The following is a 72,089-nucleotide window of genomic DNA, read 5'->3' on the forward strand; positions in this document are numbered from 1 at the left end:
CTATCACTATTGCACTCTCTGCATTGAATGTTTTTGTCGCAGTTCTTGGCTAGGTGACTGGATGAAGCACAACACCTGTAACAGATGTTCTTGTCCCTAAGGTAGGTTTTTCTCTCATCCAAAGGTTTGCTTCGGAAACCACGGCACTTCCTCAGGGGATGTGGTTTGAGGTGTAGGGGACACTGCTTGTCTAGGTCGATCGGTGCTTTTTCTCCCGAATTGTCTTGATGGTTGTCAGTGTCTACTGAGATGTCCGTCCTCCTGACAGAAACAGGTGTTTTCAAGTTTTGTTTAAAGGGTCTTTCAGTTTTGTTCATGCTTGGACCAGTAAGTAATGCGAAACTCGGGTCGTTCAGAATCTTGGCCTGGTCACAGACAAACTTTGCAAATATAGAGAATGGTGGGTATGGAGCTCTGTAGGCTTCTTTGTAACGAGATGCTAGAGAGACCCACTTGTCATGCAGGGAGTATGGCAGTTTCTGAACAATTGGAGTGATGCCACGAGATGTATCCAAGTAACTGAGCCCAGTTAAGAAGCCATCTGCTCTGGCGGCCTCTAGCTCCAAAAGAATGTCTCCAAATTCTCTCAGCTTTTGATTGTCTCTGTTGCTGATTTTTGGAAAATCCTCTATTTTCTTGAAGAGAGCATTTTCTATGGCTTCCGGCAATCCAAAGCAGTCCTCCAGCCTTTGCCACACCATATTCACACCCGCTGCTGCATCATGGATATGAACCGCTCTTATCCTCCTTGCCTGCTCGGAAGATTTTGGTCCCAGCCATTTGCAAAGGAGATCTAACTCCTCTCTTGGTGCTAGGTGTAGGCTCTCTATAGAGCTGTAGAAGGATGCCTTCCAGGCCCTATAGTTCTCTGGTTGGTCGTCGTACTTTAGTAGCCCTGAGCTCACCATTTCGCGGCGTACCAAATACTTGGCTAAGTCTGACATAGCTGCTGAACCAGACTCGGGCTCTCTGGAAGCAAAGGTTGAATAAGGCTGAGAAGGTTGGTCATGGTTGCCTGATAGTGTAGCCATGTGTGAGTGATCTCTGTGGCTAGAACTTCCTCGTAGTGGAGATGAATGATATGGACGCTCAAAGTCGTACAGAGCGGACTTATATGGACTTTGATGGTGGCAACTCGAAGGAGCTTGTTCTTGAATGAATGTGTATTGAGCGGGTAATTCCTGAAACTCGTGGAGGCTGATTTCATTTGACTGCGTGGTACCCTTCTCCATGCATCTTTTAACTGGCTCACCAACTTCCATTGCTAGCTGGCGTGTTGGTGTTGGCACCGGTTCTTGGGGTTGCGAGTCATGGTGAGAGTGGTCAGATTTTGGATTAGTTGCAAAACCCTGCTCAACGCATTCACTCTTTAAGCTTATGCGATCAGGATCCCCTACTTCGTTCTCAGCAGCTGCCTCTAAAACTTCAGCTTCAGCATTGGCAGCTGCAGCAGCACTCTCTAGTCGCAGAGTGTGGAGGTTTGCTTCAAGCTCTGCTTTCTTCCTAGCAGCCACAGCTGCAGCTTTCTGTTGTTCTTCCTCGATATATGCTTGTGCTTTTAGCATGTCTGCTTCTTTTTGAGCAAATGATGCTTGAGTGCGAGCAGCCTCTGCCTTCGCACGTGCTCTGGCTGCTATAACACTTGCTGAAGAAGACCGGCTGCTACGTGAAGTGTTAGAGCATTGGGATCGTATCTCGAGATCTTCCATAGTGAAGGCAGCTTTATTGAAGATTGCTGTGCATTTCCACGTGGCAACACGTTCCAGATGTAACCCGTCGAATTAGTGTCTTTTCACTGTTCTGCCCTTACTAAAATTTGGGTAGGACTTCTAGCTTGGCAGACAGCTAACAGGTTCTTCAATAAACACCCAGGAAGCAGTAGGACGTTTAGGATGTTTTATCAGAAACACTGTGAAACTGCAATACAGAAATACAAATGTACATATTAATAAACTTGAATAGGTTAAATTCTTATTAACACAGGATTAAATACTACTTTGAAAGCACAAAATACAGTAACACACTAAATTTACCCATTAACCACACATGGTTATATAGCGATTAGCATGAATGCTAACTTAACATGGAAAACGCCATAGACAGGCTAACGCGATTAGCATCTTTACCATTTTTAACACTTTTCACACAAATATGTAATTCAAACGGTCTTTACTTAAGGTTGTCATGAAAATGCAACTTTAACCATCACTTACAGACATAAGTTCTTCAGAGTTATGAAGACAAAACGTGTAAAAGATGATGAAAAGTGCTCAGCTGTGCTTCAGGGTTGTTGCATGCATTGAGAACTACGGCAAGTCTAAAGAGACAAACAGCACGGTGAGTAATTCTTCTACCTGCTTTCTTAAAGGAGCAGCACACTTTCTTAAAGGAGCAGCACAATGAGTATTTATTATAATGGATGTATTGAAATTAATACATTTTATTTTTTCCAATTAAAACTAACCTCAGTTGACTTCATTATAATTCACTCATTTTATTATTTGTTGGTATTCTTTAGTGATGTATTAATTAATTAAATGTTTATACAATGGGGACCATTTATATAATTTCAAATGTACAAAATAAGATGACCGTTATCAGTTTTTCAGCACGTGATTGATTATAACCAATGAGACTGCTGGAACTGCGCGTGGGAAATCATTCGGGCTCTCTCTCGTCGACGACGAACTCTCGTCGCTTCAGTCAGGTGTTATGTCTTTTAAAATTGGGAAAAATCATCAAAATAGTGGTGAATTAATTAATTGGATTAAAAGTAAACTTATTTTAGCCTAATTACGACTGAGTATTATGACTTATGAGTATTACTTTCATAAATGCTGTTCAAACTTAGAGGCCTAATGCGGCCGACTAGCCATTAACGTTATTGTTATTCTCCGAGGTAACGCTAATTTAATTTATGTTAATTTATGTTTTAAATGTTTATCTTAAACGTACAGAATTAATTTATGTCCGTTTTGTTCATTATATTTATTGTTATGAAGGGATGTGACGTTAATGGCCGAGTCTCACTCAATGTAAGCAATAAATACGGTTTTGTGGCTCTTTAGTGTGTCTGACAGATCGCTGTAAGCCTCAGTTAAAGCTGCTTGTGAGCCATAAACTCTTCCTTCTAAAAATTCTTCTTCTCAAATTTGAATCCTCCAACGTTAATCTACTAACTGCTTTGTCGGAGACAATGGCGGATTATGATTGGTCAGATCGCCTGTCAATCAAACTCCCTGCGACGGCTCAAGTACGTATGATTCATGTTCCTGCCTTTCATAATAGGGCAATATCACGCGTCTAGGTTTCATGGGTGGGTTTTGTCAGAGCCATAGAGAGAAAGAGTTGCGACACTCCCATAGACCTCCGTTGTAAAAAATGGTGGCGCTTTTAACCACCTACTTCCGGGATTTGAAGATCGGATTAGTTCCAAACACTGTCATTTGGGCGTTGGACACCATTCACTTACATTGCTGCGCGTCGAGTTGTTCTAGAGGTAAGTTGCTGAAATATCGACCTCTTTTGAATTGTCAACTGTCTTGTATCAGAGGCCCTTTGCGATGCTTATACTGGTCTTCATTTGTACATGCACAGTGTAATTATTTATATTTTATGTTGGTTGTTTCAACCAATTTTCAAGCACTGCCTGCTAGCTAGTTAGCTAGCACGACTTCGCCAGCTGTGACAGTAAGAGTTCGGTAATGAATCGCTGCCACCTTTATAGCAACTTTTATTTAATTAAATTTTTTGGGATATACTAACTTTTCCTTATGTTTTGTTGTCTTGAGTGAAGTGGTTTGGGAGAACAATGCTGGACCTCTAGGATTGTTATGGCCATCACCAGTCCTGTCTGTTTCAGGGATCACCTGCCCCTGGTTTTTGTTTTTCTTGTTCACACACACTCACACAAGCACACATTTTTGTTGTCTGTCATTGTTTAATAAAAAATATTTTATTTGAAAACCTTCATTTGTATCAGCCATGCTTAATTGATGTCTCAATAGCTGTAACAGAAGTTACAAGTGTTTTGTTAGTTAATTGCTTAAAGTCCCTGTAAAGTCAAAATTAAGTATGTGTTCTGAGTTTGTCACACCACAGAAAAATGTGTTAATAGCCACCCAGCCAAATTTGAATGATAAACAAGTAATAAAAACTCAGTGAGTGTTTTAGCGCAATTTTCTCACGTCATGGGATCACAACACTAAGAGATAGTAAATGAAAGAGAAAATAATTTGCTCGAGAATATAACTTTCTCTTGAAATTCAAATGAACTTTCTGAAATCAAATCAGCAATGGATAATAAAAAAGGCACAATCACTTGACTAGTTGAACATCTTTTTTTTTATTAGCTCATTATTTTTTACATCTTGTGTTCACTCAATATCCTCGATTTTCTCTGTATCAGCTTCCTTTTCTGCTTTGTCCTCTTCAGATTCTTCCTTCTTTTCTGCTTGACTATTGGCTTGTGACTTTGTAAACTCTTCTTCTGCTTTTGAGATATTTGCCAAAACATTTCGTTTAATTATTTTTTGAAGCATAAAGGAAAGATTTTTGATCAATTCTTTTTTTCTAATATTATTGTAAATTTTAGAAGCTATCGATTGCAATTTGTTTCAACTCGATAGCTATTATGGTTGCCAAGAAATTTGCAAAAAACTGATTTTTTTCTGGAATTTCCAGGAAATCCAAAATCTTTTCCTGGATTTTTTTTGTGCGTTCCCGAGATTAGACCTTCCTTAACATAATGCCGAAGACCCGAAGTCTCTAGGTGGTCTGGTTGAGGAGTAGATAGAAGTGCAAGATTGGTGCGCACAGACAGAACAGAAATCATGAGTTCACAATCGCAATTTTGTCCGGTGGAAAATTGCGCTAAAAAAGCCGGCAAGTACTTAAAATAAGCGATCAAAACAGTAGGGGTTCAGCGAAAAATCGGCAGCTGGCAGCAGGAAGTAGCTGACGTCAGCTGCCGCTAATAACCGGAAGTCGGAGGTGGATGCCGCTTTTAGCAAGGCAAATAAATTATTATATCAATGTATACAGTATATATAATTTTAGTACTTATTTAAATAAAATACTTAAATTTGTAATTATTTTGTAATTGATTTAAAAAGGTTTATCAAATATAAATTAAGTAACGAAGATCATAGACATAGTACAAAAAACAAACATTAAGCTACACTTGAAATTATGAATTTGTGCGTGTATAAATATAATGTGTGTACATGTTTGTCAAATAATGAAATATATACATAAATGAATGCCTATATAATAATATTGTATATTTATTAAACGTACATAAACATTAAACAAATAATGAAAGTCCTGTCTAAAAGAAAGAAAAAAAATTCTCAATGACCTTTATTTAAAAATCATATTTTGCTATCATTTAAGTTCAGTTTTACATTTGTAGTATTTCAATACACTCTCGTCTTTGTTTTATAAAACGGCTGTAACTTTGAAAACAGGCTTGATATTTGTTGTTCTGAAATCAGAATGAACAACAATTCTGAACTAGATGTTAAAGTTCATAGAAAAACTAAGTTGGCTTGAAAAAGCCTAGCCAGAAAGTTTGAAAACGTTTTACTATGTTCTAGCATGGTTTAACATGATTTACAATGTTTCTAGTGTTAGGGGATAACAGCTTAAAGACCCAGGACCAGATATGATGAAAGAAGGAGTCGTGAGGTTCAATCAAATAAGTAAAAATTTAATGAAGAATAGTTTCATCGGTAGAGCCAGGCGTTAAAGTCTCACGGGGTAGCAGGCCAGAGACTCTACCGTACACAAAATCTCACACCAGTTATACCATTTCCAAGGGCATGATTGACATCAGTACATACAGGTTGGCTACTTCTCATTGGCAAAAGAACAAAGTTAAAACAATTCTACACTTATGGATAGATAGGAGGGTAAGTCGACACTGTCATCCGAGTCCAAGATGGTCCGGTGATGACCTCGGAGGTCGTAGAAAGGCGTCTTGGGGTCAGCTGCTGCATATCACAAGACCTGCACAGAGCATTCAACAGAAAGGGGTTGGTGCAAAAGTGTGATACTCTTGTCAATGATCCCACCTCTTGCTCATACCAGTCTGCAGCCACTGATGCCTCTGGCAAAAGGTCTGTGGATACGCGTTTTGGGCATCCCTCTCTGGCCAAGTAACTGGGGATTCCCTTTCTTAAAAGAAGTAAAGATAAAAAGGATACATTGCTCAAGCTATACAAATGAATTTCTCAAAATAGTTTTTTTTTTTTTTTTAATAAAATGAATCCCACTTTGTCTAACCACTGTGCATTTTGAGAAGCTGACCCACAATCTTGCTTCATGCGTATAAAGTTAAAACAAGTACAATCAAGCCCAAAAGACCAATTCATACGCATTTTTAAAAAACTGTCGAGGATAAAATACACAAAAAAGCCGTGAGCTTATTTCCATTGTGGTCCTCTGAGGGGGAACAATCTACGATAGCTTAAGGATGACTGTTGTTATTATTATTAGGCAAATTATTCTGTTATTTACTACAACATAACATTTAGGATTTGCATAGTAAAATGTGAATTTGCTTTACCAAAACCACTATGAAAATGTGTTTTAATAAATGTTGCATAAAATTACCTAGGACTTATGTTATATTACAAAGCTCAATGATGGTCTCAGAACTCACTTATGATCTGCATCATGCTTCCCCTAGTGTTTTATTAAACAAGTTTAAAAATATGTTCATCAGAAAACCACTTAAAATAGTATACAAAATGCGTGACATTGTCATTAATAATAGGCATCACACATTTTATAACGCATTTTCAAAATTTAGTTCACAATGAGATGACATGCAATCAGACTCAAATTTTATTGAGACAAACCCCAACACAAACCTGGAATCCTGTGGGCATTCCACGCTTGTACAACACGGTCAATTTGGACATTCTGTCCTCCATATCCAACACCTCCTGATCCACTAGTTGGACCAATGCCACTTTTAAAGGGGTAGTTCACCCTATTGTTGATTTCAGGCCAAATTCTTTCAATAGTGAGATTCTGTCAAACCAAAATATAAAATACTTATTTAGATTCTTTACACAGAGAATACTGTCCAACAAGAGCTGATTTCAACACTACACAATTGTCACTAACCTTTAGCTTTCCATTACGAATATATACAGGCATAAGGAATAAATTAAAAGGGAGACTGACATTAAAATCATTGAAACTTACAAATTACAATCAGGGTGTGTGCATAGTTTGCTCAACTGTACTCACCTTTGTTGATGGTGTTTGCATGTATGGTGGCCTCTCTGTGTTGTGGCGGTGGCTGGCCAATTTCTCTTGCATGTAAAGAGTAAGGTAGAACTCCTTCCCATGGTCCACTCTTACCTGGTCCCACATCCCATACTCCATCACGGCACCTCTGCAAGAAAAGATAATATTCCCAATTCTTTGACAGTAGTATGGAGTCTGTTAGTGTCACCTTTAGCTGAAAAATATATAGTATGTCTTATGTTGTCAGGTAGTGGGGAGGTAATCTGAGTGTTGACTGGCTGCTTAAAAGGCTGTATAGCTGCAACAATTATATGATTAGATGAACCCCAAACTACTTTGATAATCGATTAAACATTTCAGTCCTTCACTAATTTCTGCATCTTAATGCATCTCTCTGCATCTGTTTTTATTATAAATTAGAGTAAACTTTTAAAACTACTTTAAAAATAATGCTAACCTCATAATCCAATTAATTATTTTTATAGATAAAATTGCATTCTTTACATTCACAGATAAGGCCTGAAAATTGGCCAATTTGATTTTAAGGTTTTAAAGGATCTGCATAAACAGTGTTTAAGCAAATCATGAATTGGGATGATTTCCAGAAGCTGATTCTTATTTTGACAAAGTTATTTTGCTGTTTTTGGGTATTGAAAAGGTGGTTTAAATTACCTGTTTGTCACTGTATATGGTGAGGTTGTTCTTCACAGGCATTGTTGATTTTCCAACAATTTTGCTGGAGAAGCCATGATCGCCAGCACATGAGTCACACCAAACATAACCATTTTTTCATTCTGGTCTATGTGTACTTTGTGACCCACATAGCCTGCATTATATGGAACAGGATCCCTTAAAAACAGACAAAAAACAGACAGAAAATCAGTACATCATTAGAAAACCATACTGAAATCAAAGAAAAAAAGCACACTGGTGTAAAGCTTTAGACATAACCGCCTACTACACTGTAGCAAATACATTTAAACCCTCCTGTAACCTACTCTTACAACATAACACCTGAGCAACCACTGTTACTTGATTATCGTACTGATTGAAAACAATACTGCAAGACATTCTACTACCACAATACACTACACTTACTGCTACTATTCATAGTACCAAGGACTAGGCCTACTACTGCTACAGCTGAAGTGAGTACTTGTAATGTTAGTACAATTATCATTACTGATAGAACTATTCAAATACCCTAACCAATTAAACTGTCACATTTACCTCAATGCCAAGAAATCCCAACCTTAAAAATCCAATAATCAATACACTTAATAAGCCTTTAGTAAATCCGGCCTTTATTGACATTAGATCAAACCTACCTGACATCGTGCCCTTGGTACTATCACAATAAGGCATGTGAATGTTGCGCAAGACATCTCCCACACGACCTTCGGATGCATGGACTCCTGCGGCTGCAAGATACAGATGGTGGACATTGACAACCAGAATGAGACTTTTACCGCCGCCGTTCCCGCGGCGGCAAAATTGGGATGTGTATTTGCTGCCTTTTACCGCTGAGTGGCGCTGTAATCACAGACTTTGAAAAGTGTCAGTTTATTCTCTTTATGACGTAATCTGCCGCGGCAGTAATCTGAGCTGAGGTCACAGATAAATTCAAGATAAATATTGTGGTTAAACGAATTCAAATTCATTAAATTTAAACAAAGTAGACACACGTTAACATTGTGTGCCCAGTTTTTCTATAATTTAGAAAGGCTATGTCAATAGGTTACTTGTCATTTACTTCGTGTTATTTTAATGTGTTTGTAGATTTATTAACTGAAACATAACAGTGAAATAAATTAAAATAATTTACCGTAAAATTTAAACATTTTCAGGACTTGCAGTTACTAACCGATGTTAGTCGGTTTAAGCATTCTTTGTTATAGCCTATTCAGAAGAACTAAATAGCCTTACATGTTACAAACTTTTAAAACAGAGAAAATAGTAGACCTAGGCTATTCAGACGATAGCTCTGTGGTCAATGCATTAACAATAGCCTCTCGGAGCTTCAAACGATCTGAGATCGAATCTCAGTGTAGCCGACAGTGTTTATGTTTTTCCGTTCTTGATGCTTAAATATGCATCTGTTTATTAAAGTCAATCATCTTGTTTAATTATCAAGTGTACATTACAACATAAATTTGCTACATTCCCGCTGCAAAGACGACACATTTGATGAAGGAAGACTGTCAGTCGATCGCACCAGAAAATGAAGATGATGAAGCTCGTCTTGAATCTGCTAAATTATTTTTTTGAGTGTGTGTGAATCATTCACGAGATTGAGATGACTGGCAGTGATACCCGGCCATAGCAACGGAAGACATTTTTCAAAACAGATCGAACAAATCAGAAAAATACTTTCAATACAGTATTGCTTTCAATTAAAAAATAAACAATGAAAATGTAAAAGAAAAAGAAAATTAATTAAGTTTGAAAACCCATCGCACATTTTAAGATATGAATAAAGTATCAGGACAGTTTATTTATTTAAACAGGGTTGCATCGATAGAGTTTCCCTTTGTGATGCAAAATAAAAAACACAGAATCTTAGGCCTATTCTTGCAACATTTTAAATTTCTATTGTCAAAGAAATTGCAGCTAAATTAAAAAATTAAAACGGTACAAAACGAAAAAAGTTCAAAGCAACATAAATTAAGAACAGGCGTTTTTCTTTGCCTTTCTCGCGCTGGATATTTTTTTAGTAAGTTTGGTCTCCCTCACTGCGCGCGGCGGGTCTCTCTCGAAATTAAGCATTTCAGCGTAAAAAAACACCATACAGCTGATAATACTGTATATGTCGCTGTGTGTCATCCACACAAATCACGAAAGAAAAAACTGTAACAAATAGCTTTTGTTCCTTCAAAGATACAACATGCCTTGCTGAATTCACCTCACAATAAAACGAGGTGGGTCGCGAATTAAAGAGCTCTGTATCTGCTAAATTGAAATTGTTTGTGGAAAACCTTTAAATACAATCAATAAAACTACAATATATAATTTAATAAGATATAGGGCCTACTGTACATAGGCTATGGACTTTTGGAGATTTTGAGATTAATCCTTAAAAGAACTTTTGCCTTTGCCTGCTCATCAGGTTGGCTCCGACACTCTCCATATGAAAGACGGAACATTAACACCCCCACGATAAAGCAACTATTGCCTTCTCCAAACCCCCCACAGGCTAGCTGAGTTTACAAAACAAAACAAAGAGTTTGCCACTCGTCGTGGTGTGCCAAAACACTTAATTATAAACTTCAATATTTCATTCAAAACAATCTCAAAACGCTTTGTGACATTTTGAAAAGCCGTGGATGCATTACTGCCACTGGAACCATGAACGCAACAGAATACTGGTTCTGATTGTATTGTTTGTCGTTTAAACGTCATATATATATATATATATATGAATGATTATAGGCTACAGAAGTAAAGTCATTGTATAATATTTGTTCCTAGTGTAAAATGGAAATGCATGGCGATTTTATTTTGTAAATAGGCTATAAGCAAAAAACTATGTTTTAGAAGACAAATCTCTCTGCATCAACAATAGACTATAAAATGCATTAATAGGCTAATATAAAAATACCAGTAGTCCAAGGTAGTTCGGGATTCGAACCCGTGTCATCTACATGATCGTAACGAAAGTTCAACCACTCGGCCACGATTCACTCGTTGCGAAACGGCCTAACATTCCAGTGTGTGTTCGCTCACACGAGCGAGAAGCGCTCTTCATTCAAATGAACGCGTTTGTCGAACACTAATTCAACATGCCAGAATAAAACCTGGCTTTAGAACAATGCATAGCGCCACTCGTCGTGGTGTGCCAAAAAATTACAATAATTTAGTTTAATTTATTTCAGTGTTAATGTTTGAGTTAAAAAAATCCTCTACAAATTAAATTAACACAAAGTCGGCTTTAAGAGTCCTTTAGGCTACGTAAAAAAGCAAAGGGCTTAACAGTCTTAACATTTAGGCTACTTTGCTTAAATTCGATACATTTATTTTCAGTAGGGCCTAATAAATTTGTAGGGATGTAATTTCAGTATGCTTTACCAACGCTATGTATTCAATTAAAGTTCCAAGAGGTCTGGTCTCTATATTTCCTTCCCAGCTGACACTAATATGCAAGTGCACAGCAAAAATCACAACTTGTGCTTGCTGCGAACGCAAGTTATTTAAGGTGTCTCAACTATATACAGTCTACCCAACAGTGTGAATTCGTTACAAGGTTTCATTTAATTAAATTAATGTGCAGCAATTTGTACAAATAGAGTCTATAGGCCTATACTGTTGTAGACATTAAATAATCTCATTTAGTATCATATTGTTAAAATATTATAATGTTGTTTTTTTCCATCTATGTTGAATATGAAAAGTGAACAGCACGAGTAAGATAAGATGCATTATATCGAGAGATGGATATGGAGTGGGTCAGACATGATTTTGACCACTTCATTAAGTTTTGTTTAGTAGAAAACCTTTTTTTAAAGTGAATTTCGTTTTCTATAAATTGTATCTTAATTTTAATCAATTTTTCATCACCCAATTGTCTGGATTCAATAAGAAAGAGAAGCAAATATAACAGACACTAATCATGGAGGCGCCCGCGAGGTCACTTGCATTGCACATCAGCTAGAGCGCATCTCATCCTCCTATTTAACGAAACTCAGCGTATGCCTCACACAGACATGAGAAATACATCAAATACACAAAGCTTGAAGTGTCTTCAAACGAAATAATTCAAAACGAAAAGAAAAAAGGCTACTCTGATTATGTCTTTATGTGCATTTCTCTCTAGGTGCGTTCACTACAAATATGGCGATCGTCAACTTCATCTTTGCAGTCGACACTGTCAGAAAACACTAGTTTATTGATAAAAATCAATGCACGCATCACCGGATTTACAAATAGGCCTACACATCTTGCTTGTTGCACGAAATATTATGTTGAAATAACATTATTATTAATAATACATCTTTTAGAATATTTGATTAAATGCTGATTGTTGCGCTTGTTCAATTTAATAAAATTAAAACTTTAATTGTGATAATTAAAATAATTTAAAATTAAATATTTAGTGGCCAAGTTTTGCTAATTTATTATATAGGCTATTATATGCCTATTGCCTATATTAAGTAGCCTAGGTCATATTAAGACAAGGCATATATTAAGTTATATTAGCTGTTATGAGAAAAATAAATCTAATGAAACCTAAAATCTAAATCTAATAAATTAAAAAAAAAAAATTCTAACGCCAATTCAACATGCCAGAATAAAACCTGATTTTTGAACAATGCGTAACGCCACTCGGCCTGGTGTGCCAAAACACTACATTTTAAACTTCAATGTTTAATTCAAAACAATCTCAAAACGCGTTGTGACATTTTTTTAAAGCAGTAGCCTAGCCTATATACATTATGGGCATTGAAACCAGGATCTTAACTAAAACGTGTTCCGCGTAATCTCTCAAAAATTATGCCACACTACTCCATGTATTTTTTTTTTTTTTAAGGACTGCTTTTGAAATCACTATAAATTACTGTGCAATTGTATCGCTCACGAGAGCTCTTCGTTTATCTAATTCCTCAATAGAATAGTAAAAATATTCAGCGTCATTGCTCCTAATATCGTCTCTATTTTTAACTTTTGATTCTATTTTTTCAGCTGTAAAATTGATTCTATCTTTGGTTCTATTCTGTTGTAGCCTAATAGGCCTTTTTATATATATGAAAAATATGACTATTAGGCTTAGGGTTTTATATTTAACCCACTTACATTTTAAAATACTGCAATTGCTGCTGTTTTGCACAATGTCCCTTTGCGCCACCTGGCGGTCATTTCGGGAACGACTTTGAAATGCGGCTGGTTTATTTTCGCCGCGGTAATTTCGCCGCGGCGGCTGGCACGGCGGTAATAGGCATTCTGGTTGTCCACCATCTGATAGCCTGTCATCATTTTTCTGCCATAGGTAGGACCAGTCTTAAGGTAAAGAAAAGAGAAAAGATGGTTGATTCAATCAAAAAAAATCTATTTAGGAGAGACATGTAATACATACACTGGGGTCATCAAGTGTGAAACCACTAGTCAATGAGTCTACTTTTATTTTATTTTGTTGAAGCATATTCCCCGTTCACAACATGCATGTTTGCCTACTCAAAGACGTCATACAAACAACATTTTTAAACATACAAGTCAAGTAGCTTACCTTCATAGTATTTTTTTGTAATGCTTTAAGAATATTTGATTAATGCTGAATGTTGTGCTTGTTAAATTTAATACAAATAAAACTTTAATTGTGCTAATTAAAATAGTTGAATATGAAATATTGAATGGCTAAGTTTTTCTAATTTAGGCTATTAATAGGCTAGTATATATATATATTAACATTGTGCAGCTCTGTCAGTGATCTATTAGCAGACAATCCCTGCTGCCCGCGTGTAATGTTTCATGACATTTGAAATTTCTACAGTGAAAAACAAAACTGCAGGTACAACAACAATTTATTGTCATTTATTAACAACATAAATGTATTTAAACAAGTCGTGCGTGCGTGCAAACGGAACTCCTCCAAGTCTGCAAGAGTCTTACTTCATGTTGATCTACTGTTTTATTATAGGCATATTTGATATACAAACAGTATTGGTCATGATTTTGGCAGGCAATTATTAAATAATAAAACAGTAGATCAACATGAAAATCACCACAGTGGTAGTCTGTGAGATTTAGAACAAGAATCTGGTGGATTTTGCTAAAAACAATTTGATTTTATTATGGGTTTTTTTAAGTCTGCCGACACCAAGCGCATAACTTGAGCCTACGCAACTTCGTGTCCCAGCATGCATGTACAATCGGGCCGATTGTGGCCCGGAGCTCGCTCTGGCACATGCATTTGTTACGGCTGTAAAGCACTGGGCCTCACCATAAAAACCGGCTCCGGCTGTATGATCTGGACCACTTCTGGAAATGACTCGGCTTAGGTTAAATCAAGGATGGTTTTAATGAGCAATAATAACATAAATTTTATTTTTAAATTGACGTTAATTCCTGACCGTATCTGATAATGTAGGACGTCGACTATATTGTCAAAACAAAATATATGCGGTAAATAATAATTAAATAGTGTTGTTTTGCACAGAGCATTCTTTAATATTTATACCATAGTAAAAAATATTTAGTTGTCATGAGAATCAATCTTTACATTTATGTATTTTAAACATGCATTCGCGCTTAAGCTGACATAGACGAGCAATGTATTTTTAAGCGTAGATGGTGCGACCATGGGCGCGACCGCACTTCTCCGAAGCACAGATTGCGCATAGAGATTGCGTGACAGCGGTAGGCTATTATACTGAGGCAGCTTTGAAAAGCTGTCTATGGAAAAGCTACAGAAAAGTTTGGGCCCATGGTGCGTCTATCATTGGATACCGCCTGATGAATTTTGTTTTTCTAGCACCTCATATTCATTCATATAATAGTCTTCTTTGAAATGTGTACCTTGAAATGTTTTGTTTACATTCCAGATTGATTATAAAGGCTATAGTTGTCAGCAATTACTAGGCATAGCCTATTGGCAATGATAAGCAGAATAGGTTAAATCAAGGATTTGCCATCATTATTTGATACAAGACCACACTATGAGAACACCTAAAGTTTTGATAATATTTATGGAATATAATTTATGGAATTCTACTTTTACATACATTTTTCAGATAAAGTTCATGTCAGCGTAGTGATGCACAGTTCACTTCTCCATCATCTATTGTGATATCTGTCATTGCACTGTCCAAATGATATATTGATCTGCAGTCAGAGGGACTGAAAGCAAACAAAAGTGGAATGCTTATGCTGATTAAGACACACAGGCTAGGTGTACAGACACATTCTCATTTCTTAATTTTATGCCATTCTATCTAAAACATTTTTATGTTAACATTGAAATATAAAGACAGTGCTGCAAGTCTGATCATAAGTAAGGACATTCAAAGTATGGACAGATGAGGTCACCACCAAGGAGAGACTTGAGGATTATACATCATCAGTGTGACACGTTACATCAGCAAATGGTGGTGATCACCTGACTGGAAACATCACAAACTGCCATGGGATGTGCACGGCCCAGGACCAGAGGGCTCTGCAGCGGGAGATTAAAACTGCTCAGGAGATCACTGGTCCCCATCCCCGGAGCATCAGTGATGTCGTTGAGGTGAGGTGCCTATACAGAGCCAAAAGGATACTAAAGGACAGTATACAGCCTGTTCATCCTGCTGCCTTCTGGGAAGAGATATAGAAGTTTCTGCTGCCGCACCACCAGACTGCAGAGCAACTCCCCCCCCCCCCCCCCAAGCTATCAGACTCTTAAACTATAGTTCATCCTCAGCACGACTCCACTGATTATAGTTTATTTCTGTTTACCATTTTTATAATTGCTTCTATATTAGCCTAATAATGTCTGCTATGTACCAGAAGGGAGTTACAAACTCAATTTATACTTTATACTATTATATATATTATATTGTGACAAAATATACCCACCTACCTTAAAGAAGAATAAAGTGAATGTTTTGGAAAGGCCAAGTCAAAAGATATGACCTTAAAATGATTGAAATGTTGTGGAAGGATGAGAAAGCAAGCAGCTCATGTGAGGAAACCCACCAACATCCAAGAGTTGAAGCTGTTCTGTACAGAGGAATGGGCAAAGATTCGTCCAAGTCAATAAGCAGGACTGTTCAAAAGTTACTGGAAACGTTTTGTTGTCGTTATTGCTGATGTAATCAGCGTTGACAGCCTGTTTTTAGTAATGTAATTATGTTTTTGGAATTTCTTTTGAGGACCTTGTAAAATGTTCTTACCTTAGGGCTTAACAAATGTTCTGCAGCCATTGATTGTACATGCAATGCATTTGAAAGCATGTATGTGCTATATAAAGTTTTAAGACTTGTATGGATTCTCTTCACTTGCATGACACAATCAGAGTTTTGTATGTTATACAAACTGGAATGTAGAGAAGAAAGATTCACACAGTATATAGCACACTGGTAAATCATTATTTTGGCCAGATGGCCTAGGATTAGGACAAGTCTGATGTGATTTTGTTGTCTGATAGAAGCTGATAGCAGTGTTAAAACAGAAGCAGGTTTAACTCTGGGCTGGGTGAATGATGATGATGATAACTAGGCAAATAAAATCAAAAACCAAATAAAATGAACAACAATAAATACACCTGTATCAGTAATCTTGATTTAAAACAGTTACCAAAGCAAAGACACCATACACTCAGTCATTTAACTACTGCCACCTGCTGGTAGAAAGGGGGAACAGTTATCCACTACGGTGGAAACCACATTAAATATAAATTTAATAATATAATATAGCGCTAACAGTAACAACTCTGCACACACAATAAGTTCTTAGGTTAACCTATATTACCAACTGTATTGAGCCAAACAATGCGCTCATTAAACGTGACTGGTGATGTCTGGATAGGCACGATATTAAATAGCTGTAATAAACTACTGTTGCTAATATATTTATTCCGGTCCAGGTTTATATAAGGCTATTTATTAATTGATTTTTCTTCTTCTAACGTTACTCTGGTATAACGTTAGCGCTGCATATAATGACCGTTCTAAAAGCTTGGCTTTTATTTTGATAGGCCATAATTACCATTACTTCCGGGTCACGTGGCCAACCTGTCTATATTTCAATGTAGATCTTCAAACGGAAAAACGGAAAATGGAATTTCAAAAAACCAAAATCGGACCGTTATTTGATTTTGGTTGTCATTTTTCGTTTTTGGATTCAGAACCAAAAACGGGAGGTTTCTTTGTTTTTGGTTTGAAACGACAAACGAAAAACAGCTGGTTTCTCGTTATTTTGTTTTGTGTTTCAAACGAAAAAACAAACTATCAAAACGTACACGGAGATGTACAAAACTAGATGTCGCCTTGATGTACAAATAAATATTACAAATTAAAAAACGATCGGAAATGTCGTCCAATTTTCTTATACTATTATTTGATGACAACAATACATTTGGAAAACAAAATACAGCCATTTCTGCTTTTTTTCTTTTAAACAAAAAACCAAGCTGCACCCTTTTTTAAATTTCATCTTTCATTCCGAAATAGAATAATGAATGAACGAAAAAGTACAATTACAAAAAAATACAAAAAGTACAAGTACCGCAATGGGTTTTTTGTACACTTTTATTACATACTGAATTGGTCGATGGTTCTCTGAGTTTTATTTATTATTTTGGCTTGAGAAAGCAAGCATATATTTAAACATTATGTAATATTATTATGAGAAATTTACTCCGCCTTTAATGCTTCACCAAACTCAGCTCAAACTGGTCTGACTCGCTTATATCTTTTCTCACTGGTCAGACTTACTTTCCCAAAAAATCCATTGACTTGCGTTCTCTGAGCAATGAAGGCCGTAATACTCAATGCTGTCCACTAGAGGGGGCGACAGGATAATAAGTGTTTTCTACTCTCTTTCCCTGTTTGCATCAGTTTAAATGACAAATAAATGCACGAATTTCCTTCATAAATAGGCCATATCTGTGTATGAGAACAAGCTTTACACTTCAAGCTTTACAACTAATTAAAACTTTAATCCTACTTCAAAGTTTGACACTCTCTCGTTTCTTTTAAGATATTGTTATTCCACATTAAATTTGTCCATCTGGAACTCTTATTTGTCATGAGCTCTATATTTAAGATGTACTAGAAACATCTATCTATCTATCTATCTATCTATCTATCTATCTATCTATCTATCTATCTATCTAATCTATCTGTCTATCTATCTTTCTGACCATATCTTTCTGTCTGTCTGTCTGTCTGTCTGTCTGTCTGTCTGTCTAAATCTGTCTGACTATAACAGACCACCTTTTTTGAACTGGTATTTAAGTGCACAAGTGCATAGCCTATACGTTATTCTTCAATGCACAACGTTAGATCGTTGAATGCAACAACACACGTTATCTATTTAATGAACATCGGGTTGAGTTAGTTATGGTGTGCAATGCAATACAATTCAAAAAGTGCAGAGCCTATATGCTATTCTTCAATGCACAACGTTAGATCGTTTGTGCAATGCAATGCAACATGTTATCTCTTTAATGAACGTGGGAAGGAGTTGGTTCTGTTGTGCAATGCAATGAAACATGTTTTCTCTTTAATGAACATGTGAAGGAGTTAGTTCTGGTGTGCAATGCAATGCAATGCAATGCAATGCAAAAAAGTGCATAGCCTATATGTTACTCTTCAATGCACAACGTTAGATCGATTGTGCAATGTAATGCAACATGTTATCTCTTTACTGAACATGGGAAGGAGTTAGATCTGTTGTGCAATGCAATGCAGTGCAAAAAGTGCATACCCTAAATGTTATAATTCAGTGCACAACGTTAGATCGTTTGTGCAATGCAATGCAGAAAGTTTTTGTGCTTTAATGTTTATTAAAAGAGATAACATTTTGCATTGCATTGCACAAACGATCTAACGTTGTGCATTGAAGAGTAAATGTCTATGCACTTTTTGCATTGCATTGCACACCAGATCTAACTCCTTCCCATGTTCATTAAAGGAATGACAAGTTGCATTGCATTGCACAAACGATCTAACGTTGTGCACTGAAGAATAACATTTATGCACTTTTTGCATTGCCATTGCATTGCACACCAGAACTAACTCCTTCCCATGTTCATTAAAAGGATAACAAGTCGCATTGCATTGCATTGCACAAAAGATTTAACGCTGTGCATTGAAGAGTAGCATAGACCATGCACTTTTTGCATTGCATTGCACATCAGATCTAACTCCTTCCCACGTTTAGTAAAGAGATATGTTGCATTGCATTGCATTGCACAAACGAGCAAACTTATGTTATACAACATTGCATTGCTTTGCACAAACGATCTAACGTTGTGCATTGAAGAGTAACATACTCTATGCACTTCTTGCATTGCATTGCATTGCACACCAGAACTAACTCCTTCCCATGTTCATTAAAAGGATAACAAGTTGCATTGCATTGCACAAACGATTTAACGTTGTGCACTGAAGAATAACATTTATGCACTTTTTGCATTGCACACCAGAACTAACTCATTCCCATTTTCTTTAAAGAGATAAGATGCAATGTTGTTGCATTGCATTGCACAAACGAACTGTGCATTGAAGAGTAGCATAGACCATGCACTTTTTGCATTGCATTGCACACCAGATCTAACTCCTTCCCATGTTCAGTAAAGAGATAATATGTTGCATTGCATTGCACAAACGAGCAAACGTTATGCATTGAAGAATGACATATAGGCTAAATGCATGCATTGTATTGCGTTGCACACCCGAACTAACTCCTTCCCATGTTCATTAAAGATCTCTTTAAACTTATGTTATGCAACATTACATTGCACAAACGATCTAACGTTGTGCACTGAAGAATAACATTTATGCACTTTTTGCATTGCATTGCATTGCACACCAGAAATAACTCCTTCAAATGTTTATTAAAGAGATAACATTTTGCATTGCATTGCACAATCGATCTAACCTTGTGCATTGAAGAATAACCATATAGGTTATGCACTTTTTGCATTGCATTGCATTGCAATTACTAACTCCTTCCCATGTTCATTAAAGAGATAACATGTTGCATTGCATTGCACAAACGATCTAACGATTATCTCTTTAATAAACATTGCAACAGTGCAATGCAATGCAAAACGTGCATAGCCTATATGTTATTCTTCAACGCACAACGTTAGATCGATTGTGCAATGCAATGCAACATGTTATATCTTTATTGAACATGGGAAGGAGTTAGTTATGATGTGCAAATGCAATGCAATGCAAAAAGTGCATGGTCTATGTTACTCTTCAATGCACAATGTTAGATCGTTTGCGCAATGCAATTCAAAATGTTATCTCTTTAATGAACATTTGAAGGAGTTAGTTCTAATGTGCAATGCAATGCATAGCCTATATGTTATTCTTCAATGCACAACGATCTAACGATCGATTGTGCAATGCAATGCAACATGTTATCTCTTTAATGAACATGGGACGGAGTTAGATCTTGTGTGCAATGCAATGCAATGCCAAAAGTGCATACCCTAAATGTTATTCTTTAGTGCACAACGTTAGATCGTTTCTGCAATGCAATGCAATCCAATGCATCATGTTATCTCTTTAATGAACATGGGAAGGAGTTAGTTCTGGTGTGCAATGCAATTGTGCATTTAGCATATATGTTATTCTTCAATGCACAACACTGATCGTCGACACAAACGATCGATTGTGCAATGCAATGCAACATGTTATCTCTTTAATGAACATGGGAAGGAGTTAGTTCTGGTGTGCAATGCAATGCGAAAAAGTGCATTATCTATATGTTTATTCTTCATTGCATTCTATCGTTGCCCAACGGAATGAGTTAATTGTGTCCATTGTAAAGCAACAGCTAGTGCAATGATTTTCCTTCACTTCCTTCAGCTAGTGTTGCTTTACAATGGACACAATTAACTCATTCCGTTGGGCAACGATAGAATGCAATGAAGATTAAACATATAGATAATGCACTTTTCGCATTGCATTGCATACTAGAACTAATTCATTCCCATGTTCATTAAAGAGATAACGTATTGTTGCATTGCATTGCACACCAGAACTAACTCCTTCAAATGTTTATTAAAGAGATAACATTTTGCATTGCACAAACGATCTAACGTTGTGTGCATTGAAGAATAATATAGGCTATGCAATTCTTGCATTAAATTTTTTTAATGCAACCCGAACTAACTCATTCCCCATTTTCTTTCTTATCTAAGTTGCAATGTTGTTGCATTGCATTGCACAAACGATCTAACGTTGTGCATTGAAGAGTAACATAGACCATGCACTTTTTGCATTGCATTGCATTGCACACTATATCTAACTCCTTCCCATGTTCAGTAAAGAGATAATATGTTGCATTGCATTGCACAAACGATCTAACGCTGTTGCACTGCAGAATAGCATATAGGCTATGCACCAATTCCATACCTATATGTTATTCAGTGAACAACATTAGATCGTTTCTGCAATGCAATGCAAAATGTTATCTCTTCAATAAACATGTGAAGGAATTAGTTCTAATGTGCAATGCAATTCAAAAAGTGCATGGCCTATGTTATCTCTTTAATAAACATTTGAAGGAGGAGGATCTGGTGTGCACTTCAATGCAATGCCAAAAGTGCATACCCTAAATGTTATTCTTCAGTGCACAACGTTAGATCGTTTCTGCAATGCAATTCAATGCAACATGTTATCTATTTACTGAACATGGGAAGGAGTTAGTTTCAGTGTGCAATGCAATGCAATGCAAAAAGTGCATAAATGTTATTCTTCAATGCTCGGCTTTAGGGAAGTCAGTGTCACCAAAGAAGTGTGTTTTTGGTTGCCAGGGCAAGACAAGCCTGCACAGATTCCCAAAGAACCCGGCGTTAAGGGACCAGTGGATGGAGTTTGTTTTTCCTGAGCATCAACAGAGTTGTGCAAGACTGTTTGTTCCCTGCATTTCGACGATGATTGTTTTATAAACAAAGCCCAGGGGCCGGTTTCACAAAGCTATTTTAGACTATAGTGTTAGACTAGTCTAAAATTTGCTCATAGACTAGTCTAATGCAAGTTAGACTGTTTCACAAAAATAAAGACTGACTTAATTTAGACCCAAAAAATTAGACACCTTACCCCCAGGCTAACTTAGGTCTAAGACTCTATGTTACCTTGGCAACCAGCAGTAACAATCAGTTACATTACAAACAGCCAAAAGAAGAGGGAAAATGGCTCATCATTTGTGGTTTGCTGACGACGTTATGGAGAGAGCTATGAGAAGGGAAAGGGTTTTTATTTCCAGTAACCTTCTGGAAATATATAATAATGAGGACTTCATCGGTCGGTTTCGTTTGCCCAAGGAAGCTATACTGAGTCTGACAGATGAATTAGCTGAAGAACTGAGCCCTGCCACTTCAAGAAGCCACAACATCCCAGCAGTGCTACAGGTTTGCACTGCGTTGAGATTCTATGCAACAGGAACTTTTCTGAATGCTGTTGGTGACACAGTGGGTCTCAGCAAAGCTTCTGTGTCACGGGTGGTATACAGGGTATCAAGAGCACTTTCAAATAAGCTCCCTCAGTTTCCAAATCAACTAGCTGAGCTTAACAAAGTCAGAAGAGGGTTCTTCAGCATAGCAAGATTTCCCAATGTTGTTGGAGCAATTGATGGGACGCATGTCAGAATCCAGGCTCCAACAGCTCATGAACATTTGTTTGTGAATAGAAAAGGATATCACAGTCTAAACATTCAGGCTGTTTGTGATTCTGATCTCCGGTTCCTCAACTGTGTGGCCCGCTGGCCTGGATCAATTCATGACTCTCGAATTCTTCAAAATTCTCAACTTTTCCGTGCATTTGAGCAAGGCATTATCGATGGGGTCCTGTTGGGGGACTCTGGCTACCCTCTAAAACCTTGGCTCCTTACTCCCTTCCTGAATCCTACTACACCTGCACAGAGAAACTACAACACAGCACACTGTTCAACTCGTAACACTGTAGAGCGGGCATTTGGTGTTCTGAAGAGGCGTTTCCATTGTCTACATAGGGAATTGCGAATGACACCTGACAGAGTGTGTAACATCATCTGTGCGACTGTTGTGCTGCATAACATTGCGAGGTAGGACTACCTGAAAACAAACAATTTAAATTTCTAGCTTTTTTCGATAGGCCTAAATTAATTACTATTATTTACCACATGCTACAACTTTAATCAAAATAGTTTATTTCATTGATCATTAGGGATCTCCGGCTACCTGACCCTGAAGGAGGGGATATCAGAGATGACAATCTCAATGAAGTGGAGGACAGAGAACATTTAGAGGAGCAGGATGGAACTGGTCGATATGTGCGTCAAATGTATGTTGACAGGATTTTCAATGTCTGAAAAAACAACAAAAATCACAATAAAGTGTTGCCTTTCTTTACCTATTAGGCTTAAATGAGTAGCAAACAACTCAATATATACATTTATTTTTATTTATTTTTTCTCAAGTGACATACTGTTCATTCAATAAATTATTCCAAGAAAATATACAGCACTTAAGTCTCTTTCATTCATATCAAAATCCTCAAGGTCATTAAAAGTAGGCTAAAACATACTAAACAAACTGTAAACCAATGTAAAAGTAATAAGGCAGTGAGGTGTTTTAGGCATATAAGACGTAACTCAACATATTTACTTTTGTAACTGCTTTAAAAAACATAAAATAATTAGCCTAAAATACCTCGTTGTCTTATTGGAAGTACTCAAGATATTCACAACTCCAGCGACTGTTTGTGCAACTCTAATTTTAATTTATCTCTCTGAAGCTGTAAAACTTCAATCTTGAGCAGCAATTTCCTCTCTTCCAGTTCAAGATTTCTGTATTGTTTGTCTAGCACCATTGACATAGTTGTTCCTCTCGACACCGATGGGAAAACAGCTGTAGCTGATGCTGACGCTGACTCAGACTCTTCATCTTCCGTCCCCTCCCGTCTCTCACCCGGCTCCTCCTCCACTGCCTCACTTCAGTCCCAAGTCAAAGACAGGGTCACTAAAAATAAGTACAGACATAACATTACCTTACTTGCTTCATGAATCCGATCCCTACATTATATATATTGCAGACCTAGAACATAGGTTCCTTGTATTATAGGCTGAGTCATTACGTTGTTTACGTTTATTTGCCGGCTAGCAAGCTTACCGGTTCACATTAGCACACATCAACTTAACTTTATTAGCATCAACTTCGACGACAATGAAGCAAAACTTTAAACTTTTAAAACTTTTTTCTTTAAAACAATCACCCGCTGTTACCTGAATTCTCCTCTTGACTGTTTGTCTCTTCCTCTTGACAAGGCAGGGTGCTGCTGTCAGTGGCTGAGGGAACTCCGCCGGTAACGTCAATGTTGATGCCACACACTCCACTTTCCCGTCCTCCGCTTATCCCCCAGAACATAGGCGACTGTCCACCATAAATGTTCATCACCATTTCAGTGGTGTCTTTAAGTTTCTCTTGGGGTCCTCCTCCCGTTTTTGGGTATTTCCTCTTAAATATTTCTTTTTTGGCATCTTGTACCATGTTTTTGTATCTTTTCTGTACGTCTTTAACGCTCCGCTCAGCGATCGGATTAACACTGTTAACTGTCATAGCAATCTTTTTCCAAATTAAACATTTTTTCTTGTTACTACATTCTCCGCTGAATTTCCCAAGTAAAATGTCCTTGTAACTGTTATACTCCTCCAACAAACACATATTTTCCGATGGGGTAAACTGCACTGAGCGGTTGAATGCGCTTACTCGATCCGCCATGTTTTTTGTTTTGAAAAGTGTCTTACTTTACCCAGAATGCATTGCAGTGTAGTCCTACTTAAGATAGTCGGAGTCTTAAGTGCTTTGTGCAACGGTCTGATTAAGATGTCTATCTGAAGTCTGACTATCTACTATATCTAAGCCATAGTCAAAGTCTATCTTTGTGAAACCGGCCCCTGATCGACGGATTTGCAGATCGTCTAATGCTTAAGGATGGAACAGTCCCAACGATAAAGGTTCGCGGTCGTGCGTTGGAACCGCAGGCGGTGAGTAAAACTGCTTCTATTGTCTCAATTGTGTGTTGTTAGCTCGGCGCGTTAGCACACAGCTTTAGCTTCGCCCACACGGCCCGCCTCCAGCCACTCGTTTTTTCCGGAAAGACTCGGTACAGCCTGTCTTTCTTTTATAAATATAATAAAACTAAAGACTTTTTGGAGATATGAAGGATGCAATACTACTCTATAGGTACTCAAGATTAACAGGAGATTGAGTGAAAATGAGCATTTCACCCCCCCTTTAAGATTAGTAAGAAAGACAGACGTTAGAAAAAGAAAGAAAGAAAATAAAGACAGACAGATGTTAGAAAAAGAAAGAAAGAAAATAAAGACAGATGTTAGAAAAAGAAAGAAAGAAAATAAAGACAGATGTTAGAAAAAGAAAGAAAGAAAATAAAGACAGATGTTAGAAAAAGAAAGAAAGAAAGAAAGAAAGAAAAACTTTAGAGTAATGTTGCTGTCAGAGCATAAACAATATCTGCAATATGAATAAGTTACGACGATAAAAGTTCAAAGCAAAGGGAGACTTTTTTTTTTCTTACAGAAATCACTTTAAGGATTACAACAAACAACTGGTGGGGACTACACAAGCTTCCTCCTGGGCTAGTGACATCACTAACCTTAACACACACACACCTGAAAAACAAAATTCATTGGGATCAGCCTGATGTCTTTTGATGACAATTATTATGGATGTTGGGTTATCCGTAAAATAAATGTTGTTATGGGGAAACAAAACCACCGTAATAACTTACCATTAGCATGAATACACCGCAGTCCACAGATCCCAACTGAGCTGGAACACCCTGGAAAAAAAAAAATCTAAATGGAAAAACTAACATTTTATTTATACACTAAAGATAGCAAAGAAATCAAAATTGTTGTAACATGAAATCAATACCTTATTTTTAACAAGCTTCCAAGATCCCGGATCCATCTTTATTGCAATTGAGCTTAAAAAGAAGGGGGAAAAAGTTAGTTATTTTACACACACGAGAGAAAGAGAGAGATGAACTCCGTGTTGAACCACTTAGCCATGTTGCAGCAGTAGACAGTAGCATACCTGAACTAGGGAGCAGGTGTAATTTATTTTTTAAATGCCACTGTCTATGCCTATCTAAAGCCAGAGAACAAAGTGTTGAACTGAACCACTGGATTAATATGTAAAACTTTGAAGCCTGGTTTCACAGATAGGGTTTAGATTATGCCAGGATTAGGCCTTAGTGCAATTAGGACTTTTATAAATATGCCTTAGAAAAAACATTACTGTTGTGAATCTTAAAAGAAACAATGGCACTGATATTTTAAGATACGCAAGTGTAATTGGCTTTCAGTTAAACATGCATTTTAGTCTGGGACTAGTTTGAGCCTTGTCTGTGAAACTGGGGGTGAAAGTTATATGGAAAAAGTGAACAGTTCCAGTATATTTTGAATAGATATATATAAAATAATTATATATATATATATATATATATATATATATATATATATATTCTGGTCTCATGTGGTGATTGGGTCCCATCCAAAACATGATCAAACTAAGAAAATAAACAGACACTGAAATGTCAAATTTTTCGATACAATCTAGAATTTGTATAATAAAAAATAAAAAGATAAAAAACAGAATGCCTTTTGCCTGCTTTGATCAAGACAGGATATAATACATTTGAACATTATGTTCCTTATGTGAAAACATACCAGTGGGTTTGGTTGGTTTTGCAACTGTCCGTCCCCAGCAATCTGTGACAGGCTGTGGTGAACTTGGTGAAACTACAAAAAAACTGAAGTTTAGAATATGGTGAAGTAATGTTGATTAAAATGGTGTTTTGTATTAAAATGTAACTTGATAGCTCAGACACACGCAGGAGGTTTTACCCTTGTCATACACAAGTAACGGACTTACACCAAAAAGTCTTATAAAAATACAAAATTTATTTATACAACAATTAAAATAAAAAAAACTAAACACTTGTATGCATAATCAAGAGAGCAAAAACATTAGATGTAACTGCTACAATTCAAGGGCTCGGAATAATGTCAATCTGGCGCCCTGGTTAGACAGCGAATGAGAAGGGCTAACACACAAATCACACCAATAAAGTCATATGTAACAGCACACAGTCACACGTGAGATTTACACAGCAAGGGCAAATAGCAAGTTTAAAAACCGGTGTAACACTTCAAAATAACCCCACACATTAAGGAATAATGGTACAACTAAATTGGTTTGATCAGTACAAAAGCCCTAAAACCAATTCACATATAACCAATTAAAAATAAAACCCAGACGAGCAGCCAATATACTCCTAGACCGAGAGAAGTTTACATAAGCAAAACATCACAATTATATTATGCATGGAGCGGAGTTTCATCGAACACAGTTAACAGTCTAGTCACTCACGACCCCGCCCACTTGGCGCTCGTAGTGCAAAGGGAAGGAGGCGCTAAAGCTGAGGTGATGACAGCGACCCACACACGAAAATCCCAGCTCCAACGATTCCCAGGATTCGGTGACCAACGGGAGAAACCGGAACTGTAGAGCCGAGCTGAGAGACAATGGAAGGGCAATCAGTCCCAAATAAACACACGTCAGTGCCCACTCTTTCGTAAACGATCAGAATTACCACTTCCCTTAGTATGAATAAATAGCGCACGTTGATTATTCTCGTGGGCCTCTCGCTGTCAGGAGTCAATCGCGTTTCGTTGTCACTGCGTGGAGTCGAATATCCAACACATCGGCACAAAGGCAGTCAAGCTTGTCTCGTTACGGTCTCTCTCACGGTCAAGGAACGCACGCAAAGGACTGCATGCTGGTTCTTATATTCAGTGGATCTACCAATCGCGTTGTACCACTGGCTCATCAGTAACATTGGACACACCTGCAACCACAGACTTGCAAATACACATGTACACCTGGTAGACATTAACCCACCCTCACAAGTTGTCAGACAGTCAGTGTTATCCTCCCGTTACAAAAACATAAGTTAGATCATTTGGGATATGTTTTGTTAGCGTTGCACGTGTATCATCAAGGCTGAGCTTGTCAATTCCAATAAATCCGCATGAGCTTTATTCTAATCAATAGATTAAGTTAACATGTAAACAAACGCTAATATTTAATGATAATGGTAACGTAAGTTAGTATTTGAAGTTAATGATAGCCCCTCACAAACCAGGAGCACACGGTGCACAAGCTGCGTTTCTACAAATGATTCAATTAACCAATTCAACTTAAGTAGTCACAGATACACTGTCTCTAACATAAAAGTTAAACTCCAACGTACAGAGCAACAATTATTTATTAATCTGATAATATACGAACTTACCGAGCCAAATACCGCCACCATTACTGAAGATTCGCCGGTGCCACCATTGGCTGCTGTCGCTTGACTTCCAGGTAAATGTGATTGGTTGTTACTACGTTGGACGATACTGATTGGCTGCCACGAAATAGCAGGTCCCTCCTAATATGGCAGGGCTTCCGGCTGTCAACGGCAGATACTTCCTGCTGCAAGCTGCTGATTTTTCGCTGAACCCCCTCTCGATCAAAATCTTGTAAAAATGAGCAGTCATCTCTGCTCTCAAACGCATGTCCGCTGGCTGCGCTGAAACTACGCCCACTCGCGGGAAAGCTCGCTGCCGTCACCACACTCAACTGTCACCGCTACAGCCGGAATGGATGCTCCTAGCAGCTTAATTTGTTTTACAAAGCCATACATGTTCGAGCCTGGACTACCTACTATAATTATAACATAAGCACACAAGGCAACTTACACTCATTGGTGGGCACGCACTGCCGACGATGGCACCAGTTGTCGGCGCGACGGGAGGATGAAGGCCGAGGCGGGAGATAGTCGGTTCGGCCACATTCACCAGTAACAGCGGATTATCAGTGAATCCCAGTTGTCTCCGACAAAAGTTTATAAAACTATCCCGTGTAAAATGATCACTACAGAGGCGGGTGTTGGCGGTGATCCTCAGCTCTCCATCAAGGTGGCTCTTCACAAAATTAATCCACCTCTTGTTGATATGATAGTTTTTCGGAAATTTAAATAAGGACACCGATCTGTTTTGTACGTGATCGCATCTAGGTAATACGCATTTCCGTGACGAAGGCATAGCTAGCTAACAAACTGTAGGATGTAGTAACCAATAGTACTGACAGTAACTCGCGATTGAGTTATTAAACTGATGTGAATGGGCTCCAGTGCATCATCAAGTAGGGGCGTGTCCAGGAGCTCAGGGGCTCCAGTGCGTCATCAAGTAGGGGCGTGTCCAGGAGCTCAGGGGCTCCAGTGCGTCATCAAGTAGGGGCGTGTCCAGGAGCTCAGGGGCTCCAGTGCGTCATCAAGTAGGGGCGTGTCCAGGAGCTCAGGGGCTCCAGTGCGTCATCAAGTAGGGGCGTGTCCAGGAGCTCAGGGGCTCCAGTGCGTCATCAAGTAGGGGCGTGTCCAGGAGCTCAGGGGCTCCAGTGCGTCATCAAGTAGGGGCGTGTCCAGGAGCTCAGGGGCTCCAGTGCATCATCAAGTAGGGGCGTGTCCAGGAGCTCAGGGGCTCCAGTGCGTCATCAAGTAGGGGCGTGTCCAGGAGCTCAGGGGCTCCAGTGCGTCATCAAGTAGGGGCGTGTCCAGGAGCTCAGGGGCTCCAGTGCATCATCAAGTAGGGGCGTGTCCAGGAGCTCAGGGGCTCCAGTGCGTCATCAAGTAGGGGCGTGTCCAGGAGCTCAGGGGCTCCAGTGCGTCATCAAGTAGGGGCGTGTCCAGGAGCTCAGGGGCTCCAGTGCGTCATCAAGTAGGGGCGTGTCCAGGAGCTCAGGGGCTCCAGTGCGTCATCAAGTAGGGGCGTGTCCAGGAGCTCAGGGGCTCCAGTGCGTCACCAAGTAGGGGCGTGTCCAGGAGCTCAGGGGCTCCAGTGCGTCATCAAGTAGGGGCGTGTCCAGGAGCTCAGGAGCTCAGGTTTAGCAATACATTTCTAACATTTATAATGTGTTTAGAATTTTTTTTAGAATTGCCTTTACAGGGACTTTAAGTTACTTGGATTGAGTTACAGCTACCCTTACTCTTACTGTACATTCACACCGCCTGCCACCGACGGCGTAGAAAGATTCGGGGACGCTCTGACGCTCTGACATAGATTAGAATGCGTGATTTTTTTTCTCTCAGGCGGAGGACTTCTACATTCCGATTGGTTGCCGCTGGTTGCCGCCGAACCGCGTCATAGCTTATTACTAGGGGTGGAGCCGAACCCGAATACGGTATTCGGAAAGGCACAAATAATGTGTTTTTTACGAATACTTATTTCGAACAAATACTTAAAAAAAATATATCAAAAAGCTGCGTTTCCTCCGGCTGTAAATCCACTTGTTGATATGAAAGGAGGAAATGACACGGAAATATTTTGGATTAGGCTAATGTCACGTTGCCATAAGGGGTCGTTCACATAGCGCGTTTTTTGCGCATGCAGATTTCAAATGTAGGCGCGCGGCAAGCGCGCTTATAATAATAGAAGCGAACGGTGCGCTCGTTTTTCCAGGCGCGCCTATGTTGGTTGCATAGCAACGACAGACGCGGTGCGAACTGCGCTCTTCATGATGACGAGGAAGTATCAGCAAATAATTAATTGATTTATAGCCCTTGCATTAGCTTTAGATATATTTATGGAGATGAGAAATGAAATAAAAAGCCTCATTAATATCAGTCCGTCAGAAAAGCTGTTCTAGGCTTATTCTTGGCTGGATAACTCTTAGCAGGTTTAAAGCCCTTTTAAAATTAATTATGAATGCAGTTTTGGATTAAATAAAAGTACAGCCAAGTCAAATAAAACACATTTTATCTCCTGTAGTTTGGTAACACTACAATAAGATACCATTTATTAACATTACTTAATGCGCATCTAACATCAACACATTGAGTGAACAATATATTTTTACAACATTAATTAATGTTTGTGAATGTTATTTAATACAAACACTTGATTGGTCATGTTTGTTCACTTCAGTCATTGTGCATTAAATAATGTTAACATAAATAATGTTAACTTTTGATTTTAAAAATGTATTTTTAAATGAACCCCAAGGAGAACTAGATGTACCGCATCGCGGTACAAAATATGACCGCCGCTCAGGCCTGCACTGGCTTTCCACAAAAATAAATGACGTGGAGTAATTTGGCTGTATTGCGTGTTTATGTATATACCTAAAAAAAGTAATAGTATGTGCATGTCTGTCTGTGTGTGTGTGTGTGTGTGTGTGTGTGTGTGTGTATGTGTGTGTCTGTGTGTGTGTGTGTGTGTGTGTCTGTGCGTGTATGTATGTGTGCGTACATGTGTGCGCGTGTGTGTTTGTGTGTGTGTGTCTGTGCATGTGGATTTGTATGTGTGTGTATGGGTGTGTGTCTGTGCGTGTGGATGTCAGTGTGTGTGCATGCTTGCGTTTGTTTGTATTCCTGCATGTGTGTATGTGACAGTATCATCCTAAACCAGCAACCCTTCGCTCAACAGCACCATCTACAGGCCGATGAGTGTACAGTCACTAAATGTGCACATAAATGAATTTATTTTATACCCCCCATGGATGAAATTCTACAAAACTTAGCAGAGGATACCCCCAGAGGATGTCAAGTTAATCATACACATGAAATATGGTGCAGTTCTGAACATCTCCACTGAAGATAGGGGCGATTAAAGCAGAATAATATTGCATTTTCATTTTTTATGGGAGGGGCGCAAATCACAAATGAGTGATTATGGGCTAGGTTGATGTGGGCCCTTAAGAGCAACATACCATAACAATTACAAATGTTTACAATTACAAATTACAAAGCAATAACAAATGCATTTTTTGGGGTTTGGGGGGGCCCAGCGCGGGGGGGGGGGGGGGGGGTGAGTGGCCCCCGGGGACCAAACGAAATTTTTCCGTAGAAGTCTAGTGGGGCTACATGCTCACCAAATTTCATGTTCCCCGGTGTTTCGGTGTCCCTGGTATCGTTGACGAAAAATTTACGGGGGCCCCAGCGCAGGGGGGGGGGAAGTGGCCCCCGGGGACCAAACGAAATTTTTCCATAAAAGTCTAGTAGACCAACATACCATAAAAATTTCTTCATCCTCGGTGCCACGGTTCAGGTAGTTATTTAGGAAAAACTGCATTTTTTGGGGTTTGGGGGGGCGCGGGGGGGGAGTGGCCCCCGGGGACCAAACGAAATTTTTCCGTAGAAGTGTAGTGGGGCTACATGCCCACCAAATTTCATATTCCCCGGTGCTTCGGTGTCCCTGGTATCGTTGACGAAAAATTTACGGGGGCCCCAGCGCGGGGGGGGAAGTGGCCCCCGGGGACCAAACAAAAATGTTCCGTAAAAGTCTAGTAGACCAACATACCATAAAAATTTCTTCATCCTCGGTGCCACGGTTCAGGTAGTTATTTAGGAAAAACTGCATTTTTTTGGTTTTGGGGGGGCCCAGCGCGGGGGGGGAGTGGCCCCCGGGGACCAAACGAAATTTTTCCGTAGAAGTTTAGTGGGGCTACATGCCCACCAAATTTCATGTTCCCCGGTGCTTCGGTGTCCCTGGTATCGTTGACGAAAAATTTACGGGGGCCCCAGCGCGGGGGGGGGGGGAGTGGCCCCCGGGGACCAAACGAAATTTTTCCGTAAAAGTCTAGTAGACGAACATACCATAAAAATTTCTTCATCCTCGGTGCCACGGTTCAGGTAGTTATTTAGGAAAAACTGCATTTTTTTGGGTTAAGGGGGGCCCAGCGCGGGGGGGGGAGTGGCCCCCGGGGACCAAACGAAATTTTTCCGTAGAAGTCTAGTGGGGCTACATGCCCATCAAATTTCATGTTCCCCGGTGTTTCGGTGTCCCTGGTATCGTTGACGAAAAATTTACGGGGGCCCCAGCGCGGGGGGGAAGTGGCCTCCGGGGACCAAACGAAATTTTTCCGTAAAAGTCTAGTAGACCAACATACCATAAAAATTTCTTCATCCTCGGTGCCACGGTTCAGGTAGTTATTTAGGAAAAACTGCATTTTTTTGGTTTTGGGGGGGGCCAGCGCGGGGGGGGAGTGGCCCCCGGGGACCAAACGAAATTTTTCCGTAGAAGTCTAGTGGGGCTACATGCCCACCAAATTTCATGTTCCCCGGTGCTTCGGTGTCCCTGGTATCGTTGACGAAAAATTTACGGGGGCCCCAGCGCGGGGGGGGAGTGGCCCCCGGGGACCAAACGAAATTTTTCCGTAAAAGTCTAGTAGACCAACATACCATAAAAATTTCTTCATCCTCGGTGCCACGGTTCAGGTAGTTATTTAGGAAAAACTGCATTTTTTGGGGTTTGGGGGGGCCCAGCGCGGGGGGGGAGTGGCCCCCGGGGACCAAACGAAATTTTTCCTTAGAAGTCTAGTGGGGCTACATGCCCACCAAATTTCATGTTCCCCGGTGTTTCGGTGTCCCTGGTATCGTTGACGAAAAATTTACGGGGGCCCCAGCGCGGGGGGGGGAAGTGGCCCCCGGGGACCAAACGAAATTTTTCCGTAAAAGTCTAGTAGACCAACATACCATAAAAATTTCTTCATCCTCGGTGCCACGGTTCAGGTAGTTATTTAGGAAAAACTGCATTTTTTGGGGTTTGGGGGGGCCCAGCGCGGGGGGGGAGTGGCCCCCGGGGACCAAACGAAATTTTTCCTTAGAAGTCTAGTGGGGCTACATGCCCACCAAATTTCATGTTCCCCGGTGTTTCGGTGTCCCTGGTATCGTTGACGAAAAATTTACGGGGGCCCCAGCGCGGGGGGGGGAAGTGGCCCCCGGGGACCAAACGAAATTTTTCCGTAAAAGTCTAGTAGACCAACATACCATAAAAATTTCTTCATCCTCGGTGCCACGGTTCAGGTAGTTATTTAGGAAAAACTGCATTTTTTTGGTTTTGGGGGGGCCCAGCGCGGGGGGGGAGTGGCCCCCGGGGACCAAACGAAATTTTTCCGTAGAAGTTTAGTGGGGCTACATGCCCACCAAATTTCATGTTCCCCGGTGCTTCGGTGTCCCTGGTATCGTTGACGAAAAATTTACGGGGGCCCCAGCGCGGGGGGGGGGGGGAGTGGCCCCCGGGGACCAAACGAAATTTTTCCGTAAAAGTCTAGTAGACGAACATACCATAAAAATTTCTTCATCCTCGGTGCCACGGTTCAGGTAGTTATTTAGGAAAAACTGAATTTTTTTGGGTTAAGGGGGGCCCAGCGCGGGGGGGGGAGTGGCCCCCGGGGACCAAACGAAATTTTTCCGTAGAAGTCTAGTGGGGCTACATGCCCATCAAATTTCATGTTCCCCGGTGTTTCGGTGTCCCTGGTATCGTTGACGAAAAATTTACGGGGGCCCCAGCGCGGGGGGGAAGTGGCCTCCGGGGACCAAACGAAATTTTTCCGTAAAAGTCTAGTAGACCAACATACCATAAAAATTTCTTCATCCTCGGTGCCACGGTTCAGGTAGTTATTTAGGAAAAACTGCATTTTTTTGGTTTTGGGGGGGGCCAGCGCGGGGGGGGAGTGGCCCCCGGGGACCAAACGAAATTTTTCCGTAGAAGTCTAGTGGGGCTACATGCCCACCAAATTTCATGTTCCCCGGTGCTTCGGTGTCCCTGGTATCGTTGACGAAAAATTTACGGGAGCCCCAGCGCGGGGGGGGGGGGGGGGGGGAGTGGCCCCCGGGGACCAAACGAAATTTTTCCGTAAAAGTCTAGTATACAAACATACCATAAAAATTTCTTCATCCTCGGTGCCACGGTTCAGGTAGTTATTTAGGAAAAACTGCATTTTTTTTGGGTTAAGGGGGGCCCAGCGCGGGGGGGGGGAGTGGCCCCCGGGGACCAAACGAAATTTTTCCGTAGAAGTCTAGTGGGGCTACATGCCCACCAAATTTCATGTTCCCCGGTGTTTCGGTGTCCCTGGTATCGTTGACGAAAAATTTACGGGGGCCCCAGCGCGGGGGGGGAAGTGGCCTCCGGGGACCAAACGAAATTTTTCCGTAAAAGTCTAGTAGACCAACATACCATAAAAATTTCTTCATCCTCGGTGCCACGGTTCAGGTAGTTATTTAGGAAAAACTGAATTTTTTGGGGTTTGGGGGGGCCCAGCGCGGGGGGGGAGTGGCCCCCGGGGACCAAACGAAATTTTTCCTTAGAAGTCTAGTGGGGCTACATGCCCACCAAATTTCATGTTCCCCGGTGTTTCGGTGTCCCTGGTATCGTTGACGAAAAATTTACGGGGGCCCCAGCGCGGGGGGGGGAAGTGGCCCCCGGGGACCAAACGAAATTTTTCCGTAAAAGTCTAGTAGACCAACATACCATAAAAATTTCTTCATCCTCGGTGCCACGGTTCAGGTAGTTATTTAGGAAAAACTGCATTTTTTGGGGTTTGGGGGGGCCCAGCGCGGGGGGGGAGTGGCCCCCGGGGACCAAACGAAATTTTTCCTTAGAAGTCTAGTGGGGCTACATGCCCACCAAATTTCATGTTCCCCGGTGTTTCGGTGTCCCTGGTATCGTTGACGAAAAATTTACGGGGGCCCCAGCGCGGGGGGGGGAAGTGGCCCCCGGGGACCAAACGAAATTTTTCCGTAAAAGTCTAGTAGACCAACATACCATAAAAATTTCTTCATCCTCGGTGCCACGGTTCAGGTAGTTATTTAGGAAAAACTGCATTTTTTGGGGTTTGGGGGGGCCCAGCGCGGGGGGGGAGTGGCCCCCGGGGACCAAACGAAATTTTTCCTTAGAAGTCTAGTGGGGCTACATGCCCACCAAATTTCATGTTCCCCGGTGTTTCGGTGTCCCTGGTATCGTTGACGAAAAATTTACGGGGGCCCCAGCGCGGGGGGGGGAAGTGGCCCCCGGGGACCAAACGAAATTTTTCCGTAAAAGTCTAGTAGACCAACATACCATAAAAATTTCTTCATCCTCGGTGCCACGGTTCAGGTAGTTATTTAGGAAAAACTGCATTTTTTGGGGTTTGGGGGGGCCCAGCGCGGGGGGGGAGTGGCCCCCGGGGACCAAACGAAATTTTTCCTTAGAAGTCTAGTGGGGCTACATGCCCACCAAATTTCATGTTCCCCGGTGCTTCGGTGTCCCTGGTATCGTTGACGAAAAATTCAGTAAGGTGACGGGAAAAAAAAAAAAAACTTTGACAATCCCTATATGACCGCTTTCGCTAGCTACGCTAGCGGCGGTCATAATAATTGTGACAGTATATAACTATTGTTTATTGTTAGGTCATTTTATCTAATGTTTTCTAACAAATGGAATCTTAATGTAAAGTGTTTTTAATACTACAGTTTCCATCTTTGTAACCGTGACAATTTAATATGTGTAAATTTAATCTAAATTAAGCTTTGGTACCGAAATTGGTACCGAGAACCGTGGATTTTCACTGGTATTGGTACCGAATACTGAAATTTTGGTACCGTGACAACACTAGTAGCTCTGTTAGCTCGGTAATTTAGACAATAGGCTGTTGACAGAGTAACGTTAACGTTGGTAATGGCTGTTATGTTATTTTCTTTTCAATGACGTTCCTTGTTACATGTTCATTGCTGGATTTAAGGAAAAACATCAACCAATATTGCATATGCATTATTATAATGGATATAATTAAAGAATACTTACACTATAACGTAAAATAAAAGTGTAATGCAAAAAAATGGATTTTTACACCTATTTTGAATTTTACTCGAATACAAATACAAATACAAATACAAATACTTTTCCCCCCTCAACAAATACAAATACAGATACAAATACCGGCTGCTTTGCACACCCCTACTTATTACCATAAAGTTGACTTGATTTCAACTCCTCTCGCCGTCCAAGATGCGCCGCGCAGCCGTCGCCGGAGCTCACCGCCGGCTCTCATTGAAAATGAATGGCTTCCGGCCTCTTTGACGCTCTCGCCGGTGGCGGTGTGAACGCACAGTTAGCCTACTCTGCACACTAACCCAGAGCCATAGAGAAAAATCTTCACTCTGCACTTACCTATAGACCCAAACATAAAAGCGTAAATTCGTTTTTAATCTGTTATAGTTTTGATAATATGTTTTTATTTGTTTTATTGTTTTATTAGGATCCCCATTAGCGGCCCATTTAATGGCAGCTAATCTTCCTGGGGTCCTCTTTAAAATTTTCACAACATAAAATTACACAAAGCAATAACATTCAAAATATTACCAAGTGAAAGAACATGACAATTTCCAGCTTTCACGAGGTCATTTGCAGCAGTTCCTGGGTTACTGTCCTCTTAAATTTGTATTTGTTCTGAATTCTGCGTGATGAAACAGAGAGTCGATTCCAAATAGATATTGCTCTGTAAAGTGATGTGCGTTTCAGAAAATTTGTCCTGGGAAGCGGAAGTTTTATGTCACCACCTAGTGCCTGCCTGGTGGCATATAGGTGTCCACTTCCTACAAAAACAAGCTGCTCAGAGAGAAACTGTGGCTGTTTCATAAATACTGCATTCCACAATATTGAAGTTAATCGTAGTTTGATTTTGTCGTCAACTGTGAGCCAAGAAAGGCGTGTATGCATCAGGGCCACGTTAGTCTTAAGAGAGCACTGGAGGACAGTCCTCGCTGCCCTATTTTGTGCCACTTGAAGCTTACGAAGGTCTTTTTGTGATGCAGACGACCATATAATTGGACAGTTTTCTAAATGGCACAGAACAAGAGACTGGACAACCTGTCTAGCAATGGACATAGGAATATATGACATACATTTTCTGGACATTGCAATACCATTCCCCATTTTAGCTATCATTCCATCAATATGAGCTGACCAAGACAAGTAAGAATCCAAGGTGACGCCCAGTAACCTGGCTTGCATCACTTGTCTTAGCTGCAGCCCATTGACTGACAAGTTCAGAGAGGGCTGGGTAGTTAGTTTTGATCTTTTCCAGAATATCATAGATGTTGATTTGTCTACATTTAAAACTAATTTGTTATCTTTTACCCACTTGCTTATATTCTGCAAGTCATGATTTAATAGATTTGAAACATCATGAGGAGTTTTTGCAGAACAGTACAGTGTGGAATCATCTGCATACATGACAACAGTTGAATGTTTCACAATAAAAGGTAAATCATTTGTAAAGATCGAGTATAGCAAAGGCCCAAGGCAGCTACCCTGGGGCACACCACAATGTACTGTCTTAGTAGATGAATATTGACCATTAAAGAACACCCGCTGCTTGACAGAGACGAAGGTGTAAAACCATAGCATTCTAATTTTTGAAGCAGTATTTTGTGATCTTGGCGCTTCCACAGTATCTGTCCACAAGGGGTGTAATGAACAATATAGATTGAATAATACCCAGTTGTTGTCATTTTTTTATTTTTAGTTCACTATTTTGTTAAAGATAATCCCACTAGGCCTTGGCATTATCGTGTAATGAGACTTTATTTTATTTCCGTCCCCAGAAATTGCGGATGTCAGGGTGGGACATTCAGTGCATCTGGTTTTTCCTAAGTCATTTCTTTCATTTCCTTTAATAAAATCCTGAATTTTGGCGCATAACATTTATTTTGGTGTGTCTTCTATAAAATACTACTACTAACACTGAAAGCATAATTCCCTTAATCCGCCACGATGCAATATAAACATGTACTAATGTTCGTTACACTTTCTGTCCAAGCAGTTACGCACGTCAAACTATGATTCTAAAGGAAGCAGAGATTTAATTTTTCCATGTAATTCTATCAGTAGCAAAACGATAAAACCATCTTGAGTGGGTTAAATTCTTATGCGTTGCTACATGATAAATTGTTAATAAATCGGGATAAAACAGGGGCCGAGATTTTCTGTCCAAAAATCATAACGCTCGAACATTTTATTCTGACGCTGAATTTCCCATCTCCTAATGTCTCAACGGTTCTCATGTCAGTAATAAGATTGTCTAGGACTAGGTCACGGTCGCTCTGTGTGGGAGGAAGAGGATCAGGATTTCACGGATTTCGACGAATGTGGGTAAGTTTGTGGATTCTGTCCAAAAGTTTACGAACATTAAAATGATACGAACGTGGTAAACTTTAGTTAAGTAAACATTAAATAGGATCATTGTGATGAGAAAGGATAAAAGAGTGTGCAAATCGGATGATTGCGAGTGGTTTCGGACCGAAAGCGGCGTCGTGTTCATCGAGAAAGACGCTTGTAAATGTGACGTGACAGATCCCTAGCCGCACGTGAACGATCATCTCTAGCTAATAGTAAATAAACACGAATGAGCAATGTTGAAAGATAGGCTACAGTACAACTTACCGAAATGTATATTCCTCATACATAATATCGATCAATCACAACTTACCGAAATGTATATTCCTCATACATAATATCGATCAATCACTGTTTTTCAACCGCGGAAAGAGGTCAATAAAACAACTGGAGAACATTTTAGGCTATGTCACGTAACATTTACCTCAGGAAAGCCAATTAATGACCATAAGCCCATATTATGGTCATTAATTGGCTTTCCTGAGGTAAATGTTACGTGACATAGCCTAAAATGTTCTCCAGTTGTTTTATTGACCTCTTTCCGCGGTTGAAAAACAGTGATTGATCGATATTATGTATGAGGAATATACATTTCGGTAAGTTGTGATTGATCGATATTATGTATGAGGAATATACATTATACAGCAGTTGACTAGAAAAAAAGAGCTATAGAAAGTATTTTGCTATAGGCCTATGTGTAGGCTACTATATTACGTATTTATTATATTTTTACTTGACATTTTATTTTACTTTTATTAAAGTAGTTATTATAATAAAATATATATATATTTATATATTTATTTTTATTTTTATTTAAATACGCATTATATTTAATTTGAGTTATTTTTAACCTTAAATAATACTACCAGCTGATAGCTCTCTGTATGTTTACAGCATTAGTTGAGATTTTTTTTCTTGAGAAAAATTAATGTAATAATCTTGTGTACCGAATATTAATCAAAATGAGTCAATATTAAATCATATCACAAGAATTTAATTAAATTGAAATCGTGAAATTTGTGTCAAGCAATAAAAAAAAACATAGCTTACCAGAAATTGTACCATGTAACATTGTAACACTTAAATAAGCCAATAAATGACAATAAGAAGATAATATCCTTATCTTGAAATTGACATGAACATGGAGACTAAAAGTCATCATTCATATTTCAGATAATTTAAGAAGTGTATTCAAGAAATTAAGCAGCTATTCTGTAAATTAAGTTTGCTGTGGTGTTCAGAGCATATAATTAAACAATTATAAATTTCAAGTGTTAATAATTAGTCATAACTCTTATACATATCCTTTGCAAACATACATATATTCTAACATATATGACCTTTCTTTATTTTATTTACTTTTTTCAGAAATTATGGCAGGTCTCATCAAGTTGAGGCTTCGCTCCATGGAGCGTCCTGGAGGAGAGAGAAGCCTGCCAAGGAATGAAAATGGTCCAGATGTGGTTTCAAGAATAAGTAAAGCTGCTGCTGGAATGCGGAGGTACCGGGCTAAGTTAAAGCAGAACCCTGAATTGTATGTACTGCATAGACTGGAAGAGCAACAGAGATTGAAGGAGTACAGGATGAATCTATCTGATGGAAAGAAGGAAATTCAGAAAGCACAAGCCCGTGAAAGGATGAGAAGGTATAGAGAATGCCAGAAAGAGAATCTTCAAGGGGGTGAGGAAACACAAGGTGTCATGTCAAGAAAGCCTCAAACTAGGAGTGAACTGGAAAAAATAGCCGCAAGAAGGGAATACTTTAAGAACAAGAAGCGTGAACAGAGAGCTAGAATGTCTACACAAAAGAAAAGACGAGAGAGAGAAAAGGATCGCAACAGGAAAAGGGTGTTAGCAGAAGCGAAGAAAGACTCAAGCATCAATAACAATCCACCTAATCACACGGGGGCTGCAACACCTGCTAATCAGGAATCTAATCCGGTTCAAATACAGTGTCAGCTAAATGCAACACCTGTTTTGTCTACCAGTTCTGGGTACAAAACTGATTTTTCTAGAAGGAAGGCAACCTGGAGGATAAAAAGGCTGATGCCAAACAGTCCACAGAAGTATGGCACAATAGTAGCTGGCTTAGTTGTATCTGCAAGCCCGCGAAAAAAAACTGCTCTCCATGACATGATGCTTGGCGGTAAGGACAAGGATGTGGATTCTGTTTTAGGATATGTGAAGCAAACTTGCAAACAGATGTCCACAGCCAATAGAAGAATGTTTAATGCCAATCTTGCAGCCATCCTTGGACCTGCCAGTAAGCAAGTCAGGGATGCCTCTAGCAGAAAGTTAGGAATATCACAGAAGATCATTAGGAAGTATGAGCGTCTGAGAAAAGCAGGGCATGATCCAGAACAACGAAAAAAACGGTGTGATGCAGTAAGTGATGCAATTTGGCTTTCTGTGCAAGATTTTTTTGGAAGACCTGATGTATCAACCACACTGCCTCACAAGAAAACAGTCAGCAAACGAACTGGCTTACAGAAGCAAATCCTGCAGAAAAGCATGGAATCCACATACTCTGTCTGGCAAAATGAGAATCCCAACATGAAGTTGTGCTTCAGTAAGTTTTGCACACTCCGACCAAGCCACATTTTGCCCTATGTAAAAGCCCATTTGAACCAATGCCTCTGTGAATATTGTGAGAATATGGACTTGAAGTTAAAGGTGATAAACCAGGTTGTCCAAGCAAAAAATCTGGACTGCAAAATCAGAGATCGATACCATGCAAGTGACATCACCGTCTGTCCACCTTCAGATGATGCCAGAAAGCTTCACAAGTTACCGTGTATTGACCGGAAATGTCAAGAATGCGGTGTTGATGCTGTAGAAGCATATCTGCAACCACTAGATGTAGCAGCAGAAGAAGAAGTCTCCTGGCAGGTCTGGGGAAATACTACAGTGCGTGGAGATCTTAGGAAGGCCCTACTACCCAGGTCTGGCCAGCTTAAAGAATTGATCCAGTAGATGAAAAGTGAGCTCAAGATCTTACCCAACCATCTTTTTCAAGCTAGATGGCAGCAGCAGAAGTTCTGGGAAATAGTGAAAAATCCCCCCAAAGATTCAGTTGTCTGTGTTATGGACTTCGCTGAGAATTATACATGCCTTTTACAGAATGAGGTACAGAGTGCCCACTGGGCCAAAGTCCAGGTTACAATTCACCCAGTAGTGTGTTTATACTCTTGTTCTTGTGGTGATCCAGAGCCAGTACGAGATTCAGTGATAATTGTGTCAAATAATGCCAAGCATGGTTCCCATGCTGTCGCAGTATTTGTTAATACTGTCACTGGACATCTGAAAGAAGTTCGCCAACTTGCATTGTCCAGGATGATTCAGTTCACAGATGGATGTAGTGGACAATACAAGTCTAAAACTCCTTTTGTTGACATTTCCTTCGGTCAGCAGGATCTAGACTTGGTTGTAGAAAGACACTTTTTTGGGTCTCGTCATGGTAAGTCTCCATGTGATGGGGAAGGGGGCGTGGTGAAATCTGCAGCAGCTCGTACCGTCAAGGCTAGTGATGAAATCATCAACTCTCCAGAATCTTTCTTTAGATTTTGTGAGAAAGAACTGACAAAACCTGCTCTTCTAGATTCTGGTACCTGCAGTCATTCCAGGCGATGTTTCTACTTTGTACCTCTTGAGCAAGTTGTTCGTGAACGTCAAGACCGGGTTGATGTTTACACTGTTCCAGGGACAAGACAAATTCATGTTGTTCGAGGTCGTGAGCCGTACAATGTCCAGACTCGCAGGTTGTCCTGCTTCTGCAAAGCATGTGAAGAGGGCAGAGGAGAGTGTGCTGATAGGTCATACACAGGTCCCTGGTTTGATAGGGTAATCAAGCTGAAGAAACAGCCAAATGCAGATCCATCCCTGGACATCTCTGGTATATCAGGTGAGGTAAAAGCCCTGTCAGCTTCTCTTCAAAAAGTGTACCACACATCAAAACTAAAAGATAATACTTTGTCATAGGGGTTAAAACTGGAAATTTTTTATACGTTTTCAATGTAATTTAAGCTTTGATATTAACACTCATTTCTTTCAATTTCAGCATTGTTTCCAAGCCCAGACTCCGATGTAGGTGATCTTGCAGAAATGGGTGATCTAGTGGATGATCTCATAGAAGACTTAGAAAGTGGTCATTTCCAGCTTGAGGTGAGTACAGATACTAAGTGTTCAAAAATATTTTTTTTACATGATTTTTCAGTTGCTAAAAATGTATTCAATTGTATACCGTATTCAATCACCTTACACATCATTGTACAGATTTTTTAACACAACAAATGTTTCACATCATTTTCAGGATCGAAGTGCTGCAACAAATGTACACGAGACTGACCCTGTTGTTGTAGCTGGCTGCTCCCAAACACAGTTGAACAGTGAGTCTCAGGTAATTCTCCATATTTTAGCGTCATCTGGAATTCCATATGAAATTGAAAAATGCAAAAATGCTTGAAAGTTCACATGAAAAATTTGAGCTGCACACCCCTCTTTTTAAGATTATTTCCTCATATAATTTTGCAGAAGTCCAGTCCTACAGTCATGAGAGTGCAAAACAGGCCCACAAGTGGAGAGAAGACAGAGAGACGGCAGCTAGATACAAAGCAGCTGTACAGATGTAAGCAGTGAAATCACTACCTCTTTTATCATGTTTATGGTTCATAAATAGGTGCTCATATAATTGCAAAAATATTTTTTTTCTGATATCCTGCTTTTTGCCTGCAGGTTCAGACCTCAAGAAGGACGGCTATTATGCTGTGTATTATGATCGTGCCTATTACATAGGAAGAGTAACAGATCACTGTCTCTGTGAAGGTGTTGACATCCCTCATGTGAAGTTCAAGTTTCTACACAAAGACCCGGCATGCAACTCATTCTCGTGGCCAAGGAGAGATGACATTGAGTGTGTTCATCCCATGTGGATCTTTTATGGACCTGTTACCATAACGGGACCTAACCCATTCAAAGTTGCTGACTTGTTTGAAGTTGTTTTAGCATTCCAGGACCACAAGACACGGTCACAGTAGGTTATACCGACTGCCATGTTTGTCACCAGGCAGATATCAGGTTCACCCTGACCGCTGCTTAACTGAGATTTATCTGCCTCAACTGCCTTCCATTTACTTCTGTAGTAAATTAATTGTCCTTTATTTCACAAATATTCAGGGTTACTTTGCATAAAGTGTTATTGGTGCTCTATTCAGCAGAATTACTCATTTTTATCTGTCCACGTTACAAATGTTATTTCATTCACGATGTATGATCTTTAAATTTAATAGTATGATGACAGGTTATTTCAATGTGTTATGAACTTGTTCTATTCTTTCTATTCAATTCTATTCTATTCTATTCTATTCTATTCTATTCTATTCTATTCTATTTTATTCTATTCTATTCTATTCAGTTTTCATGAAATGGTATTATTTTGTGTTACAGAGGCAATCTTGCAGGATTGTTTAACTTTTTCCGTCCACGTTACACACATTATAACTTAGAGTTAATAACGAGTTCCTTTGTCTTCTGCATTTGGCAAATAAATTTAGAAAAATATACCTGTGGTATTTGTTAGTAATTTTGCTGGCTTTCAGTTTATGAACATACCAGACTCAAAAAATGCACCTTTAAGTTTATAGAACAGATAATATTAGATGGCCACCCTGCCTGCATGGAAGTCCTTACCAGTTTTGTGAACCATACAGTGAACAGTGAACAGTGAACCATACAGTGAACCATACAGTGAACCATTTTGTGAACAAAACAGTGTAAGTTCAAGCAGAAAGTGTACTTAATTTAATTCAGTTTAATAAAATTCTGGTTGAATCCCAGTTCATGTTTTGCTTTGTTCCTAATTTGGTATAGTTATGAGTCATACACAACATATGAAGCAGCTGAGTGCTTACTCCTGCCCATTATTTGATTTAAAGTGTTCCATAGTTTTTTACCATCATTTTTTGCTTCATTAATCTTTTCCTGGAAGTACTCTTTTTTCTTCTTTATATTCATTTTGACTACTTTATTTCTAAGAGTTCGGTATTGTTTTTGATCAGCTAGTTCACAAGAGATATTAGCTTTTGTTTTAGCGTTATCTCTAGACAGCATTAAATTTTTACGATTTTTGTCCAACCAAGGGGCACTTTTATTTCTCACAGCTCTTTTTCTGAGAGGAGCATGCTTGTCAACTATTTTCATTAGTATGTCCATAAACTTATCAAGGGCTGAGTCAGGGTCACGATCTTCACACACTTCTGACCAGTCCACACCTTGAATTTCACCCACATACTGCTCTTGGTTGAAATATCTATAAGTTCTTTTATGAATTATTTTACAGCCACCTTTAGGCAATTTAGTTTTCCTTGTGACTCCTATGATATTATGGTCACTACAACCAGTGGGCACAGAGACTGCTTTGGAGCATTGTTCAAAAGCGTTTGTAAATATATGATCTATACATGTTGCAGATAACACCAATGTACTGGTAGCAACCCTAGTGGGTTGAGTTATAATTTGTTTTAGGCCACATATTGTAGCTGTAGATTTAAGCTTCTTATACATTGGACAGTTTGGTGACAGCCAGTCAATGTTAAGATCACCTAAAATAAATATCTCTCTGTTTTGATCACAAACAGCATCAAACATTTCACATATGTTATCCAAATATTGAGTATTGGCACTGGGAGGTCTGTATACTCACCCAACTAAGATAGGCTTTATGTGTGGTATATGAACTTGTACCCATAATGCTTCAATATTCTGCCATATGAAGTCCTTTCGAACATTAACTGGGATGTTATCCTTAACATAGAATGCAACACCACCACCATGTCTATTTCTGTCCCTCCTAAATAATCTATAGACCCCTTTTACGCCGACGTCACAGTTAGTCACGGCGTTAGCTGGAGGCAAAACAAACGGAAAACTGGAGGCGGCCAATACAAACCAGCACAGATTCGGCTACATAATAAGGAGATTAAATTATTATTTTTATTATTAAATGTCATCTTGTTGTGTTATTGGGTGCAAGAATCGATGAAAAATGAGTATGCTGCATCTGGAATTTTTATTTCTAGAAAATATTCATATCATTAAAATTGCACCGTAATATGTCACTCTTTACATTGTCGTCTTCTTGGCGCTGGCTAGGCAGAACTGCGGATCGTACCACACAAATCTTTACATGACCATTCAGCACATAGTTATAGGCATCTAAAGATTTATATGTCCTCATTTTCTCTATCGGGTGGGTGTAGAAGTCAGGCCACTCAACCGTTGGTAGCGTTAACGTTAATCCTGTCAGATCGTCCATTGACTGAGCGTGTACGGGTCTGCCAATCTGGTTCCGTCCGTTAAAATGAACTTTTGCAAATAACAATCGCGGTCCTGGACAGTGAGTGACCTTGCACATTAAGATAAAACTGGATTTTATCCAGTCATTGTTAAAAAAACAAGCTAACAAACTGGCAAACTAGCGTTAGTGAAGCGGCCAGAGGGATCGTTCTGCCTCCAGCTAAGCCCCGCCCACACAAATACGTCACCATGTTTACCAACTGTAAAAGGGTCTAGCCGTTTATCTTCACATCAGCATCCGTGAAGCTAGAATCTAAGTGTGTTTCAGACAAAGCTAGGATTTCAATACTATTGGACTGCAAAATCTGATATATGTCATTAGTTTTGTATCTCAAACTGCAGATATTCAAGTGTATTGTACGGTGGCCGAGAGGTGCAAAACAAATCACAATTACAAAAACAAAATAACAATTCAGAAAACACAACGACAATTTAGAAAACAAAATAACAATTCAGAAAACACAACGACAATTCAGAAAACAAAATAACAATTCAGAAAACACAACGACATTTCAGAAAACACAACGACAATTCAGAAAACACAACGACAATTTAGAAAACAAAATAACAATTCAGAAAACACAACGACAATTCAGAAAACACAACGACATTTCAGAAAACACAACGACATTTCAGAAAACACAACAACATTTCAGAAAACACAACGACATTTCAGAAAACACAACGACAATTCAGAAAACACAACGACAATTTAGAAAACAAAATAACAATTCAGAAAACACAACGACAATTCAGAAAACACAATAACAATTCAGAAAACACAACGACATTTCAGAAAACACAACAACATTTCAGAAAACACAACGACATTTCAGAAAACACAACGACATTTCAGAAAACACAACGACAATTCAGAAAACACAACGACATTTCAGAAAACACAACGACATTTCAGAAAACACAACGACATTTCAGAAAACACAACGACAATTCAGAAAACACAACGACATTTCAGAAAACACAACGACATTTCAGAAAACACAACGACAATTCAGAAAACACAACGACAATTCAGAAAACACAACAACAATTCAGAAAACACAACAACATTTCAGAAAACACAACGACATTTCAGAAAACACAACGACATTTCAGAAAACACAACGACAATTCAGAAAACACAACGACAATTCAGAAAACACAACGACAATTCAGAAAACACAACGACAATTCAGAAAACACAACAACATTTCAGAAAACACAACGACATTTCAGAAAACACAACGACATTTCAGAAAACACAACGACATTTCAGAAAACACAACAACATTTCAGAAAACACAACGACAATTCAGAAAACACAACGACAATTCAGAAAACACAACGACATTTCAGAAAACACAACGACATTTCAGAAAACACAACAACATTTCAGAAAACACAACGACATTTCAGAAAACACAACGACATTTCAGAAAACACAACAACAATTCAGAAAACACAACGACATTTCAGAAAACACAACGACATTTCAGAAAACACAACAACATTTCAGAAAACACAACGACAATTCAGAAAACACAACGACATTTCAGAAAACACAACAACATTTCAGAAAACACAACGACAATTCAGAAAACACAACGACATTTCAGAAAACACAACAACATTTCAGAAAACACAACGACAATTCAGAAAACACAACGACAATTCAGAAAACACAATAACAATTCAGAAAACACGACGACATTTCAGAAAACACAACGACAATTCAGAAAACACAACGACAATTCAGAAAACACAACAACATTTCAGAAAACACAACGACAATTCAGAAAACACAATAACAATTCAGAAAACACAACGACATTTCAGAAAACACAACAACATTTCAGAAAACACAACGACAATTCAGAAAACACAACGACAATTCAGAAAACACAATAACAATTCAGAAAACACGACGACATTTCAGAAAACACAACGACAATTCAGAAAACACAACGACATTTCAGAAAACACAACGACAATTCAGAAAACACAATAACAATTCAGAAAACACAACGACATTTCAGAAAACACAACGACATTTCAGAAAACACGACGACATTTCAGAAAACACAACGACAATTCAGAAAACACAACGACAATTCAGAAAACACAACGACAATTCAGAAAACACAACAACATTTCAGAAAACACAACGACAATTCAGAAAACACAATAACAATTCAGAAAACACAACGACATTTCAGAAAACACAACGACAATTCAGAAAACACAACAACATTTCAGAAAACACAACGACAATTCAGAAAACACAACGACATTTCAGAAAACACAACGACAATTCAGAAAACACAACGACATTTCAGAAAACACAACAACATTTCAGAAAACACAACGACAATTCAGAAAACACAACGACAATTCAGAAAACACAATAACAATTCAGAAAACACGACGACAATTCAGAAAACACAACGACATTTCAGAAAACACAACGACAATTCAGAAAACACAACGACATTTCAGAAAACACAACAACATTTCAGAAAACACAACGACAATTCAGAAAACACAACGACAATTCAGAAAACACAACGACAATTCAGAAAACACGACGACATTTCAGAAAACACAACGACAATTCAGAAAACACAACGACAATTCAGAAAACACAACGACATTTCAGAAAACACAACAACATTTCAGAAAACACAACGACAATTCAGAAAACACAATAACAATTCAGAAAACACAACGACATTTCAGAAAACACAACGACATTTCAGAAAACACAACGACATTTCAGAAAACACAACGACATTTCAGAAAACACAACGACAATTCAGAAAACACAACGACAATTCAGAAAACACGACGACATTTCAGAAAACACAACGACATTTCAGAAAACACAACGACATTTCAGAAAACACAACGACATTTCAGAAAACACAACGACATTTCAGAAAACACAACGACATTTCAGAAAACACAACAACATTTCAGAAAACACAACGACATTTCAGAAAACACAACAACCTTTCAGAAAACACAACGACATTTCAGAAAACACAACGACAATTCAGAAAACACAACGACATTTCAGAAAACACGACGACATTTCAGAAAACACAACGACAATTCAGAAAACACAACGACAATTCAGAAAACACAACGACATTTCAGAAAACACAACAACATTTCAGAAAACACAACGACAATTCAGAAAACACAACAACATTTCAGAAAACACAACAACATTTCAGAAAACACAACGACAATTCAGAAAACACAACGACATTTCAGAAAACACAACAACATTTCAGAAAACACAACGACAATTCAGAAAACACAACGACATTTCAGAAAACACAACGACAATTCAGAAAACACAACGACATTTCAGAAAACACAACGACAATTCAGAAAACACAACGACATTTCAGAAAACACAACAACATTTCAGAAAACACAACAACATTTCAGAAAACACAACAACATTTCAGAAAACACAACGACATTTCAGAAAACACAACAACATTTCAGAAAACACAACAACATTTCAGAAAACACAACAACATTTCAGAAAACACAACAACATTTCAGAAAACACAACAACATTTCAGAAAACACAACGACATTTCAGAAAACACAACAACATTTCAGAAAACACAACAACATTTCAGAAAACACAACAACATTTCAGAAAACACAACAACATTTCAGAAAACACAACAACATTTCAGAAAACACAACGACAATTCAGAAAACACAACGACATTTCAGAAAACACAACAACATTTCAGAAAACACAACAACATTTCAGAAAACACAACAACATTTCAGAAAACACAACGACATTTCAGAAAACACAACAACATTTCAGAAAACACAACGACATTTCAGAAAACACAACAACATTTCAGAAAACACAACAACATTTCAGAAAACACAACAACATTTCAGAAAACACAACAACATTTCAGAAAACACAACGACAATTCAGAAAACACAACGACAATTCAGAAAACACAACGACATTTCAGAAAACACAACGACAATTCAGAAAACACAACGACATTTCAGAAAACACAACGACATTTCAGAAAACACAACGACATTTCAGAAAACACGACGACAATTCAGAAAACACAACGACATTTCAGAAAACACAACGACATTTCAGAAAACACAACGACATTTCAGAAAACACAACGACATTTCAGAAAACACAACAACATTTCAGAAAACACAACGACATTTCAGAAAACACAACAACATTTCAGAAAACACAACGACATTTCAGAAAACACAACGACATTTCAGAAAACACAACAACATTTCAGAAAACACAACGACAATTCAGAAAACACAACAACATTTCAGAAAACACAACAACATTTCAGAAAACACAACGACATTTCAGAAAACACAACGACAATTCAGAAAACACAACGACATTTCAGAAAACACAACAACATTTCAGAAAACACAACGACATTTCAGAAAACACAACGACAATTCAGAAAACACAACGACATTTCAGAAAACACAACGACAATTCAGAAAACACAACGACATTTCAGAAAACACAACAACATTTCAGAAAACACAACGACATTTCAGAAAACACAACGACAATTCAGAAAACACAACGACATTTCAGAAAACACAACGACAATTCAGAAAACACAACGACATTTCAGAAAACACAACGACATTTCAGAAAACACAACAACATTTCAGAAAACACAACGACAATTCAGAAAACACAACGACATTTCAGAAAACACAACGACATTTCAGAAAACACAACAACATTTCAGAAAACACAACGACAATTCAGAAAACACAACGACATTTCAGAAAACACAACGACAATTCAGAAAACACAACGACATTTCAGAAAACACAACGACATTTCAGAAAACACAACAACATTTCAGAAAACACAACGACAATTCAGAAAACACAACGACAATTCAGAAAACACAACAACATTTCAGAAAACACAACAACATTTCAGAAACACAACGACATTTCAGAAAACACAACGACAATTCAGAAACACAACGACAATTCAGAAAACACAACAACATTTCAGAAAACACAACAACATTTCAGAAAACACAACGACAATTCAGAAAACACAACGACATTTCAGAAAACACAACGACATTTCAGAAAACACAACAACATTTCAGAAAACACAACGACAATTCAGAAAACACAACGACAATTCAGAAAACACAACAACATTTCAGAAAACACAACAACATTTCAGAAAACACAACGACATTTCAGAAAACACAACGACAATTCAGAAAACACAACGACAATTCAGAAAACACAACAACATTTCAGAAAACACAACGACATTTCAGAAAACACAACGACAATTCAGAAAACACAACGACATTTCAGAAAACACAACGACATTTCAGAAAACACAACAACATTTCAGAAAACACAACGACAATTCAGAAAACACAACGACAATTCAGAAAACACAACAACATTTCAGAAAACACAACAACATTTCAGAAAACACAACAACATTTCAGAAAACACAACGACAATTCAGAAAACACAACGACAATTCAGAAAACACAACAACATTTCAGAAAACACAACAACATTTCAGAAAACACAACGACAATTCAGAAAAACACAACAACATTTCAGAAAACACAACAACATTTCAGAAAACACAACGACATTTCAGAAAACACAACGACAATTCAGAAAACACAACGACATTTCAGAAAACACAACAACATTTCAGAAAACACAACGACATTGTCAGAAAACACAACGACAATTCAGAAAACACAACAACATTTCAGAAAACACAACAACATTTCAGAAAACACAACGACATTTCAGAAAACACAACGACAATTCAGAAAACACAACGACATTTCAGAAAACACAACAACATTTCAGAAAACACAACAACATTTCAGAAAACACAACGACAATTCAGAAAACACAACAACATTTCAGAAAACACAACAACATTTCAGAAAACACAACGACATTTCAGAAAACACAACGACAATTCAGAAAACACAACGACATTTCAGAAAACACAACGACAATTCAGAAAACACAACGACATTTCAGAAAACACAACGACATTTCAGAAAACACAACGACATTTCAGAAAACACGACGACAATTCAGAAAACACAACGACAATTCAGAAAACACAACGACAATTCAGAAAACACAACGACATTTCAGAAAACACAACGACATTTCAGAAAACACAACGACAATTCAGAAAACACAACAACATTCAGAAAACACAACAACATTTCAGAAAACACAACGACAATTCAGAAAACACAACAACATTTCAGAAAACACAACGACAATTCAGAAAACACAACGACAATTCAGAAAACACAACGACATTTCAGAAAACACAACGACAATTCAGAAAACACAACGACATTTCAGAAAACACAACGACAATTCAGAAAACACAACGACATTTCAGAAAACACAACGACATTTCAGAAAACACAACGACATTTCAGAAAACACGACGACAATTCAGAAAACACAACGACAATTCAGAAAACACAACGACAATTCAGAAAACACAACGACATTTCAGAAAACACGACGACATTTCAGAAAACACAACGACATTTCAGAAAACACACGACGACATTTCAGAAAACACAACGACAATTCAGAAAACACAACGACAATTCAGAAAACACAACGACAATTCAGAAAACACAACGACATTTCAGAAAACACAACGACAATTCAGAAAACACGACGACATTTCAGAAACACAACAACATTTCAGAAAACACAACGACATTTCAGAAAACACAACGACAATTCAGAAAACACAACGACATTTCAGAAAACACAACGACAATTCAGAAAACACAACGACATTTCAGAAAACACAACGACAATTCAGAAAACACAACGACATTTCAGAAAACACAACGACAATTCAGAAAACACAACGACATTTCAGAAAACACAACGACATTTCAGAAAACACACGACATTTCAGAAAACACGACGACAATTCAGAAAACACAACGACAATTCAGAAAACACAACGACAATTCAGAAAACACAACGACATTTCAGAAAACACGACGACATTTCAGAAAACACAACGACATTTCAGAAAACACGACGACATTTCAGAAAACACAACGACAATTCAGAAAACACAACGACAATTCAGAAAACACAACGACAATTCAGAAAACACAACGACATTTCAGAAAACACAACGACAATTCAGAAAAACACGACGACATTTCAGAAAACACAACAACATTTCAGAAAACACGACGACATTTCAGAAAACACAACGACAATTCAGAAAACACAACGACAATTCAGAAAACACAACGACAATTCAGAAAACACAACAACATTTCAGAAAACACAACAACATTTCAGAAAACACAACGACATTTCAGAAAACACAACAACATTTCAGAAAACACAACGACAATTCAGAAAACACAACGACATTTCAGAAAACACAACAACATTTCAGAAAACACAACGACAATTCAGAAAACACAACAACATTTCAGAAAACACAACAACATTTCAGAAAACACAACGACATTTCAGAAAACACAACGACAATTCAGAAAACACAACGACATTTCAGAAAACACAACGACAATTCAGAAAACACAACGACATTTCAGAAAACACAACGACAATTCAGAAAACACAACGACATTTCAGAAAACACAACGACAATTCAGAAAACACAACGACATTTCAGAAAACACAACAACATTTCAGAAAACACAACGACAATTCAGAAAACACAACGACAATTCAGAAAACACAACGACATTTCAGAAAACACAACAACATTTCAGAAAAACACAACGACAATTCAGAAAACACAATAACAATTCAGAAAACACAACGACATTTCAGAAAACACAACAACATTTCAGAAAACACAACGACAATTCAGAAAACACAACGACATTTCAGAAAACACAACGACAATTCAGAAAACACAACGACATTTCAGAAAACACAACAACATTTCAGAAAACACAACGACAATTCAGAAAACACAACGACATTTCAGAAAACACAACGACAATTCAGAAAACACAACGACATTTCAGAAAACACAACAACATTCAGAAAACACAACGACAATTCAGAAAACACAACGACATTTCAGAAAACACAACAACATTTCAGAAAACACAACGACATTTCAGAAAACACAACGACATTTCAGAAAACACAACAACATTTCAGAAAACACAACGACATTTCAGAAAACACGACGACAATTCAGAAAACACAACGACAATTCAGAAAACACAACGACAATTCAGAAAACACAACGACATTTCAGAAAACACAACAACATTTCAGAAAACACAACGACATTTCAGAAAACACGACGACAATTCAGAAAACACAACGACAATTCAGAAAACACAACGACATTTCAGAAAACACAACAACATTTCAGAAAACACAACGACATTTCAGAAAACACAACAACATTTCAGAAAACACAACGACAATTCAGAAAACACAACGACATTTCAGAAAACACAACAACATTTCAGAAAACACAACGACAATTCAGAAAACACAACAACATTTCAGAAAACACAACAACATTTCAGAAAACACAACGACATTTCAGAAAACACAACGACATTCAGAAAACACAACGACATTTCAGAAAACACAACGACAATTCAGAAAACACAACGACATTTCAGAAAACACAACGACAATTCAGAAAACACAACGACATTTCAGAAAACACAACGACATTCAGAAAACACAACGACATTTCAGAAAACACAACGACAATTCAGAAAACACAACGACATTTCAGAAAACACAACAACATTTCAGAAAACACAACGACAATTCAGAAAACACAACAGACATTTCAGAAAACACAACAGACATTTCAGAAAAACACAACGACAATTCAGAAAACACAACGACATTTCAGAAAACACAACAACATTTCAGAAAACACAACGACAATTCAGAAAACACAACGACATTTCAGAAAACACAACGACAATTCAGAAAACACAACGACATTCAGAAACACAACGACAATTCAGAAAACACGACATTTCAGAAAACACAACAACATTTCAGAAAACACAACGACATTTCAGAAAACACAACGACATTTCAGAAAACACAACAACATTCAGAAACACAACGACAATTCAGAAAACACAACGACAATTCAGAAAACACAACGACATTTCAGAAAACACAACGACAATTCAGAAAACACAACGACATTTCAGAAAACACAACGACATTTCAGAAAACACGACGACATTTCAGAAAACACTACGACAATTCAGAAAACACAACGACATTCAGAAAACACAACGACATTTCAGAAAACACAACGACATTTCAGAAAACACAACGACATTTCAGAAAACACAACGACATTTCAGAAAACACAACGACATTTCAGAAAACACAACAACATTTCAGAAAACACAACGACATTTCAGAAAACACAACGACATTTCAGAAAACACAACAACATTTCAGAAAACACAACGACAATTCAGAAAACACAACGACAATTCAGAAAACACAACGACATTTCAGAAAACACAACGACAATTCAGAAAACACAACGACATTTCAGAAAACACAACGACATTTCAGAAAACACAACGACATTTCAGAAACACGACGACAATTCAGAAAACACAACGACATTTCAGAAAACACAACGACATTTCAGAAAACACAACGACATTTCAGAAACACAACGACATTTCAGAAAACACAACAACATTTCAGAAAACACAACGACAATTCAGAAAACACAACGACAATTCAGAAAACACAATAACAATTCAGAAAACACAACAACATTTCAGAAAACACAACGACATTTCAGAAAACACAACGACAATTCAGAAAACACAACAACATTTCAGAAAACACAACGACAATTCAGAAAACACAACGACAATTCAGAAAACACAACAACATTTCAGAAAACACAACGACATTTCAGAAACACAACAACATTTCAGAAACACAACATTTCAGAAAACACAACGACATTTCAGAAAACACAACGACAATTCAGAAAACACAACGACAATTCAGAAAACACAACGACAATTCAGAAAACACAACGACAATTCAGAAAACACAACGACATTTCAGAAAACACAACGACATTTCAGAAAACACAACGACATTCAGAAAACACAACGACAATTCAGAAAACACAACGACATTTCAGAAAACACAACAACATTTCAGAAAACACAACAACATTTCAGAAACACAACGACAATTCAGAAAACACAACGACAATTCAGAAAACACAACAACATTTCAGAAAACACAACAACATTTCAGAAAACACAACAACATTTCAGAAAACACAACAACATTTCAGAAAACACAACGACATTTCAGAAACACAACGACATTTCAGAAAACACAACAACATTTCAGAAAACACAACAACATTTCAGAAAACACAACGACATTTCAGAAAACACAACGACAATTCAGAAAACACAACGACAATTCAGAAAACACAACAACAATTCAGAAAACACAACAACATTTCAGAAAACACAACGACATTTCAGAAAACACAACGACAATTCAGAAAACACAACAACAATTCAGAAAACACAACAACATTTCAGAAAACACAACGACATTTCAGAAAACACAACGACAATTCAGAAAACACAACGACAATTCAGAAAACACAACAACATTTCAGAAAACACAACGACAATTCAGAAAACACAACGACAATTCAGAAAACACAACAACATTTCAGAAAACACAACGACATTTCAGAAAACACAACGACAATTCAGAAAACACAACAACAATTCAGAAAACACAACAACATTTCAGAAAACACGACGACATTTCAGAAAACACAACGACAATTCAGAAAACACAACGACAATTCAGAAAACACAACAACATTTCAGAAAACACAACGACAATTCAGAAAACACAACGACAATTCAGAAACACAACGACAATTCAGAAAACACAACGACAATTCAGAAAACACAACGACAATTCAGAAAACACAACGACAATTCAGAAAACACAACGACATTTCAGAAAACACGACGACAATTCAGAAAACACAACGACATTTCAGAAAACACAACGACAATTCAGAAAACACAACGACAATTCAGAAAACACAACGACAATTCAGAAAACACAACGACATTTCAGAAAACACAACGACAATTCAGAAAACACAACGACATTTCAGAAAACACAACGACAATTCAGAAAACACGACGACATTTCAGAAAACACAACGACATTTCAGAAAACACAACGACATTTCAGAAAACACAACGACATTTCAGAAAACACAACGACATTTCAGAAAACACAACGACAATTCAGAAAACACAACAACATTTCAGAAAACACAACGACATTTCAGAAAACACAACGACAATTCAGAAAACACAACGACAATTCAGAAAACACAACGACAATTCAGAAAACACAACAACATTTCAGAAAACACAACGACAATTCAGAAAACACAACGACAATTCAGAAAACACAACAACATTTCAGAAAACACAACGACATTTCAGAAAACACAACGACAATTCAGAAAACACAATAACAATTCAGAAAACACAACAACATTTCAGAAAACACAACGACATTTCAGAAAACACAACGACAATTCAGAAAACACAACGACAATTCAGAAAACACAACAACATTTCAGAAAACACAACGACAATTCAGAAAACACAACGACAATTCAGAAAACACAACAACATTTCAGAAAACACAACGACATTTCAGAAAACACAACGACAATTCAGAAAACACAACGACAATTCAGAAAACACAACAACATTCAGAAAACACAACGACAATTCAGAAAACACAACGACATTTCAGAAAACACAACGACATTTCAGAAAACACAACGACAATTCAGAAAACACAACAACATTTCAGAAAACACAACGACAATTCAGAAAACACAACGACATTTCAGAAAACACAACGACATTTCAGAAAACACAACGACAATTCAGAAAACACAATAACAATTCAGAAAACACAACAACATTTCAGAAAACACGACGACATTTCAGAAAACACAACGACAATTCAGAAAACACAACGACAATCAGAAAACACAACAACATTTCAGAAAAACACAACGACAATTCAGAAAACACAACGACAATTCAGAAAACACAACGACAATTCAGAAAACACAACGACAATTCAGAAAACACAACGACAATTCAGAAAACACAACGACAATTCAGAAAACACAACGACATTTCAGAAAACACGACGACAATTCAGAAAACACAACGACATTTCAGAAAACACAACGACAATTCAGAAAACACAACGACAATTCAGAAAACACAACGACAATTCAGAAACACAACGACATTTCAGAAAACACAACGACAATTCAGAAAACACAACGACATTTCAGAAAACACAACGACAATTCAGAAAACACGACGACATTTCAGAAAACACAACGACATTTCAGAAAACACAACGACATTTCAGAAAACACAACGACAATTCAGAAAACACAACGACATTTCAGAAAACACAACGACAATTCAGAAAACACAACGACAATTCAGAAAACACAACGACATTTCAGAAAACACAACAACATTTCAGAAAACACAACGACAATTCAGAAAACACAACGACATTTCAGAAAACACGACGACAATTCAGAAAACACAACGACAATTCAGAAAACACAACGACAATTCAGAAAACACAACGACATTTCAGAAAACACAACGACAATTCAGAAAAACACAACGACAATTCAGAAAACACAACGACATTTCAGAAAACACAACAACATTTCAGAAAACACAACGACAATTCAGAAAACACAACGACATTTCAGAAAACACGACGACAATTCAGAAAACACAACGACAATTCAGAAAACACAACGACAATTCAGAAAACACAACGACATTTCAGAAAACACAACAACATTTCAGAAAACACAACGACAATTCAGAAAACACAACAACATTTCAGAAAACACAACAACATTTCAGAAAACACAACGACATTTCAGAAAACACAACGACATTTCAGAAAACACAACGACAATTCAGAAAACACAACGACATTTCAGAAAACACGACGACAATTCAGAAAACACGACGACATTTCAGAAAACACAACAACCTTTCAGAAAACACAACGACATTTCAGAAAACACAACGACAATTCAGAAAACACAACGACAATTCAGAAAACACAACGACAATTCAGAAAACACGACGACATTTCAGAAAACACAACAACCTTTCAGAAAACACAACGACATTTCAGAAAACACAACGACATTTCAGAAAACACAACAACATTTCAGAAAACACAACGACAATTCAGAAAACACAACGACATTTCAGAAAACACAACAACCTTTCAGAAAACACAACGACATTTCAGAAAACACAACAACATTTCAGAAAACACAACGACATTTCAGAAAACACAACAACCTTTCAGAAAACACAACGACATTTCAGAAAACACAACAACATTTCAGAAAACACAACGACATTTCAGAAAACACAACAACATTTCAGAAAACACAACGACAATTCAGAAAACACGACGACATTTCAGAAAACACAACAACCTTTCAGAAAACACAACGACATTTCAGAAAACACAACAACATTTCAGAAAACACAACGACATTTCAGAAAACACAACAACCTTTCAGAAAACACAACGACATTTCAGAAAACACGACGACATTTCAGAAAACACAACAACATTTCAGAAAACACAACGACAATTCAGAAAACACAACAACATTTCAGAAAACACAACGACATTTCAGAAAACACAACAACATTTCAGAAAACACAACGACATTTCAGAAAACACGACGACAATTCAGAAAACACAACGACAATTCAGAAAACACAACGACAATTCAGAAAACACAACGACATTTCAGAAAACACAACGACATTTCAGAAAACACGACGACAATTCAGAAAACACAACGACAATTCAGAAAACACAACGACAATTCAGAAAACACAACAACATTTCAGAAAACACAACGACATTTCAGAAAACACAACAACATTTCAGAAAACACAACGACATTTCAGAAAACACAACGACATTTCAGAAAACACAACGACATTTCAGAAAACACAACGACATTTCAGAAAACACAACGACAATTCAGAAAACACAACGACATTTCAGAAAACACAACAACATTTCAGAAAACACAACGACAATTCAGAAAACACAACGACATTTCAGAAAACACAACGACAATTCAGAAAACACAACGACATTTCAGAAAACACAACAACAATTCAGAAAACACAACGACAATTCAGAAAACACAACGACATTTCAGAAAACACAACAACATTTCAGAAAACACAACGACAATTCAGAAAACACAACGACAATTCAGAAAACACAACGACAATTCAGAAAACACAACGACATTTCAGAAAACACAACAACAATTCAGAAAACACAACAACATTTCAGAAAACACAACGACAATTCAGAAAACACAACGACATTTCAGAAAACACAACGACATTTCAGAAAACACAACAACATTTCAGAAAACACAACGACATTTCAGAAAACACAACGACAATTCAGAAAACACAACGACATTTCAGAAAACACAACGACATTTCAGAAAACACAACGACAATTCAGAAAACACAACGACAATTCAGAAAACACAACGACATTTCAGAAAACACAACGACATTTCAGAAAACACAACGACATTTCAGAAAACACAACGACATTTCAGAAAACACAACGACATTTCAGAAAACACAACGACATTTCAGAAAACACAACGACAATTCAGAAAACACAACAACATTTCAGAAAACACAACAACATTTCAGAAAACACGACGACATTTCAGAAAACACAACGACATTTCAGAAAACACAACGACATTTCAGAAAACACAACGACAATTCAGAAAACACAACGACATTTCAGAAAACACAACGACATTTCAGAAAACACAACGACAATTCAGAAAACACAACGACATTTCAGAAAACACAACGACAATTCAGAAAACACAACGACATTTCAGAAAACACAACAACATTTCAGAAAACACAACGACAATTCAGAAAACACAACGACAATTCAGAAAACACAATAACAATTCAGAAAACACAACGACATTTCAGAAAACACAACGACATTTCAGAAAACACAACGACAATTCAGAAAACACAACGACAATTCAGAAAACACAACGACATTTCAGAAAACACAACGACATTTCAGAAAACACAACGACATTTCAGAAAACACAACAACATTTCAGAAAACACAACGACATTTCAGAAAACACAACAACATTTCAGAAAACACAACGACATTTCAGAAAACACAACGACATTTCAGAAAACACAACAACATTTCAGAAAACACAACGACAATTCAGAAAACACAACAACATTTCAGAAAACACAATAACAATTCAGAAAACACAACGACATTTCAGAAAACACAACGACAATTCAGAAAACACGACGACAATTCAGAAAACACAACGACATTTCAGAAAACACAACGACATTTCAGAAAACACAACGACATTTCAGAAAACACAACGACATTTCAGAAAACACAACAACATTTCAGAAAACACAACGACATTTCAGAAAACACAACAACATTTCAGAAAACACAACGACATTTCAGAAAACACAACGACATTTCAGAAAACACAACAACATTTCAGAAAACACAACGACAATTCAGAAAACACAACAACATTTCAGAAAACACAATAACAATTCAGAAAACACAACGACATTTCAGAAAACACAACGACAATTCAGAAAACACAACGACATTTCAGAAAACACAACGACATTTCAGAAAACACAACGACATTTCAGAAAACACAACAACATTTCAGAAAACACAACGACAATTCAGAAAACACAACGACAATTCAGAAAACACAACAACATTTCAGAAAACACAACGACAATTCAGAAAACACAACGACATTTCAGAAAACACAACGACATTTCAGAAAACACAACGACATTTCAGAAAACACAACGACATTTCAGAAAACACAACAACATTTCAGAAAACACAACAACATTTCAGAAAACACGACGACATTTCAGAAAACACAACAATTCAGAAAAAACGGAAAAGGTAGGTATATTTTGAGAATGACGTACTTATCACTGATTGGACGAGATACCTGTCAATCAAGAAATTTGTGATCAACTTTGTTTTGCTATGCGAAAATATAACACATTAAACTTTACTTTGAAGAAGGACATTCATGTGCCGTGATTGTGGACATGCTGGCGACATACCACATAATATTTACTATATTAATAGTGTGTCATGAGTTTAGTATGCCTGAGCACATGGTTAGCATGAGTGTTTCGCGATTAGCGCGATAGCCCGCTATTCATTATAACTGGTCATTATGTCGATGTTATTTGAGTGTATGAGAGTACATGATGTTGTTTCAGTCTTATTTAGTTTGTAAAAAGCATGAGATTAGAGTGTTACTACTACCAGCTGTCACACGTCATTTTGGGGCTAGCTAGAGCATGAGAACTGCACAGAGACAGTGTTAAATAGCTTGTTGATCATATTTTTCCTTCTAGTGTAATGGAATGTGTACAACGGTCATTACTGTAAAAAAGTGATATACATGTTGAGAATGTATGTTTTGAGCTTTTGTTATGCATATTCTCTTATGCATTATTCTGAGTAAATACACCAACAAAGAAGCCTTCACTGCAATGCTCTCTTTTTTTCATTTTTCGACATATACCACGACATTAAAAGCTGCGTCGACCAGGACAGTTGTTCGGCTACCGGACAACGTGGTTAGTAGCCTACTTCTGCAGAAGTTGCGTGTTAAACGTGATGACATATGCGGCTGCTGCAAGAACTCAACCCACCAGGGACAGAACAAGGACACGTCGTAGATTCGTTAGGCGTACCTATCACTCCATGGGACCGAACTATCTTTGGCACGTTGATGGGTACGATTTGTTTCTACCGGTACTTCCCATGGACAGTATATAAACGGTACTTCCAGACAGTATCGCTTGATTCCGGTTCTGGCTTGATTGACAGGTATCTCGTCCATTCAGCGATAAGTACGTCATTCTCAAAATATACCTACCTTTTCCGTTTTTTCTGAATTGTCGTCGTGTTTTCTCAAATGTCGTTGTGTTTTCTGAATTGTTATTGTGTTTTCTGAATTGTCGTCGTGTTTTCTCAAATGTCGTTGTGTTTTCTGAATTGTTATTGTGTTTTCTGAATTGTTATTGTGTTTTCTGAATTGTTATTTTGTTTTCTAAATTGTCGTTGTGTTTTCTGAATTGTTATTTTGTTTTCTGAATTGTTATTTTGTTTTTGTAATTGTGATTTGTTTTAAACCTCTCGGCCACCGTAGTATTGTGATACCCTTAATTCACCCTTCGCAGGGAGCTTGATTGACAGGCGATCTAACCAATCATAATCCGCCATCTGCCATTTTGTCCGACAAAGCAGTCAGGAGAGATAACACGTAGACTCACTGTATTCCGGACACTTAGCACAGTAAAAAGTCCCGTAAGATATAAATCCGCGGAAGGATAAACCTGATTGGCTCGTCTGTCTCTGGGGACATGCCTTCCACACGTTTCAAAGTTTGATTGACACATTTTGGACTAATCATTTTGGAGAAATCTTGAAAAAACTGCCGGGAGACGCAGTGTCCGGATTACCGTTAGAACTCACTGTGTTCCGGACAGCGGAAAATATCTACTCACTGTGTTTCGGACAGGTAAGGAGGAGTCATTTCTAATATAAAATACATACATTTTACCAACTATAAGTTTGTAAAATAATTATATTAATCTGCATATGTTGTATATTTATTATTTATAAGCGTCTAACACTCTTTTAATCGACGATTGCTCATGTGAAGCACATGGCAGTCCAAAATGGTGATGCACAACTGAAAACTGACGTCGATAACACTAATTCTAATGTTAACTTTATATTTAAGAATTTTATATTTGAGTTCTTTTACTTATGGCTTGAAGTGTTTTTAAAGCATTAATGTTTTTTTTTAACAGGCGAGGAGAGAGGCCAGGACACAGCAGGGAAAGGGGGAAACCTGACTTAGTTTTTTGTTGATGTTTTTTATGTTATTAAAAAATTCCTTTTATAAAATGGTCTAGATTCAATTTTATTGGGTCCTCAAATAACTTAATGTTATAGAAATTATGATTAATGTTATTAACGTTACTTTTATGGCTTATAAGTAACGTTAACTATATTAACTTAATGGCTTGAAATGTTGTTAAATTGCATGTTATTATAATGTGTGCTGTCCTAACTTAACCAAATAACGTGAAATTACACAGATGTGTGGAAATGACCTTTAAAACAGCATTTAACATGAACGTTAATAAATTTAACTTGAGCTGAGGTGTTTAAATGAGGGTGCAGTGATGCGCCGCTGCCACTCAAATTCATGTCGACAAAGTGGCTCATTGAACGTGTATATCCCTTAAAAAAGTACAAATATTTGCAAATTGTAACTCATAATTATTTTATAAGACCATAAGAATGTTTTTTTGTGTCATTTTCTGGTGGGTGATCATGGGTAATCCTGTTTTAAGAGCCGAGGTATTCTCCCCTCTTCATTTTGTCCTGCCGGAAAACCCTCCCCCCGCCATTTTCTGAACAGTCATTGGTGTACGTTAGAAATTCGCGTTAATTTCTTTGAAACGACTGGCTCTGGAAACACAGGGTTGGTCGGAATCGAAAGAGGAGGAGGCAAAGATAACACGGATATATATAGATGCCGTGACCTGGAAGTGTTTATTTATAGAATTTGCGGAAAAGTTCAAGTGTCCGGAATACCGTGATGTCCGGAATACAGTGAGTCTACTAAAAATTGTGCTTGAAAATAAGACACCAAGCGAGCAACATTTGTCTATGAAAGTTTGAAAGCTTTACAGGAATTTTGGAGATGTCATAGCTGCAGACCAGAAGAAACCCCAGGCCACCTACTTTAGAAAAAATATAGGAGGGGATAGCATTCCAAATAGAGGATGGATTGAAGAAATAATGTTTAAGCCAGTTTATTTTAAAGGTATTGTTGAGAGTTGAAAAGTCTATAAAGTTCATGCCACCACATTCCGTAGAGTTAATCAAAACTGATTTTTTGACATAGTGACATTTTCTTTTCAAGACAAAATCTAATAGCATTTTATCAATCATTTTAAGGGTACGATTATCAACATAAAGAGATTGGGCTGCATAGGAGAGTCTGGATAAACCCTCAGCCTTTGAGAGAAGGATCCTGCCTTAGTTTTAAGGACAAGTCTCTTTGAAGCCATAAATTTAGTTTTCTTTGAGTTTTGTCTATAATAGAGGAGAAATTTGTCGGACATCTATGTTTAGGGTCTTTAATTATTATAATTCCTAGATAGGTTACTTGGTTTTTAACTGGAATATTGCAAATAGCTGAGGTGGCACAATCTTTAACAGACATGAGCTCACATTTATTTAAGTTAAGACGGAGGCCAGAAGCTTCAGAGAAAAAAATTATTAAGCTTAAAGCGGCAGGGATTTGGGAGGCATCTTGTAAAAACAAGGTAGTGTCGTCGGCCAGCTGACTGATAATAATGTGTCTACCTGCTCTAGCTACTCTTAGGGTGAATCAAAATGTGGACCGGTGATTCGTTCCACGTGTTTCCTGTCAGAAAACATTAAATAAAATAATGTTAAATAATTAATAATTAATTAAATTAAACTATTTAATTCAACAGAATTTATCAACTTGTTGTGGTTTTAATTCACATCCTTTCTAAAAATATGAAAGTTTTTGGTTTAATATATTCTTAATATATAAGACTGTCAATGATCTAATTTCATGTTGTTTTATATTTTATTTGTTCATTGTTTTTGTTGGATTTTAATTGGACTTGGTCAGATCTGTTTATAAAATAGTTATCTGCATGATGTCTGCTGCCTTTGGGTTCAGTGATGTTGAATTTAAATGACATGTCAAATAAAGACATGTCATGTCACATTGTGATGTAGGCTAATGGTGTTTTCTGGAAGGGACTGAAGAACAAAGAATTTTTATCAGCTGAAAGGCAGAATTCAAATGTTTTTATTAAGTTAGACATTATATAATAATAATAAAACTATATTTAAAGGTAATCAGTCTGAAGGGTGCAGAAACACAGGGGTGGTTTATGTTTTAGTGTTGGTAAATTGTTCCACAACGTCCCACATTTGGTTGGTTTGATGGTGGTCACCCTAGCTACCCTGCTTTCTTAATCCCTCTCTGTTCTACCCATGCTAACACGAATGTGAAGCTTTCCCTCCAAAACGTATCTAAGTAATACTTACCGTATATAGGCTATATAGCTTTCAGTTGTCACCCTACCACTCCAGATGTAAAACTGACATTTAAAAATATGCAATAATAGTCAAACAAGGACTTGTGTATGTGTTTTATTTATATTTACCATTCAATTTCGCAATCGCTGCTGTCGGTCCCATAGAAGAACATGACAGCGCGACCTGTGTGTGGAACTTTACAGGCTTACATGAACCACGTGACCACCCCGCTAGTGAGTTCAACGAGTGTCGCAACTCTTCTCTCTCTATGGCTCTGGAGCAGCGTAGCTTGTCGGGCATAGCGACAGTAACTAAGGGGGGCGGGTCTTTGCGAAGGGTCAATTGGAAAAGCTGAATGACACAAGTCAATAGCCATGATCTAAATTACAAATAAAAACACACAAAAATACAAATAAACAAAACAAAATAAATGTTTACATACTTCTAACTAGGCTCCTCCACTCTTGGATTTTATGACCAGTTTATCATATTTCAGAGTGGCTATTTCTCCTCTTTCCCGGGCAGCTCGCAGCTTGGGTAGCAGTTCTGGGTAGCAGTTCATTATGTGTATGGCTTAACTTAAAATAATATTCTTAGTCTTAAAGGGATACTTCACCTCTGGAAAGATGAATGTGTATTTAAAATAGGTCATTTATGTAGAAGAAATGTGAAATTATTTTTGAATTTGGAGCTTTCTAGACTAAGAAAAGCCAGAAAATGTATTTTTGGCTTATGTGGATGAAAGACAACAACTCCCAGAATGCACTTGCTTCACCGCCCTAGGAGGCCACTCTCACGCCACGCTACCGGTAAGAGTGCACAGTTGAAAACAACAAAGCTAGGCTACTAGCGAGTCTCCGTGATGAGTTTGCCCTGGATTTCGAGATCGCCCAAAATGTCCGGGATTCGGCTTTTGCGTTCTACAGTCGCCATTCCTCATGTTTACTGTGGTGAGCCGGACGAGGCTGACGGCGGCGGGAGAACCTCATCATGTTTACTGTGGCGAGCAGGACGAGGCTGACGGCCGCGGGAGAACCTCATCATGTTTACTGTGGCGAGCAGGACGAGGCTGACGGCCGCGGGAGAACGGGTCGAGGCCGGTGGCGTCATTACTGAGACGCGCCGGGTCTCGTATCTCTCACGGAGGAGCGGGAATTTTCTTAGCAATGTTAAAACGCACATCAAATGATCACTTGTTTAGCGTTCATGTAAACACTACATTCAGATTCACTGATCGGAATGAATTCAGTGAGATTGAAACAAAAGGTGTGCATGTAAACAATGAATGGCGACCGCAGAAAGCAAAAGCCGAATCCCGGACATTTTGGATGATCTCGACGGCTGGACATGTCCGGGAAAAAGAGGATGGCATTGGAAATCGAACGCACTGGCACTGATCTGTGATAGGTCTGTTCAGGGCCGTTTCTAGCCTTTTTGACACCCTAGGCAAGATTCCTATTGAGCACCCCCCCCCCCCCCCCCCCCAAAAAAAAAATTATATATTGTAATTTGGCATTAACAGTTTTACTCACTTAAAAGGACTTTGTTGTTGCACTATGCTGGAGTAAAGTTAATAAATGATCGTTCTCTCCCATAGGATTTTGTGAAACTATGTTGGGTGGACCTCTGTCCCTCTAGGGGGGTTCGGGGGCATGCTCCCCCGCTAGAAAATTTTGTACATTTTAAGGTTAAATTAATGCATCAATCTGGTGCACTTTGAGAGCTAAAAATTAAGAGCTTCAACCCATGAACTGTGCACATTGAACAAAGAAAAACCATTGACTTGTACCTGGACACTAAAGGGCTCAAACATCTTAGTTATGATATAGAGTCTCAGTCTACATTATATTATCACTGGTGTTTATGATTTATATAAGTATTCCTATGATGTAAAATCCATATAGCCAATAATATGTACTGTATAAATTAAAATGAATATTTCAAAAGTGTATTTTACATTATAGCCTACTATAGTATAGGAAAATTACAATACTTTTGTCCTAATTTTTTCACTTGCAAGAAATAAACCCTTGAGCTTTTATTTTGGAGAAAAACACCTAATCGCATGAGCAAAGTGCGCACTTTTCTTTAAATCACGCAGCACAAACAGAATGCCTATATAGGCTACTTAATTAAAGTCTTGTGCTGTTTTATAAAGGCACAAAGCCATATCACGATTTCGATTTTAGTTCGTTGACAAAATATAACGCTAGAGACCTTTATGTTAGGCTATAAATTTTACATCTCATGTGTTGGGAAAAGGGAGAAGAGCGAGTTCGGCAAAAGGCGGATTCGAACTCGAGTCGAACGCATCAAAAGCTACTTTCAAGCACCTCATGCCTTACGACCTATGCCACTGTAGATATTTAGAGATGGGCGTCTTTTTGCCAAAAAGACAGGCACTTAGTGCAAATATACGCTCCATTATCGGAAATGTAAAAAAAGAAGGATTTTTCTTCCACTCGCTTGGGCGAGAAAAAAAATCTCTTGGTGTGGTGGGGGCTCTCACTGGCGCCCCCCAGCTGTTTGCGCCCTAGGCGACCGCCTAGTTTGCCTATGCCTAGAAACGGCCCTGGGTCTGTTAGCGCATTAGGTCCAACCCCCTATGGGCGGGTTTGAAAGGGTGGGAACTAGTGCTTGTAGTCTCAACAGAAATCCCCCCCTCTTACACTTCCTCCGACAATGACGCAAAATGATTTTTGCATCATTGTGGGAGGAAGTGTAAAATGTAAATACGGATTTCTCCCGTCTCAGGGGAAAATGAGAGAGTGTTGCACGACCATTCAATAGTATGACTGGGTTTCTAACAATGCAAAGCTTAATGCAAATGGGTGGAGTGTCCCTTTAAGACGATGAGTGGGACCAGTGACATTTTGCTTGACCCCAAAGGAGTGTAATAAATCTGTAAACGCAGCCCCTAACGCATCATTTGAATTATCTACGTGTATGTTAAAATCTCCAACAATTAATGCTTTATCGACATTGACCAATAGATCTGAGAGAAAGTCTGCAAACTCTTTTAGGAAATCAGCGTAAGGCCCAGGCGGTCTATATACGGTAGCCAAGGCTAGAGATAATATGGATTTCTTTCTTACATCTAAGAGAGTAACATTTAGCACAAGTACTTCAAACGAATTAAACCTGTGACCTGTTTTCTGAGTAACATTGAGAATATCTTTATAGATTATAGCAACACCACCGCCACGACCAATCAGACGGGGCTCATGCTTGTAACAGTATCCTGATGGAGTAGACTCATTAAGACCGAAATAATCATTTGGTTTAAGCCAGGTTTCAGTAAGGCAAAGTACATCGAAGCTATTATCTGTGACTATTTCATTTACAATAACTGCCTTAGGTGTAAGCGATCTGATGTTTAAAAGACCTAACTTTAGAAAAAATTTTGTTCAATAATATTGAGATTTTCTGGTTTAATCACAATTAGATTTTTCTTAGATCCTACAGTTGATTTAATGTTTGACCTCACTAAACGAGGAATAGACACAGTTTCTATATAATGTTCCACATTGGTACTTATATCAATTAAGTTTGGACAGCAAAGAGTGTGATTTGGACTTTGACTTACTAGTCATATGGTGTGTAACGCCTTGGAGATGTTGTCCGACAGAAGAGCCGCTCCGATTCTGCTGGGGTGAAGGCCATCAGCACGGAAGAGCCTAGGTCGCTCCCAGAAAAGATTCCAATTATTTACAAAGAGCAGTCTCTGTTCATTACACCAAGTCATTAGCCATTCATTTAGAGTAAATAATCTACTGAACCTTTCAAGTCCTAGTCGGTACGTAGGAAGCGGTCCAGACACGATGATCGTTGTTTCAGGCGATGTACTGCGTACCGTCTCGATCAGGCTCCTGTAGTCCTTCTTCAGAACCTCCGACTGCCGTAGCCTGATGTCGTTCGTTTGCCTTCTTCCTGGCACATTTCAATGAGAGTGAAAGTGGCCTGATATTACATGCAGATGTGTGTTTTTTTTTTTATCTTTTGTTTCTTGTTTCATTTTATCTAATAAATTAATTTATCTATCATTACATTTTTTTTTGTTCTCTTTCAGGTTTCTGCGACTGCAGCTGATGTAGAGAAGATGCCAAATCTACCTGCCAGCCCTCGTCTTATTCTATGTGGTAAGTATGTCATAACTAGTGCAAATGGGATAAATAATTGGTTGCAAAGGCAGTAGTTTTGAAAGAAAGGTCTTTTTCATTCAAAAATGAAAATGATGTGATATTTTGTCTCACCCTCAGGCCATCAAAGATGTATTTGACTTTCTTTTTCACTAGAACACAGCAAGATTTTTAGAAGGATATCTGCTGTTTTACAGATTCATTCAATGCAAGTGAACTGGTGCCATATTATGTTATGGATGCGAGTAATCTGACACAGCACCACAAATTATTTGTGTTTTGATTGAACTTTACAGTTAATAATTAAATATTAATAATGGATTTGTTTCTTACCAACATGTATCATTTTACCTTAGAAAACATGAACTGATGGACGGGAATAGTGTGGATTACTGTAATAATGCCATAATATGCTGTTTGGATTGTCAAGGATGGGCCTCTTCATAAAATCAGGCCTGTTCCTCTTTCGATCTCCACTGTCGTCGCTCCTCCTTTTATGCTTCCGCTCCTCTGTGAGAGATATGAGACCGGTGCGTTGCACTGGTGTCGCTCATCAGTAATCACGCTGATGATGAACGGTCTTTGTGCCGTTCTCTCACGTGCCTCGACCTCGTCCCACTCGCCACAGTGTTCTGATAAAGAAAAAGTCATACACACCTTGGATGGCCTTAGAGTGAGTAAATGATCAGAAAATTGTGATTTTTGTGTAAACTGTTATTTTAAGTGTTGAGTATAATTATATAAAAAAATAATAATTTCAGGGAGGGCAGAGAACTGTACTGAACGCTGGACGATTACCCTAGAGGGTCGTGTTGTTTGTGAGGGCATACAAGCAAGATTTCTGACTGCAATAGCAACAATGTTTGCAATGTTCTATGTCTTCAATCTTCAGTATCCAGAAGAGGCATGTGACACATTGGAATTCATTCAAAGGTATTTTATCACCTTTTATAGTACCCTTTAAATTGGTTTATTGTTTTCTTTTATTGCTCCCTAATTTTGCAAATTTATATTTAATCCAATATTTAAATTGATATGGTAGATTTTGTAAGTTTTCTCTTTTAAAGTGTGTGTGTGTGTGTGTGTGTGTGTGTGTGTGTGTGTTTTATTACCCTTAGACGATTTGTTGGGATAAACCCTGAAAGAGGTTCGAAGACCTGCAGAGGCAAGGTGGTTTCAAAGAAGA

At 38.2% G+C, this 72,089-nt stretch overlaps 1 protein-coding gene across 1 annotated transcript; it reads left to right on the forward strand.

Moving 5' to 3' along the window:
* Positions 1 to 22,135: 22,135 nt before the first annotated feature.
* Positions 22,136 to 23,952, forward strand: LOC307154151 (putative nuclease HARBI1; the record flags this gene model as incomplete). Its single annotated transcript, XM_079898918.1, has 3 exons — positions 22,136 to 22,992; positions 23,115 to 23,231; positions 23,754 to 23,952. The coding sequence occupies 3 exons, from the start codon at positions 22,136 to 22,138 to the stop codon at positions 23,950 to 23,952; spliced, it is 1,173 nt and encodes a 390-aa protein (XP_079755044.1).
* Between the last annotated feature and the right edge of the window lie 48,137 nt (positions 23,953 to 72,089).

The sequence above is a fragment of the Squalius cephalus genome, assembly GCF_949319135.1.
Source record: "Squalius cephalus genome assembly, contig: scaffold_54, whole genome shotgun sequence".
Classification (NCBI taxonomy): domain Eukaryota; kingdom Metazoa; phylum Chordata; class Actinopteri; order Cypriniformes; family Leuciscidae; genus Squalius; species Squalius cephalus.